This window comes from Mixophyes fleayi, chromosome 3 (genome assembly GCF_038048845.1).
Source record: "Mixophyes fleayi isolate aMixFle1 chromosome 3, aMixFle1.hap1, whole genome shotgun sequence".
NCBI classification, from domain to species: Eukaryota; Metazoa; Chordata; class Amphibia; order Anura; family Limnodynastidae; genus Mixophyes; species Mixophyes fleayi.
The window spans coordinates 137,883,995-137,956,083 of record NC_134404.1 but is presented as its reverse complement, the minus strand read 5'-3'; the positions used below and the strand labels follow the sequence as shown (position 1 = coordinate 137,956,083).

The 72,089-nt window shown below is 42.0% G+C and overlaps 1 protein-coding gene across 8 annotated transcripts; it reads right to left on the bottom strand.

Annotated features, from left to right (window-relative positions):
- Nucleotides 1-14,915: 14,915 nt before the first annotated feature.
- On the bottom strand, nt 14,916-55,301 carry EIF4G1 (eukaryotic translation initiation factor 4 gamma 1). Of its 8 annotated transcripts, none has more exons than XM_075202443.1 (32): nt 55,190-55,301; nt 42,547-42,679; nt 41,574-41,660; nt 40,419-40,439; nt 39,390-39,557; nt 39,182-39,278; nt 38,471-38,577; nt 35,535-35,627; nt 34,868-34,937; nt 32,881-33,756; nt 32,083-32,171; nt 31,385-31,565; nt 30,943-31,076; nt 30,730-30,849; nt 27,076-27,249; nt 25,709-25,906; nt 24,884-25,030; nt 24,503-24,739; nt 24,148-24,252; nt 23,753-24,007; nt 23,528-23,627; nt 23,312-23,414; nt 19,506-19,753; nt 19,301-19,425; nt 19,054-19,226; nt 18,565-18,690; nt 18,329-18,410; nt 18,136-18,234; nt 17,851-17,985; nt 17,675-17,756; nt 17,421-17,561; nt 14,916-16,207 (listed from the first exon to the last, which is right to left on the bottom strand). In XM_075202443.1, exons 2-32 carry the CDS (start codon nt 42,643-42,645, stop codon nt 16,017-16,019), a joined length of 4,863 nt encoding a protein of 1,620 aa, XP_075058544.1. In that variant the 5' UTR covers nt 42,646-42,679; nt 55,190-55,301; the 3' UTR covers nt 14,916-16,016. The 8 variants fall into 8 exon arrangements, with proteins under 8 accessions (XP_075058544.1, XP_075058546.1, XP_075058545.1 ...); XM_075202445.1 differs by having other exon boundaries at nt 42,583-42,679; XM_075202444.1 differs by lacking the exon at nt 55,190-55,301 and adding an exon at nt 54,926-55,134.
- Between the last annotated feature and the right edge of the window lie 16,788 nt (nt 55,302-72,089).

The window sequence follows — 72,089 nt, the reverse complement described above, 5'->3', positions numbered from 1 at the left end:
GATTTTTTTTTCTGGAGCTTTTTATCCCTAGAATGCAGATGTACACAGACGCAAATATTAACACAAATGGGTAAGGACACATGGCATAGAAGGGGCCTTATTTTTATACGTCACTTGCATTAACAAAGCTAGTCAGGTGCAGAAATGTCAGAAAGAAATAAGTAAGAATAAACCTAAAATGTTTTTCAAGCACATGAATAATAAAAGCAATAATACAAGTGACAGTATTAAACCACTAAAAGGAGATTATTGGTGGATAGATTAAATTCACTAAGGAGGAAGAAATTCGGAGAAATCTGTATTAATCCATACACGCCATTAGATGTTACTTGTTTAAATCAGGACTAATCTAGACAAGGGGGCACGCACCTGTTCTAAAGAAATTAAATTCAGAGGGTCTGCATGGACTTTTTTGGACTTCTTCTCTTAAGAGAATTTATTTTTGGTTAAGTGTTTTTAGGATCTACAGTAATTCTTTGAAGTAGTAGCAGTCCAGTCTGTCTCTTCTCTTCTCTTCTTGCAAGTGTTAAGCATGTGAGGAGATATGTATCCTTATTAGTTTTTTTGTTTATGTAATATTTTCTTTATGTAATTAATATATAGGGGTAATACTATTACTGCAGAAATCTTTAGTAAAGCACCTAAATTTTTAATATATGTAACTTTGCTGTTATTTTGGGTGCATTGTGGTGTGTTCTGCATAGCTTTCAACTGGTAATACCCACCAGGTTCTAACTGAACCTCTCCCACCTCAGGATCCTGCAAACTTGTGCCCTACACATGCAGGCAAAAGAATGACTGACACAGTGCGCAGCAGGTGATATAATGCACAGTTACCACTGATGAAAAGCATTGGTGCCCGGACATATTTGAGATAGATCTATATATATATATATATATATATAAAATCTTTCATTACATTACATCATAATATATATTAGGCTGGGTACACACTACAATTTTTCACCTGATTATCAGGCCAATTACATGATAGACGACCGTTTGGTCCGAGATCGCATTAGTGTATATGCTCCAACGATGAACAATTATCATTCCAGAACACATTGTATGGTTTTATTTTATAAACGGACTAAAAATCTCATTCAACAATGGGACAATGTTGTTCCAATTATGCAGTGTGTATGCACTCATGACCAGATCTCCATAGAGTTTACGGAGTCACAATCTTTTCAGCCTATGGTTATGACAGATGAAGAGCACAGATCTAAAGGTAAATCTTGTAAAACGTGTATAGTGTGTACACATGAATTGGCATGCTGATCTGGACTTTGTCATTGGTAAAATCATATCGGAAGAAATTTTCTGTAGTGCGTGCCCAACCTTATTCACAGGGTGTAGGGCAAATTATATCTGTAGTAACCCATCCATTATCATGCTTAATGGCGCACACAGACTCCAGAGCTGACACTCACTGACTTTGGCAACCATCTCTCTCCACTTGAATGTTTTCACTCCTGCACTGTAGCCTAGAGTAACTGTTCTTGGTTTATCCACTTTCACAACACACCTTGTAGATTCTGCTGTTTAAGGCAGCATAGATTTCCCATGTGTTGATATTAGGCCATGGCTGATGTTATAGCATGCATACGAGACTGTCATCACTAGTAATCAGGACTTAGACTAGCCCTGTAGCTGGATCAAGAGATACGGCATAAAACTCAAGTAACTTTGAGATGCTCAAAGCTTGGATCAGACGTGGCTGCGTGGGCTTAAGTTTGGCACACTCTTACTGTACAATGACTACTGGCGAATGCCTCTTCCAGCCCCGTTCCCTCCCAGAAATCATAGGCTATAGTAAATGTTCTTTGAGTATGAAGCTGAATTGAACATTGCTGCTTTTAGTTGTGTATGGTCTGGTTATGGGTATGTGCAAATTAATTTTGCGTACGAAACGCACAAAATTCAGGCCCTTAGTGTTTATATTAATGCTCTCCGGTGCCATAAGTTTCAACTCATACTCAACTGCAACTATCAAACAGGCACACACAGATCACAGCCTCTGCCTTACTTTAATTCTTGTCGCAGTTAACAACTGCTCTGACTTCATACTTGGCTTTCATGCTCTCATTAGATCACCACCTCAGGAACATCTCTTGTTCCTACAGTATCTGTCTTCCTCAATGTAAGAGGGTGTCCCCCGGAGCCAGTGAAGCGGGCAAAGAAAATAAGAGAAGATGGAAGAAGAAAAGAAGGCTCACCTGTTCCAGGGTCCAGTGACGGTAAGTGCATCTTTCTTTCCCCTTTAGACTCCCTCGCAGGCGACAGCTGTCAGGTGAGCCAATTAGAGCTTACGTCCAGGTGTCAGCTGGTCGTGTCACCGAGACACGCCCACAATACGGGTGACAAATAGCCATTGCGGCTGGCGCCAAGCAGTGTCTGGCAGTGGAGACAGGGAGAGAGGACATTGCAGAATGTTATCAAGTTTTGCTGTTAGGATCAGGATGCTGCTTTGTTGTTGCTATAGTTTGCACTAGTGTGGGGGGAACATTTGTGGAGGTAGATAGCTGTGTGGGTGGGCTGTGCTGTGCCTCCCATTCTAGGTACCGATTTCGAAGGTTGCAGATGACCATTAAGAGGAGGCGGTGACCATTCCTCTATCATTTTCCGGCTGCAACCCTCTCTTGGTGGGTTTCTGAACCGTACAACAGTGAGTAAGGTATTTGGGCAGGATTTTTTCCTGTCCTAAATATCCATAGTCCTGCGTCCAGGCCCAGAACAAAAATGAGGTGTCGGCAATAGGGGTAGAGTTAAGTGGGCATACTACCTGCTGTGACTTTGGACACCCCCTTCCATCTGTCTGGTTTCTTCCCTAGACCGAGATGCTGAAGGGTCTAGACGCCGAGGTTGGACCATGGCGTTTCTTTGTGATGAGTGTATGGTTCATCCAATAGTCATCCCTCAGGATCGACTAAGTACCTGGGAGAAGGGTTTCTGGTGGTGTGGTTGTTCTTCCTACAGCACCCATTTCATCAGCACTTTTATCTTGTTGTCTCAGCTTATCTCAGCAAATCGCATTATTATTTTACATTGCATGGAAGAGGTCACACCACTTACTCTGATACTGATCTCTCTCACTGCTGTCCCCACACATGCGTACACCACCAGAAGTGGTTTATCTGAAACACCATCTCTTCCACACAGACTGCTTTATTTCAAGAGAAGCACCACATGACTGGCATAATGCAGATGTGGTACCAATATGTAAAAGTAGACAAAAAATGTTATTAAGCTAGGGAATTATAAATGGTAATCAATTCATTAGTTGTGAGTAAAATATTTGAACACATTCTAGGAAGAATATTCAGATATAGGTGATAATAAACTCATAAAACAGTGTCAGCACGGATTCCGGAAGGACTGGTCAGGAAAAACCCGTCTAATTGTAATGCAGTGATAAACTGCAAACAGTAGTACAGTGGATGTGATATATTTGGATTTTTAAAAAAACAAACAAACAAAACATTTGATAATGTCTGGCATACAAAATAGGTACATACGTGTAAGGCTGACAATCTGTTCACAAACTTACAGAACTAGTTGGCGGAGGTCTTCAACTTTAGCAGCCGCCTTTCCCATAGAGCTTTATATGCTCACCGGTACTCAGATGCCCCCAGGACTTAACTCCAGATGTAGTGCAAGTTTGTAAAGCAGAACCGAAGCGGCAGGCCAGGAAACAGAGTAGATGGCAGTGGATGGTCAGACGTAAGCTGAGGTCAGAGGTCACTAGGAAGCAGAATGGTCTGAAAACACTCCAAAAGGTCATGGTCACAAGCAACACAGCGGGGTCCAAGGTACAGGCAAAAGGGTCAGGGTCACAGGCAAGATCCAAGGTACAGGCAGTGGTCATACACAGAAGTCAATCCAAAAGGCTTTCACCAAACACAGCACAGGAGCAGGTTAGCTGACAGGCAAACTAGACGCTATAACCAGCAGGGAGGCTAAGCCCTCCCTGACGTAAATACCAAATGCAGCCAATCAGAGCCTAGCTCTGGAAGTATCCACAGCCCCTGCTTAATAAATGGTTAATTAATTAGCCCGCAGGCTGGTGGGGGTGATGCACACACGCCGTGCTTCTCTACATAGCTGGGTCGGACCAGACCTGGAAGTGACATCCCGGTCGTCAAGGAGACGGCCAGGACGCTGGGGAGCACAGAGAGTGAGCCGCGGCAGCTGTGAACACCGCCGCGGCTCGTAGCAATAAGATAATAGTAGATTAGGGTGACATGTAGCTACATGGGTAGATAACTGGATAAAGGAAAGAAAAGTGTCAATAGGGTACTAAAGGTATCCGTATTGATACGAATATTTTTATTCATGACTGTGTAGAAGGCCTGGAAAGCAGGGTATCCATATTTGCAGATTATACTCAATTAAGGGATATAGGGCCTGATTCATTAAGGAAAGTTAAGCAAAAGTAAGCAAGGCAAAAACCATGTTGCATTGGCAGAGGAGGTAAATTTAAAATATGATGGCAGATTTATAGTTGGGTTAGAGCATGTCCTAGATCAACTTTAAATTTCAGTGTACAAATAAGCTATTTGTGTGCTACATGAAACAGACAATATTTTCCTTATGTGCAAAAGAATAAACTAATTTGCACCCTTTGCATTGCAACATAGTTTTGTCCAGAAAAACTTCAGTAAGAAAACTTACTCAATTTTTTGCTTCATTTTCCTTAATGAATCAGGCACATAAACAATGTATTCAGGTCATGGGAAATACAACGGCTACAAATATGACTGCTTAACAACTAAGAGCTCATTCGTGAAAAGAGCTCTTAGCAAACAAGTTTTGCATCGTTGCATATGTTTTCTATATTTTGCAAGACTTGGGTCTAGAACAGAAGAAGCAAGCAGTGACCGCATAGATATAGGTGAACAATAAAGAAGTTAAAAGAGGAAAGTGTAGATGTGTGCTTATTTCAAATAAATATTTTTAGAATAGGTGTGTCAGTTATTGATAACACTGTTAGGTGCACACAGTTCTACCTTTACGAGCAGTACTGGGTGAAGTGGGGCATACTGCCAACTGTCTTTACAGTCAGACCAAACCCTGACTAGGAATGACAGTCACCCAAAATCAGCACTGTCCCACCAGATTCAGGACATTTGGCAGACTGTCCTCCTCTTTCCTACATGTTCTTGTTGCTTTCACCACTTGTGGCTGCTGGTGTCTTTAGCTCAGTTTCTGCTTGTCTTGATCCTGGAATGTTGGATGCCCTATTTAGGCAAAAAATAGGTACATGAGATTTAGAAAACTCTAACCAACCCCGGTGTTAAATCAATAGCACTCATGTTTTATAATTAGGCCTCCCTCCATTCCCAACAATAATAATATTCACATTTAATAAGTAGGCCTATTTCCCTCCATCTAGCCCCAACATTAAATTAACAGTATACCCATTTATTCAAAACCTATTTCCCTCCCTCCAAACAGACACTAATTACGCAGCGCTGTACAGAGAACTCACTCGTATCAGTCCTTGCCCCATTGGAGCTCACAGTCTAAATTCCCTACCATACACACACACACCAAGAAAAACTAAAGTCAATTTAATAGCAGTCAATTAACAAACTAGTATGTTTTTGGAGTGTGGGAGGAAACCCACGCAAACACGGGGAGAACATACAAACTCCACACAGATAAAGCCATTGTCAAGAATTGAACTCATGACCCCAGTGCTGTGAGGCAGAAATGCTAACCAATAAGCCACCATGTTGTCCCCCAACCAGTTGTCTAGCCATCATAATTTGGCCCTTGTCAAAATCGCTCAGATCCTTACGCTTGTCCATTTTTTGTTGCTTCCAACACATTAACTTTAAGAAATGACTGTTCACTTGCTGCCAAATATATCACATCCCTTGACAGATGATATTGTAACGAGATAATCAATGTTATTCACCTCACTGGTCAGCAGTTTTAATGTTGCTGTTGATCGGTGTGTGTGTGTGTGTGTTTCTTCATTTGACAATACAAGTCCTCTCCATCATCTTCACTAGGATTCTGCCACAAAAGCACTACCTCCTCTGCACAGGAGTTTACCAATTAAGGTATTTTTACTTCGACAATAAGATCGCAGTTTCATCCAAACATTAGAAATTGCATAGTTGGCACATTATTCCCTCCCCTATAAAAGTTATTTTCTTTCATCTTCCTGTCGTTTAATTTTTTTCCCTATTTTTATCTAACATTTAAGCATTCTGCTGTGAGAGATGCTCTTCTATACACCGTTACATGGTGTTGCCTGTTAAAAATGAGTGCTTCAAAGGGTAGGACAGTGCAATAAATCGCTTTCACCCTTTCATAAATAAGACACCTCTATCAGCTACCAGATATGTATGTAATACCAGTTTAATGATACATACTATAAACTCTATTTAACAGACCATTCCATTTTTACACAATGATTGTTTAGTCAATTAGCGATAGCTCAAGGTTATCTACTGCAAGCATGAACCTTGCTTATGTAGATTAAAAGATGTGACTTCCAATACAGTATTTAACAGTTTCTTGGCCGATTGTGGAGACACTATGCCTACTATACCTACCACTTCAGCCAGGCAATGCTGCACCTGGTTGGCCCTGTCTCAAGTTATTAACCCACTGCTTCTAGTTTAAAACCCAGTGGAATATGGTGAATGATGGTCATGTCAGGTGGGTAAAGCTGGCTGGACACAATAATGCCCAACTTAATTGTGAAATCATGATCTGCATTATAATGATGCCTACTATGACACATTAACATAGCACACACACTTACCTTGTTACATCCGCGCAGTCTGTTTCACTTCACGATCCAGACATCCGGATGTCCGCTCAACCAGCAGCACACCTCCCTGTACGCTGCTCGGCGGACGAAGATTCAGTGACGTGCTGCCGATGCAAGTAATCACATGAGAGGACACCTGTCACATGGTGCGCGTCCCATGTGATGCCAGGGAATAGGATCAAGAGGACAGGAGGTAGAGTAGGAAGATAAGAAGAGAGTCGATACTTAATTTGTGGGATCAAATAAGAACAGTGCAGCAGAGGGTGCTAGAAAGGAATTGAGCTGAATGCTTGTTGAAGATGATAACATTTTAAGTTAATTGTTAATAACCTTGTCCTTGAAGTAGAAAGCAAGACCCTGGGCACTGATAATAGTCAGAGGATTTGGGATGGGAGGGTTGAGGATAGAATGTTTTAAAAAGGTGTTTAGGATTATGTACCAGAGTATAGATGAGAGATCATAAGTATGTTTAACAGGGTCCAGAACATTTCAATAGGAGCGCTAAATAGCAGTATGCGTAAGAAAAATGGGGTTTCTGTACTTACTGTAAAATCCTTTTCTCGTGGTCCATTGGGACACACTGCGATACATAAGGGTATAGTAGGTGGTAGCAGAAGTTCAGGCACTTAAACAGTTAAATCTGAGTGTAACTCCACCCCTCCCACCAGAGGTTTATGTCTAGCAAAGCCCAAAGGTGGCTAACTAAGTTAACTAACAACAACCAGTCAAACAAACAACATTCAGAGCAAGGGTGGGTGCGCAGTGTCCCCCAATGGACGAGAAAAGGAGTTTACGCAAGTATAAAAATCCCATTTTCTCATACCTTGTTTCTTTGAATCATAAAGCACAAACAGATCTAAGGTCTTGCGAAACCCGTCTGTGCGGTCCATGTAACACCTAAGGGCCCTGACCACATCAAGGACTGTACCAAACCCTACAGAGGTCTATTGGTAGGGTTTGACGATAATGAGGTACTGTCATATCAGGGGAGAATGGAAAACTATTGAAAATAAGAGGATTTTTACTTACCGTAAAATCTATTTCTCTTTCTCCACTGGGGGACACTTGCCAGACATTGGGGTATAGTAGTGGGATTGGGAGTTTAGGCACTAAAAACTATGATTTTTACTCCCCTCCTCTGCCATGCCCCTCCTATCCAGTAGATACCTCAGTTTTGACTAACCAAGTGTACTATAAGGAGCTGCCCAAAGGGCAAAAAGAATGTAAATCAAAAACATTCATAATCAGATCGTCTACAGAGCAAGGGAGGGAGCGCAGTGTCCCCCAGTGGAGAAAGAGAAATAGATTTTAAGGTAAGTAAAAATCCTCTTTTCTCTCTCCTACCACTGGTGCACACTGCCAGACATTGGGGACATACCAAAGCAGCCTCCATGGGAGGGAATGCTCTGAAGCGGCTGCACGCAATACTTTCCTGTCAAAGCTCGCATCAGAAGATGCGAAAGCCTGCAATCTGTAAAACTTTACAAAAGTATGAACAGACGTCCAAGTGGCCGCTTTGCACAGTTGTTCAGCTAAAGCACCATGGCGCGCCGCCCAGGACGCAAACCACAGCCCTAGTAGAGTGAGCCCTAAGCGTCTGAGGAACTGGACGAGATGCTCGGACATAAGCCAGAGACTAACAGTGGAAGTGATCCACCGAGCAAGTCTGTTTTGACACCGGCCAACCACGCTTCTTGACGTTGTATAAAACAAACAGATCCTTTGTTTTACGAATTGAGGCTGTGCGGTCCACATAGCACCAGAGAGCCCTAACCACATCCAGCAGATGAAGATCGTAATCAACAGAGTCAGTTGAAGAAGATAAATCCGGACGAAATGCCGGAACCACAATCTCCTGGTTGAGATGGAACCTAGACACTACCTTTGGAATAAAGGAAGGTTTAGTATGTAACACCGCACTATCTTCATGAAACACCAGAAATGGAGAGCTACAACAGAGCGCTGCCAATTCTGACACTTTCCTAGCTGAGGATATAGCTAGAAGAAACAGTCTTCCAAGACAGATGGTGTAATTCTGCGGTCTGAATGGGTTCAAATGGAGGAAGACAAAGAGCCCTCAGCACTAAATTCAAGTCCCAAGGTTCTACCGGATGAGAAAATGGGGGTTGAATATGAAGGACCCCTTGTAAATAGGTCTGAACCTCACTCAGAGAAGCCAATTTTCGATGGAAATAAATTGACAGAGCAGACACCTGAACTTTAAGGGAACCCAGTCTGAGTCCCTTATCCAGGCCCTCCTGCAAAAAAGCCAACAGTCTAGACAGACTAAACCTAGACGTATGGAAACCTTTGGATTCACACCAGAGGATATAAATCTTCCAGACCCTATGATAAATAGCCGAGGAAGATGAATTTCTTGCCCTAATGATGGTGGCAATAACCCGTGACGAAAAACCCTTAGCCTTGAGCACTAAGGATTCAGTAGCCACGCTGTCAAAGCCAGCCGATCTAATTCGAGATAATGAAGGGGACCCTGAACTGTGCATGGGCAGCCTAAACGGTTGATCTGCTGACATTTCTAGTATGTCTGAGAACCACGCCCTGCGAGGCCAATGAGGGGCTACTAAGATTGCTTGAACGCGCTCTCTTTTCAGCTTTTTCAGAACGCGAGACAGCATCGGAAACGGTGGAAACAGATACACCAGCCTGAAGCGCCACAGCGTCTGCTGCGTATGCTCGAAGGTCCCGGGACTTTGCACAATACCGAGGGACCGGACAATTCAGTCTGGAAGCCACGAGGTCTATTTCTGGTAGACCCCATCTCTGGACTAGAAGAGCGTAGACCTCTTCGCACAGGGACCACTCCCCCGGATGAACTTTCTCCCTGCTGAGAAAATCGGCTTCCCAGTTGTCCACTCCCGGGATATATACAGCCGAAATCTGGGGTACATGATGTTCCGCCCAGATTAGCATCCTGGCAGCCTCTTGCATGACTGCCTTGCTGCGAGTTCCTCCTTGATGATTTAAATAAGCCACGGCCGTGGCATTGTCTGACTGTATCTGCAGGTGTTTTCCTTTCAGAAACCCCTGAGCTTTTAACAGAGTCTTGTGAACCGCTCTCAGCTTCAATACGTTTATGGGAAGAACTGACTCCTGGGGAGACCAGAGTCCCTGAAACCTTAATGGTCCCGAGACTCCTCCCCAACCCGAGAGACTTGCGTCCGTGGTGACTAAGGTCCAGGGGCCCGATCTGAGGGTCTGACCTTTGCTCAGATTGCTCGTGGAGAGCCACCATGCTAATGACAGTCGAGTTAACTGAGACAGGCGGATGAACTGCCTGTCCAACTGTTCCTGTGACCCCATTTCCGGAGAATCTCTAACTGAAGAGGTCGGGAATGGAATTGGGCAAACGGAACCGCCTCATACACTGACACCATGGTCCCTAGAAGTTTCATGCAGGAGAGCATGGACACCCGAGGGCGATCCAATAATACTCTGGTTCCGCTGGAGGGAGATGATATTTTCCTGAGGAAGGAACACCCTCTGAACCATTGTGTCGAACACCAATCCCAGAAAGCGCATGCGCTGAGCTGGGATGAGAGACGATTTTGGCACATTCAGAATCCACCCATGGTCCTCCAAGAACTCCATTGTGGTCTGAACCTAGCAAGATAAAATCTCTGCAGACCTTGCCTTTAAGAGAAGGTCGTCTAGATATGGAATTATTGTGACTCCCCTTAGTCTCAGGACACTTGCCATAACGGCCATAATTTTGGTGAACACTCAAGGAGCGGAGGCCAGACCAAAAGGGAGGGCTCTGAATTGAAAATGGTCGGAACTCACCGCAAACCTCAGGAACCGATGATGCTGTTCCCAGATGGGAATGTGTAAATACGCATCTTTTATATCGATGGAAGCTAGAAACTCTCCCTCTTCCATCCCTGCAATGACTATCCGTAGAGAATCCATTTTGAATCTCTGGACTACTACTTGCTTGTTCAAGGACCTGAGGTTCAGTAGAGGACGGAAAGTTCCGTCCGGTTTCGGAACCAAGAGGAGATTGGAGTAGAACCTCCGACCCCTTTCTGGCCCCGGCACCACCACTCCCGCACCCTGAAGCTTCGCCACTGCTTCCAGCAGGGCCTGACTTCTGAGGAAAGGAACCTTGTTGGCGGAGACTGGATTAAGTCTATAACATAACCCCTCAACACCACTCCTTGAATCCAAAGCGTCCGACGTGACTGACCACCACTGGCGCTTGAAGAGAAGCCGTGCCCCCACCACGGGTACCCATATGGGGGCCAAGGAGTCATGCTGCAGGTTTATCACTGGGACGCAACGTTCCCCGTCTGGGAGCGCCCCTACCTGTGTCGCCACCTCCTCTGGAAACAGCCGGCTGACCCCTTGGTGGGCCGCCACGGCCCTGAGAGAAGGAGCGAAAGGACCGAAACCAAGCTTGACGCGGTTTACGAGAGCCCATAGGAAGACTATTACTCTTACCTCCTGTGGCTACCTCAATCACTTTCTCAAGCTCCGGCCCAAACATAGTGACTCCATCAAAAGGCAGGATTTCCAAGGACCTCTGACTCAGCATCTGTCGTCCACAAACGTAACCATAGGGAACGTTGTATCGCCATAATAAGGCCACCAATTCTGGCATTGACCGCTACTGGGTCCATGGATGCCTGTCCCATATAATCCACCGTCTCCTGAATGTGCTCAGCAAGAACCAGATCAGGTACCGGAGTATTACTCTGGATGGCCGAGATCAACTGCTCCGCCCATATCTGCACCGCCTTATTTGCCCATGCAATTGTCATAGTGGGCCTAAACAAGCTACCGGAAGCAACATATGCGGACCGGAGAGCATTGTCACACTTTTTGTCAGTGGGGTCTTTGAGAGATAATCTCTCCTGGGTAGGAATGGCAGAGGAAGTGGACAACCTGATAATCGGTCTGTCCACCTTAGGAGACGCCTCCCATTTAATACAATCCTCTGCGGACAGCGGGTAAAAAGTCTTAAATCTACCCGGCATAACGAACTGTTTACTTGGATTTAACCAAGCGTCCGTCACAATCTGTACCATCTCTGATGATGGTGGAAAAGACATAACCTGAGATTTAGTCCTTCTGAAAATAGTGAAACCTGAGGGAGCTGAAGGTGTAGGGTCAGCAAAACCAAGGCTATGCCTAATACCCAACACCAGACTTTCAATATTACCCACCAAGGTGGTCATAATACTCAGTGAGTCTTCCTCCCGAGTATCCAAGTCTACATCCCCATCTGATGGGATATCTGAGCCTGGGCTACGACCCTGGTTTACATCCAGTGAAGCCCTTTTGGCTCTGTGGGAGACGGCAAGTAGGCGATCATCACTCTGAGTCAGAGAACTCTGTGAGGAAGTGCCTGCAATTTCTGTCTGTTCACTCCCCCCTGCTACATGTGTGGAGCGCTGCCCTGCAGTGATACCCAAGAGTCTGTAACCACATTCTGACTTATCTCTGCAGCCTGTAACATCACCGTAGTAAACTTCTCCATGGTTGCAGCAAATGATTTAAACAAAGGCGGCTCTACCATGGCTACCGGTGTCTGAGCTGGGGCGGGACGCTCCTGAGATCCAGCCTCACAAGCAGCGCAAAGGGCACCTTTTTCATGCTGTCCTTTTGGAAGTTTTACTTTACACATGGCACAAGTAAAATACAATGCAGACCCTCCAGAGGATCCCGTCAGAGGACTCTTTGTTAGACATTACTGGTTAAATACAGTAAAAACTGATTATAACTAGACAGATAAATGATTATTGTCTACACAGTTAATGTCAAAATACAGCAATACACAATTTGTAGCCAGATCTTTATACCCAGGTACAAATCAGCCCCAAAGTAACTTTTACTCTCTCCCGCTAGGCAAAACAATCAACCATGAATGTTTAAAATGTTTTTGTACACAAACACAGGATTTAACGATACCAGTCACAGAAGAGGTAAATGAGAGGAGAGAAGAGACATGCAGCTGCTCGATATGAGCTTAAAATGGCGACTCCGCTGTGCAGAATCCTGAGAAGTGCGGGAAATGAAGGTCCTTCTCTGGCTCCGCCCCGATCAAAAAATGTCTGCTCCTCTCTAAGTTACCAAACAGCTCATCTATAATATGGCTGTCGGTAACCTCTCCACAACACGCTTGTTACAGTGCCCAGGAGCGTGTGTGATGTCTGCCCTCCTCATGCAGCGCCACTCTCTATAATAGAGGGAGCGCTAACGGACCCCCGCTGGGGGGGGGGGGGGGCTTGCCGGCTAGCTCGTCGGCAGGGAGAGATTGATCCTGGATCTCCCCCGCGCGACCTATTTCTGTGGCCCGCTGAAGAGAACTACCTCCGTGGGCACCTAAAGCCCTAATGGCGCTATCAATCAACTAAAAGCTCGCTTCTAGGGGATGAACTGTCGGCAAGACAGGTGAAAGGAAGACCCGGGCATCAGCCACTTCTTACCTTGCGCGGGGATCAGAGTGAAGGAAGCCCAGGACTATTCACCCTCTCTGGGACTTAGGATCGATCCCCGCGAAGCACCACTGAGAAAAAATTAAATAAAAACGTGACAAACTATCACTAAGTATAGACAGGAGCCTATACCAAACTGGCCTAACTCCTAAGGCACTAAAAAAAAAACCAGAGGTACTGGAGAGGAAGGGCATAGCAGAGGAGGGGAGTAAAAATCATAAGAGTTTTTAGTGCCTAAACTCCCAATCCCACTACTATACCCCAATGTATAGTAGTGGGATGTCTGGCAGTGTCTCCCAGCGGTAGGAGAGAGAAAGTAAGATTTCCGTGGGTAGCTGGAGGCTTGGTAGTTTGACAGCAGAAAGGTTTATGCAGTTTACAAATTTTAACTAGCATCTGCTTGTTGCAGTAGAAATAAAAATTCATCAGACCAGGCAACATTTCTCCAATCTTCAACTAACTAGTTTTGGTGAGCCTGCATCGACTGTAGCCTGTTTCTTGTTCCGTGTGATGATCTTATGGTGTAGTCCATGCACTTCAAGGTTCAACATGCTGTGTGTTCAGAAATGCTCGTCTGCATACCACTGTTGTAATGCATGGTTATGCGAGTTACGGTCACCTTTCTATAAGATTAATCCAGTCTGGCCATTCCTCTAGGATGTTTGATCATTAACAGGGCATTTTCGCCCATAGAACTGCCGCTCACTGGATATTTTTTGTTTTACTCCCCATTCCCTGAAAACTCTTGAGAACATTGTGCCTCAAAATCATAGGAGACCTGCAAATTTTGAGATACTCAAACCACCAGACCTTGCAACAATTATTCCATGGTCAAAGTCACTTAAATCACATTTGATCCCCATTCTGGCATTTGATCTGAACAACTGAACCTCTTCACCATGTATGCATGCTTTTGTGAACAGAGTTGCTGCCACATGAATGGCAAATTAGATATTTGCATTAACAAGCCTAATAAAATGGCCACTGAGGGCAAGTGAATTATTGGTAGCTCATCAGTATTACAAACCACTGAACTTCACTGTACCTTCAAGTGAGCTCTACATAATAGTTTGCATCACTACAGACAATTGTAAGTAAAACTGTTATTCATAGAATTGTCAAAGGTTGGTAATTCTATATACAGTAAAAATTATTAATTTTGTTTGTCTCTAAATATAATTTAGTAAAATATTACAATATCTGTCTCCTGGGCCAGTCCCAGGACCTTACAGTGCTGGACGAAATGTAATCATTCCGTTCATGTGTGTAGTGTAGTGTCCTGGATTGGACATATGTCACATGTGAAACAGTTTTCCCAAGAGGTGAATAAACCAGAATTCGTATACAAATGCTGTTCGTTGGGACCCTTTCCAGCATTAATGGGCAAAAGCCCTTTGTAAAAACCCTATATTAACTGTATGTAAGACCAACTTGGATGCAACTTGCATTGCACACAGGAACAGTACTCCTCTTATACCATAGATCTGGCAGAAAACGGGAATTATTATTTTTCCACACCTAGCAAATAGTTTTTTAGTCAGTTGTAATATATGTAATTGTATCTATCGACTCACAGTAGACCATTTACACTTGCCAATATTAAACTTATTGTTAATATGAGAGATTAAGGTGAATTTTAGTGCACACAGAACAGAAGACACAGTATGTAAGGTTCTTATTTATTTCCAGTTTCTGTGAAAAGAGGTTTTGGGGAAATTTGTATGTCAGAATCATTAAATACTTAATAAAGAAAGCAAAAAGTATTTACAAATTTCATTCATCCTTGGTTTGTTTAATAATTACAAGACCCTCCAAAACATATTGGAAGGCCAAATAACCAAAAGGCTTTGCTTTCTCTATAAATACAGAATTTGCTAGGGTTTAGACTTGCCTCTTTCCAACACATGGTGATCTGAATACAAATAAAATCTTTTCTAACTCCGTTGAGAAGGGAGATCTTAACCACGAGAAAAAAAAAAAATGAAAAAAATAATCTCAGCTGTTGGTAGTAGAGCATCCACCAAGTCGGATTATTACAAATCAAATCAGAAGTTCATCAGATTATTTAAAAAATAAAAAAAAAAAAAAAAAGGAAAAAAAATAAAAATAAAAGCTGTCCTGTCTTGCACTCTGGGTGAGTTTGACACCAGGACACAAGATTCAAACCAAACAATTTGTAATAATTATATATATATTTATATATATATATTTATATATCTATATTTCAGCCATGAAGAACAAGAGAGAAGCTCAAGTGCTCCGTCCCACTGAAGCATGTAGGCTCCAACTGCTCTTTTAAAAATCATATCTGCAAGAGTGAAAGGTCTGCATGTGCCCCAATCTGTGTGATGGAGAATAGAGGGAGAAGGTGGGACACAGCTTTCCACCCTCCCTTCAGCAGTCCCAAAATATCTCAAGTACTCTTATTAAAGTTAAACCCCAAGAAATGGTTGCATAAACAAAAAAAACAAAAAAAAAACCTCCAAGCTTTGCAGTCTGTCCATATGTCAGGCTCCCTCTTATTAAATGCCCGCAAATTTCAGACTTTCTGCCCTTTAATTCCTTTGTGCCAGGCAACCTCACCACCCTCTGCCAGGCTTCATCATTCAGTCAATGAGTCAATATTTTCTCTCAAACGCAAAGTCATTGGGATTTGTGTGTTTCTCTTTTAAAAAGTCATTAGGGAAAAACAAAGAAAAAAAACAAAAAAAAAAAACAAAAAAAACGGAAGCCCCAAGTAAAAACGAGCAAACACAAGATAGGAATATTTAGTCTTTATGATCAGTATCAGACTCGTCTTCTGCTTCCCGCAGCCATGTGAAGAAAGCGGTGACAGATTTGAGGGCGACACCTTTTCCCTGTTGCTCCGCTGGGTCTTTGCTAGATTCCCACTTGTAAAATGGTTCTTCTTTTATCACATCTTCATCATATAGTGCATCGAAGAACATCCTCAAAAGATCTATTTGGAGACAACCACAACAATGGTCAATATATAAGTGTCTAATTGTAACCTCAATTTTACAAAAAAAAACAAAAAAACCACTTCTATTTACTAGTACAGACTATTCCAAGGTTCTAGGTTCATAAATATTGACTGAAAGTTGTACAGAGTGCCTAGCTCCATATTATATAATTTACAGTAATACAAAATTGTCATCGTCTGCAATTTTTAATGTGCAGCAATTCAACAATTTCTGCTACAAAAAAAAAAAAATTCTCTATAGAAAATTTTGGATGAATGCATTGTAAGATTTTCTGAACAAAATGCAAAGTAGACCTTATCTAGTCTAAGTCAGGGATCTATATCCTGCACAACCCCAGCTGGTCTGAAACTACAACCACAAATTTTGTGTTGATCCATAGAAAGATTAACAAATTCCCAAGAGTGCGAGAGAACGATTTTTGACTCCATAAACGGCAAGTTGACATTCTCTGGGTCAATCATCCAAACTGTGGCATCAGTTACTGTGACAATCATCCCAACTATGGTAACAGATACAACAAGAAAATAAAAGCAAATACAGTGCGATATTCTTCTAGTCAGAAGGACGCATACAGGTTCAATTTTGCACTATAGAACATAAAGATGCCAAATCGATGTTTAAATGTGTAATAAATTTAATAGTATTGTATATATCTGATAATAAGTAACATACACAGCTTTAGCTAATAAAAAAAAAGAAAATAAAAATCCTAAAAATTTGTATATTTTGTCCCACAACTTGCAATGTTTTTTTTCCCGTTAACCAGTAATTATTTTGTTAATTAAAAGCTATGCAAAAGCCTACAGGTGGCTAGGGTATTAGGAAACTTTATAGTGCTTCTACTTCAGCTCTCCAGACGAACAAGAAATGCTGGTACAGAGCATGGGGCTGACAGGCAATAAGTAGAGAGCACTGCTTAGCACGCTGAGTGCCCGCTAGGTATAGTATAGACTAACTGGGGGAGGTGGGGGGAGTGGGCTATGATATAGTGTTGTCCTCTACATACTTTGAAGCGTGTGTAATTTACAAAGAGTAACTGTTCCAATCATACACTTGATTAAAATTTCCCTGTAGAAAACAATGTAAGAGATACAAAGATGACAGAGCATAGACGGGAGACAAGTAAAGTACTGAAATGCTCAGTGGCCACCTAACCAATGTCTATTTACAAAAGAGTGAGATACTTACTTGGGGGCTGGTCAAGTTTCACAACAAGTGCCTGTAGAGCATACAGAGCCTGTAGCTCCTTTGCCTCATTATTTAGGTATTTTTGAAGTAGCTTAGCTCTGGTGTGGATCACGTTGACATCTACTCTACAAGGACTCTCAACTATGAAAAAGTAAAGGAAACATTAGACAGTAGTCAATATGAGAATTTCCAAAACATACACAAGTTGAATATCCTGACCAATGGAACAAACTCTAATTAGCTCCGATACTTACAGATAATGGCAGAGTGGCACACAGCACTCATTAGAGTTCGGATATTGGAGTTGGATGACAACTGCTGGTCGTTTAAGTTGGCCTGTGGATAAATAATGAAAATGGTCAAAGTTAATAAAAATGGTGCACATTATTACCTGGTAACCAGAACAGTGATTGTTTATCTGTATTCTTACTTCAATCCAGTCAAATATCTGCTGGTTACTACTATTCTCTTTCAAGAGTCTGGTGAGCACTTTGTCCAGCTCAGCTGGGGAAAGATCTTTCTTACTGGATGACTCCGTCTCCTCTCCCAATGTGTACTCAAGTTTCTGCAATGAGAGAGCACAAGTCATTCTAAAATGATGCTGGGAAAAAGTGGATGAAAGAACAAGTACCATGGCTGAAAAACACAACTGAAAACAGAGGGTATCCGAAGTGTTGATAATTTAAGAAGTCAATGCCTATCTCTAGGTTCTTACATGTTCACTGATAAACTTGTTTACATCCTGATCTTTTGACAGGAACTCCTTCCAGCTGAGCCCAGATTCTTGCCAGAGGGCACCTGCTTTCTTGTGTGACTGCAATAAAAAGAAAGTGGTGACAAATTGAGCAGTCTGAAATGACACTGAAATGACATATAGCATTTTCCCCCAGCAGCTACAGGAAACTCACCATGCCTTTACACTGCAAACCCAATATCTCTGCTAGTAAGATACCAGCTTTCCCAATTGGAACCAATGGTTTAGTCAACTCTCTGCAAAGAAGCAATAGGATATTAGAACCTTAAACAATAATCTGACTCCCGAAAACACAAACCAAGCCAATATGAAACCAACTACTATTAATACTAATTTACACAGACTGGGGCCAATCATTAAATGTAGAAAATACACCATCTAATACATTACCTGCATAACTCTCTCATTGGAATTCCTTCCTCCAACAAAACAGGACTGATGAGCTCAGCCAAATACAGCCAGATGTGAGGGATGTCAATCTCCATATCTTCACCCACCTCAATTACTTCCAAGACTCTGGAGTTCAAGAGGGTTCAAATGAAAAAAAAGCAAGCGTGTACGGTTCATAGTATTTTACAGTAAATGTATTCTAGTAGCAGTATCTTAGCATAGCATTTCTTCTAAATTACCAGATATGGCACCACTACTCTTTCATCTGCCAGCCACCACTCTATAATCTGCTCTCGTCCAGTCTCGCATTATTTGCCAAAGAAGAATACTTACAGCTCCACTCCATACACTGTTGCCACACACAGTATAGATACAAGCTTAGCATACAACCTACTATTTTACTACTGAATAAAAGGGTACATTTATATACTAAAGTACATAACATGTGAATGTCTAAGTAAAAAGCTAGTTAAAGTGATTTGTAGTTACCCCTTATAATACTGCTCCTTGGATAGTGTGCCCGCCTTCACTAGTGTGTACAGAAGGAGCCCCATGTGCTCACGGGCAATAGTACTCCTTTCCAACGTGGACTCAATACCATTCCGAACAAAGATGAAGAGCATAGTAGGGCAGTTCAGCTCCTGCACACACTGGAGTGCCTCCTGTAGTGACAAAAGACTGTCAGATGGAGAACAATAGCACGCACGCACATCACACCGGTAGAATGTCACCTCACCTTCATATCATTAATATGTAGGTACTCTTCTATAATTGATCTAGATTTTTTCTCCAATTCTTCTTCAGACATAGAGGATATTGAGGTGGTAGCTGTAGGAGCAGCTGTTGAGGGCTCACGTTTGACTGAGAAAGGTAAAAAAAGATATTAAGAATAATACCATGTACAACATAAAGGAGATATAATCCACATAGAATGCACTTACTGCTTTCTTTGGTGTAATCCCTTTGCTCAGTCATACTTGCTACTTTTCTCACTGCCTCCTGAGGAATATGTGCCTCTCGTTCTCTGCTGCGGTCATCTGTCTCCTTACTGTAACTCCTCTTAGTGAGCACAGCCCGAGCTCGATCTGAGCGGTCAGATCGCTCAAAAAGATCTCCTTTATCAAATCTTTCATTTCTCTCAAATCTGTCTCCTCTGTCCTTTTCTGAGCGTTCGCGGCTTGAGCTACCTCTGCAACAGTGGAGGAGAAAAAAAAAAAAAAAAAGATTAGAACTGCCAAAGAAATCACTGTCAACAAATGTTGAAAATATACCAATAAAGATGATTAAATTATGCATTTCTAGTCATTCTATTACAATTTTGTTGATGATACTGAAAATCCACATCAACAATTCAGCAGTTTAAAATTAACAGACCCAGACAAGGAGAGGAAGAAACCTAAAAATAGCGCTATTTTCATATTTATAGGACCTGTTTTTGAAAAGTAGATTTTTATACTTCCATTAAATGCTTTTCTTTGAGACCATGAGGAGATGCTGGTGACCTTAGGTTTAGGGGCTCAGCCAGGAGTGCAGCACTACATTTCTACACAGTCTATAACTCCATCCCCTCTGCCAGAAGGAAGCCAATTATTTTACTCACTAAGCCCCAAAGGACAGAAGAGAAAGGAAAAGGGAAGGAAAACAATGTCCTTCTACAGCAACATTAAAACAAAGGATGGGCGCCCAAGTATTTCCAGCTGGACTCAGAGAAAAAGGATTTAAATGCAAACATAGAAGTCCAGTTTTCTACCATCCAATTAGAGGATACTTCAGATCTTCCAAAGCTGCCTCGAGTTTGTATCATCATCATCATCATTTATATAGCGCCAACATATTCCGTAGCGATACTCTATAGAATAGACGAAAAGCAACTTCCATCCAAAACTAGCATTCCTGGCCGCAAACACATTAAACCTGTAAAGAATGTCTGTAAACTTGTGAACAGATGACTAGATGGTAACAGGACACCGCTGCTTATCCGAGGCCCCGGCCCATACTGCCCATGAGGTACTCACCGATCTGGTAGAATGAGCCCTCAAATTTTTGAAGACAGGCTGATAAATTACCAAAGTAATCCACCTACTAATGGCTTGATTGGACGCTGGCCAACCGCTCTTGTGGGCAACAGAGGGCAAAGAGAACCTCTGTCCTACACACATCATGAGTCCTATGAATACAGGTCTTCAAAGCCCTGACAACATCCAGAGAGCGGAGAGCCCTCTTCTGGGGATCTAGCACAGTCTAAGCCCAGATTTCACAATGTCCTAATTTAGATGGAACATGGAGACCAGTTTGGGATGAAAGAAAGGTTTAGTCCAAAAAACAGCCCTAAAAAGGTAAGATATGGAGACCTACAAGACAGTCTCCAGCACCAAATATCTCCTAGCTGTAGAGATAGCAAAGAAAGTTAGCCTTCCAAGTAAGGCAATTTGACACCATCAAATCCAAAAGTTTGAAAGGAGGATGCAGTCATGTTCAATTCCCAATGGGCTACATGAAGTATGTAGAGGTTGTACGTGTATCATTCCCTGCAAGAAAGTCTGAAAACGTGACTCTCTGCAAGAAATCCTAGAGGGCCAAAACCTGAATCTTTGGGAGCCAAGTCTGAATCTGCCATCCAGACACTCCTGAAAGAGAAGAGTAAAACGGGCAACTGAAAAGAAAGAGGTAGGAGAACCCCTCTTTTCACAATAGTATCATCATCATCACCATTTATTTATATATATATATATATATATATATATATATATATATATATAGTATAAATATAAGTCTTCCACACCCTGTAATAATTCTTAGCAGAGACTTGGTTCTGGTCTCAACAACCCTGTCAGACAAGCCTTTAAACCTTGCAGCTGAAATGAGCACTGGCTTAACAGGTTCTGCCACAATGGACCCACTGCCATGCTGAGTATGTCAGTGTACCGACACCTTCTTAGTAAGTGCGGTGCAACTAGGATGAATTGAGTGACCTCTCTGACTGGAATGACCACTCCTGAGGAGATTAAGGGCTGAATGATTTCCTGCAGAACAAAATGCTCTGAGAAGAGACCTGTGGTGAAAAACAGCCCATTGGGAAATACAGGAGAGCTATGATGTACTATTCCACTCACACAGGACACTTCCAAAAACTGTTTAAGAATTGCATCTACCTTCTGATCCACGTCACATATGCAAAGGAGATGACTATGGCTTAAGAATCCTCCTCTCCATAGGCCACGTCTCTGGTGCATGCTCTGTGCACTTCGTGCTGCACCCAATCATTTCCTTTGACTGGCTTTCCCGAAGGCCATCCCTCAGAGAAAAAAAGTTGGGCGGCTGAAGGAGGTACCACAACGGTGGTAATCATATTACCGATTCCGACAACTGTTATACCTACAAAGAAACCTGATGGCAGAAAAACACAAACTAAATAGAAGCAGACTTGCCTAAAAGACAAAAGAGACAGATGTCCGATGGCACCGCAGGCTGACAAGACAGTGATTCCAACCGGACAGCTCTCCGGCACTTGAGTGTGATGTGTACGACTTAAGATGAATGGTAATTTAAAGCAGCAATGTCTGGACCCAGCAGGCTAAGTGTTGAAACACTTTTAGTACACTGACAAGTGTACTAAAAGTGTTTCAAGTGTTGAAACACTTAGCCTGCGGGGTCCAGACATTGCTGCTTTAAATTACCATTCATCTTAAGTCGTACACATCACACTCAAGTGCCGGAGAGCTGTCCGGTTGGAATCACTGTCTTGTCAGCCTGCGGTGCCATCGGACATCTGTCTCTTTCGTCTTTTAGGCAAGTCTGCTTCTATTTAGTTCGTGTTTTACTGCCATCAGGTTTTTTTTTTTTGTAGGTATAACACTTGTCGGAATCGGTAGCCCGTACCTAACCCCACCACAGTACCTTCCTCACCCAGCTCCAGATGAGCGAATAAAAAGGAAACGAACAATGACGTCAAAGTCAGCAGTGTAGAAAGGAGAGACACACTCCGATAGGCACTTTTAATAAAACAGAAAAAACAAAAACAAAAAACCGCCTACCTCCCAACAGATGGGTTAAGATGTGTTGGAGTTACAAACTGTGTAGTTAAGTATCAAGGTCCTCCAATTGGATAATGGACAAAGTATGGTCAAGTTTTCCTTTGAAGCCATTGCAGTTTTAAATTTTCCCTGCAAAGCGCCCGAATATCGGTGACTTGCAGAATCTGCTGCTTAATACATTTAAGCCCCTAGGAATCATCTTACCTGAATTAAAATATTTTATAATTTGAATTGCATTACCCAATAAAGCAATGCAGCAATAGGGAACACATAATTTTGACAAATACAGTAAGGTGCTGGAACATGCCAAGATTAACACAGCTTAATCCATTCAAAAACATTAAATAGACCTTTTAAGACACCTCTTTGTGCAAGCTAGTAATGCGGGATCTCAGTTGAGAAGAGGTTATTCAAACGTGCCACAGAGCAACATTTGAATAACCTCATCTAAATAATTGTAAAAATGAGCAAAACATGCACTGAATGTCAAGACAATTTAAACTGCCTACAAAATTTCAATATATCTTTATATCTTGGCAAGCCAACATATTTCAGTGCGAATACTGCCCTTGACAAAAAGTTTGTAAATATGCCTAATAAATGTTGATCACACAAGTAAAAATGTTTTCATCAGTAGAAGAATATGCACATTCCTATATTATTGATTTAGCTATAATAGAAAACTTGTCACTAGTAGAGTTACGTCCACATACCTCTGAACAGGTCGCCTAGCATCTTGAGACTCTGAAGACGCAGCCTGCTGCAGAGCAGAAAACCTATTAAGAGTGCTGGTGGCTGGCCGACCAGACTCTGGCGCTGGAGAATGAAAAAGCAAGAACACAATAAGTACATACTAATTTGTAAAGACATCGCCATAAAAAAAAAAAAAAAAACCCCAAAAAAAACACACACACACACACACACCATACCTGGCTCCGCAGGCTTTGCTCCAGTTCCTCCACTGCTACCTTTACCCCAGCTCAAACGGCCTCCAGGTGCCAGTAGTTGGTTAGAATCTATAGCACCAAGCTAGAACAACAAGACATTGAACCACAATTCAGCAAACATCTATAAAATTGGGTCTTTCATGAACCAAATTAAATGTTTTTACAACTCTACATCTGTATATATTGCTTTAATAGTTATCCACACACCTTGGTTATCTTAGATATCCTACTGGTGTCAATAGGTCGGCTTCCCTTGCTAATGGGCACAGTATTCCAGCCATCATCAGTTGTTGAACTACCACGGCCACCAGTGGGACGTCCTGGCGGCTCTCGTCTTTTGTCTTGCTTGGACATAAGCTGCTGAACTTTGACCTGCTCCCGTTGTTTTTCCATCTCCGCTTCCTTATGAATCTGATCTATAGTCTTCGGGCCCTGGTCTGCACGACGAGGTACCCAGTTACACTAGTGGGAAGAGAAAAAGAAACTTAACTAGTCATTTAAGATTAGACTAACAAAACATCTGCCAGGATCGGATGTAAACACTGTTATAAAGTATCATAGGGTTCCAATCTAAAAGTAGTACTTGAGGATTATGTTCTTACCAATCTTAGATCAATGACATCCTGTAGCATAAAACGAATACGAGAAGATGTTTTTCTTTCTTTAATTATTTTATCCATTTGGTTAAAATACTGATCCATTCGAGGCTGTTAAAGAGAAAGATTGGAGAAAGTAAGAAGACTGGACAGGGGAATAGAGGCTGAAGACGAGAAATGAAAAATGGACAGAGAATGTGAAAAAGACTATGCGATTAGCAAATATATGAACTGGGCCATATGACGTACAGAAGTTTCTTGTGTGCAGATCAATAAGGGATAGTTTCCAGATTCCGAAATGAAGCTAGCCAAAGTAAAGAGATGAGAGGTGGGGTGCAGCGTTAGTCTTATTGCTAGATACCTTGGCCCTTTCAAAGTCCAAGTCCTTCCCAATGGTGGACAGAAGTCGACAAAGACATTCCAAAGATTCCTCATCATGGTTCTTTAGTAACTTTACTACACAATCATGCATAATGGCTTCGGTCAACATTTTCAATTTGAAAAGCTCTCCAATGAATTTAATGTTCCCAAGGGACCTGCGTCTAGCACTATCCCGGGCTTCAATCAGCGCTTCATTCAGGCGTGCCTTTTCTTCTGGCTTCAGAGATAAAACAAATAATATTTTAGGTATAAAGGATTTCAATAAGAAGTTTGTAATTCACCAGAGAAAATGCAATTTTAATGACATTTAGTACAAATTTACAAAAACTACACAAGAGCCTAAAAGATCGTAGACAAATACCGTGGAAGCAGCATCCATCTCCTTCTGCTTCCTTTCGAACACCTCGTCATCATCTTTGTCTTTTTCAAACTCCTTCTGGCAGCGGTTCAGTAGCAGCTTGCGGAAGTTGACAGTTACTCCCGGCTTCTCTGTAGTTGAGACTTTAAGCTGAAAGGAGGTAAAATAAAAAACAAATAAATAAAGAGGCCATCCATAGCAACTAAGAGTAAAAGAATTCTAAAACACATTCTCTGAAATAGAAAGGCAACATCGACTTGCCTAACAGTACAGTTTGTAGTTCCTTAAAGAATGGGATTTCAATACAATTTCAACCAAAAATAACCAACAATGTTTGAAATAGAGAATCACATTCGGCTTAACATGAAAGTTTCAACCCAAGTTGAGGAGTTGTTAAAGCTTTAGTAATAGTACTGCTCTCCAGTGGTGGCTGCCACAAACGCTCTCATGTTGGTACTTAAAAGAAAGACGAAACAATGGATGTGGGGATCCCTCAAAACCCACCATCAAAATTATTTGCTCATAAAACCTTGTTCCTAGCCCGTAGACTGCACAAAAGTTAACAGAGTCAATACACACATACATAAAGAAAGACTTATAAAAAAAAAAAAAAAAGAAGGGAGTGTTTGCACTGCACTAAAAAATTATTAAACAAATAAAAATAGAATCACTTTATGTATTCTTCACTTGTTCTAGTCCTAAAATATTTTCTCCTGTCAATAAACCTACACTATTTTTATACTTTTGCTTAGTTTAGATGGAATTTTATCTACTTGTTATACTTGTAATAGTGGAACACCTAACTAATACCTCATATGTCACTCTTACCCCCATAAGGCAGCGGCACATATTGGCATATGCGACAGAGAAGTTTGGCTCAGAGATAGCCTTCTCAAATATTAGGTCAATGACGCCCTTCAAACGATCCTCTGTGTCTATGGCTAAGTCGGTGACTTGCTTCATCAGTTGCTGGAACATCTGTGGTGTAAGCTTGTTGAGGATACTGCGCACTCTGCGGAACAAGTCCTGTAGAGAGAAAGGACAATTATGACATTTTTGCTGGGCAAGAGTTGACAATAATGTGAAGATACAAGGTAGAACTAACTGGGCAGTGAGGTAGACGAACCATGATTTTTATTTGTGCAGAATTTTTTTTAAAATAATTTGCATTCCGGGCCCCACACCACCTCCTTTTGCGATTTTTAGCAAAAAATATGGCCTGGTCCAGAGAAGACATAAGCCATGTCAGTGATGTGACCCTATGCCACTGCTCTATTACATAATGCAGAGAAATGAAACTATATGTAATCAGAGTAGCCAACAACGATATCATGTGATCTGCGCACAACACAAGGACGTCATCTAGCACATCAGAGGAGGGGGTAGAGGAAGAGAAGGGAGTGTAGTGCAGTCTGCACTTCTCTACCTTCGCAGGAAAACAAGTATGTAGGCAACGTGGCATTAATATCATTTTAAAATGAACTGAATTAGTGGCTATTAGATTAGTATCGAGTGGGCCAATGTGGGTAGGTCTGAGTGGCATGTAGGGTGTTCGTGTGGGTTTAAGCACATATACATGACACTGAAAACCCCACTGAGTACATGCAAGACATTTTTGGGCTGTGTGGGAGGATCAGAGAGGCATGCGAGGCATTTTGTGATAAGCAATGTGGCCTTTTTGTTACTTGAAGGTTGACTGAATATTATTAAGTGTGTCAGGTTATCAATCACTGGCTATGAACTGTTGTAGAGAAGTTATAGAAGGGAAAAAAAAATGGTCTGCAATGCATTTGTTTTGTTATGTCTAAAAGGTTATCAAAAATGTTAACGCAGCTTTTCTTTACATATCTGTAAAAACTAGCTCACATTTTGTTTTGATCCTCCTTAAAGAAGCTTCATTCTGAAATTGTTGCTCGAATTAAAATTAAGTTTGTACCAGATTTACATAGATGCCTGGAGGGGAGTTTTGTAGTTCAATAAATGCATGTTATACTCTGTATGCCATTTTGTTCTTTAAATTGCACATTTTCTACTATTATATCAAAATGTCATTTCATTTTCTATACAGTTTTCATGAAAGTTGCTCATTCTCTTGTGAAAGAATGACAAAGCAAGAAAGATGAAATAAAGTCATTGTTTAAACAATGAGTACAAGCAATCCATGGCCCCAAATAGGGATTTCACCACCAACCCACCTGTGTCTTGATGTTTTCTGGCTCCTCTTCCTCAGCTGACCTCTTATTTATAGGTTTCCAGGCCTTCTCAGCTTTGTTTAGCTGGACGTTTTCATTTAGTGACACAGCTGCAATGATTTTTCGTGGTTCCTTCCGCGGTCCTTGTTGAGACCGTCGAGGACCCATTCCAGCGGGCTGCAAACATGAGAGATTTAAGAAGGTATGGAAAAAAAAAGTATGACAAAAGGCAAAGAAATGAGAATTTGAGCAGCACAGATGTCAGCAGCATAAATACAAACACCCAGCCCAGAGGGGGAAAAAAACAAGCGAAGACCCTTCTCCCTACAATCTCCCTCAGCAAACATTACACTACATTTTACCGCTAGGTAAGTCAGACACAAGGGGGCCAGCACAAAAAAAAAAGCCATTACCGAGGGCTACTTTCATTCCTTATGTGCGTTCTAAAAATGGATTTTATGTGTGGCCAGAGGTACGATGTTACACATATGATGGACCTGCCCTCACATAGTTCCTTTCTGGAACATGGTTCTTACGCTTATTAACTCAGTGTCAGAACAACAGATAAGTAAGGACCCCTGGTCATTCCTTCTCTCTCGCCCTATACCTGATGAGAGCGGACCTTCTAACAAGCTTATCTCTCACATCTTGGCAGCAGCTAAATCCCTAATAGCAAAACACTGGAAAGACCCTAGGGCCCCCTCTATGCAGGAGTTACGGTCCTACATAGGACATGTCGCAAGCATGGAGAGTATAACATGTTACCTTCATGATAAATCATATAATTTCGATAGGGTATGGGCCCCGTGGTATTTACTAGAAAGCCGCAGCTGTCTATCAAGTACGGCTCCCCCACCTGCAGATGGAATATAGCATTTGGGCCGCCTCCGGACCCCCCAGGTTGGATGTGGCGACTACTGGTGAGTAATGTTTGTATGCTATTTTTCATTTTAGTAGTCAATGTAATTGTGTGGCTTAGCTTTTCCCAGCAACGTTCCAAATTTGCTTAGCTACTTATTTACTTATTAGTGATATTGTTAACAATACTTGTGCCTTTTTACCCCCCCACCCTTTCTTTCTCTTTCCCCATCCTCCCCACAGATATAAAAACATAAAACATAGAGACATCTTGAATATTAATATTTTTATGTCATTCGTGTTGATTGTATTTTTTCCCTGTTTCCTCTTTAAATAAAGAGTTTAAAAAAAAATAAAAAAATGGATTTTATGATGGAGTACAGAATCCCTACTTCGTCAACATGAGGACATGGACAATGTCCCAACACTCAGAAAATGTAAAGAAGAGGTTTCAACTATGTAATGCAGGACTTTCCCGCAAGAGGATTTTTTTTACTTACATTAAATCCGTTTCTCTGATTCCGTCTGGGGGACACTGCTACCATGGGGTTGTGGAGTTGGCACTTAGCTAGTTAACTTTAGGAACTGCTGACAGACCCCTCCTCTGCACAATCCCCGTCACTCCCAGTTAATTAAACAGCCCAAAAGGAGAAAATGCCATTCAACCAAGAGCACACAGAAGAAAAGCAGAAGGGAGGGATTAACGTAAGTACAAAAATCCTCTTTTCTCTTTCATCCAGTCTGGGGGACACTGCTACTATGGGGACGTTCTAAAGCAGCCCCCTAAGGGTGGGACCGCTCTGAAATCCCGGCCCCTAGAGCACTACGGGCAAAATTTGCATCCGTGGACGCAAACACATTAAACTGATAGAATTTAGTAAAGGTATGGACAGAGGACCAGGTGGCTGCTCTGCATAGCTGGTCCACAGAAGCCCCATTTCTCGCTGCCCAAGATGCCCCCCTACCGACCTGGTGGAATGGGTCGTAAGTCTCTCTGGCACAGGACGGTTAGCCCTGATGTAAGCCTGTTTAATAGTTGTCCTAATCCATCTTGCAATTGACTGTTTTGAGGCTGGCCAGCCTCTTTTATGAGCATCTCAAGCACCAGCTTAACAGATATCCCAACCTGAAGTCCCATGACATTGTCATGACGTCTACTGCTACTGCCAAGGGGTCTTTTGCCCTTGTGCAAAACCTGGAAACCTTTCTGTTGTGTCTGGAGGCCATTAGATCTAGATCCGGCAGACCCCACCTCTGAACCAGAGACTAAAAGACTTCCGGATGGAGGGACTACTCTCCTGGCATCATCGCATGGCGACTGAGATAATCAGCCTCCCAGTTCTTTATTCCTGGAATGAACACTACCGAGATTGCTGGAACATACTGTTCCGCCCAGGCGAATATCTGAGCCGATACCCGCATTGCAGCTGCACTTCTCGTTCCTCCCTGTCTGTTGACGTATGCCACAGCCGTGGCATTGTCGGACTGAATTCTGACTGGATGACCCTGAAGAAGGGTCCGGGCCCCATGAAGGACCAAAAGGATGGTCTTCAACTGTAACGTGTTGATTGATAGGGAGGACTCCTGGACTGACCAAAGACCCTGGAAATGAAGGACTACGGCTCTCCAACCTTTCAGGCTGGCGTCTGTGGTCTATGATCCATAACCATGGAGCAAAAGACCTGCCCACCGACAGGTGATCCGAAATCAGCCACCACTGAAGCGAATTTCTGGCTTCCAGAGACAGGGAGATCCTATGGTGATCCAAATGTAGGTGGGAACCCGACCACTTTGTCAAAAGGTCCCACGATAGAAACCAGTTTCTATCATGGACAGCATCTTCCCAGCACTCTCATACAGTATTGGCCTGGAGAGGAGCCAATGAGCTCTGCACATTTTCTGTCAAACATAAACCCAAACATTGAAGTTGTTGTGGCGATCAGGGCAAATTTGTACCTGTTGATTACCCAACCATGACATTCCAGAAAAGCCAAAGCAGAGTCCAGACAATGGGACGAATCGGGGTGTGTAAATGTGCTCCCCGACGTCCAGGAAGACCCTCAGCCCTAGAAACTGAACTACTGATCTTAGGAGCATTTTCAGATGGAATTATAAGGAAAGAAGGTGTTTCAGGTGAAGGAAAAGACATTAAGAGACACAAATTTTGTCAGAACAAGGAAAAAGTGCCATTAAAAATTCTGACTGCTCTTTTCATTGGAAATGTGCAGATGACATTTGTCCTTTGTCCTGAGCAATAATGTTTTGACTCAAAGTCTAGAGAGCAATATCTCAAAGTAGGCTGACTGATCCATGTCCAGGATTTGCTGGATTTCACAGGCAAAAATATCCACAGAATCAGTAAACTAAGGAGTTTTGTCGCCCTCTACTGGGGCAACAAATTCCTCGAAGCTACAGCTATAAGTGCATTATCATGGGGAAAAGGATTAGTCATTGTCCTCTTTGGCCTGCATTTCAAGCGATGAGGAATTTGTAGTGCTTACAATACTAGGAAAGGATGAGCTTTCTAAACAGGTTGGAAAGACCCAGATTGTGTCAAAGAAAAAAGAAAATTGCAAAGACCCTGCAACTAACTTCTAATGGTAGGACACTAACACCCCCCAAAAAACAATTGGAGCTGAGGGAGGTTTAAGGAAGGAGGAATCTTTTTTTATTTATTTGTGTGTGAACAGTGACCACTAATGCTGCTGAAGAAGATAACGACAACATGACCCAATTGCTATAAAGAAAATACAAATGCAAGAATTATGTGCGCCTCTCACAGCTGCTAAGAAAACTTACCGGCCCACGGCTGCCCATAGCAGGTCGTCCTAAATTGGCAAATGAAGGTGTGAAATCTGGCCCACAGTTCATGCCAGTCAGTCTTGCGGGATCTAAGGGTCTAAGAGGATTTTTGTTGGCCTTTAAAAAAAAAAAAAAAAAAAAAGGCGTGTCATTAAAATGTTTGACAATATTGACAATTATGAACCTATCCTCTAGGATAAAGGCACCCACCTTGTCTAGCACTACATCAGTAATCTGTGGGAGACCCTCTGGTTTTTGCATGCTTGCCACGATAAACTGGAAGCCAAGTAAGAATTCACGGTCATAGCTTTTTTTTTCCTCGGGGTTCAGAGGTTTCCATTGCTCTGACAAAACAAAAAACATCAGAATAATCAGTCACCTGACAGATGATTTCAAAGAAGAGAGCCAGAACAGACACTAGATTCTGAATATTGCCCAATATGCTATACTTCTGACTATCAGGTACATACAACTACTCAATTGTTTTAATTAAAATCCAGCCCTACAATATCCTTGTAAGTCCACAAGCGATAGTCTGTAAATAAAATTGGTTAATTTGCTTAGAAAGCATAAGACCATATTAAAGGACCACGGGTTGACTGGTTACTGTAAGCTGGGCTGAATGACTAATGAACACGTGATGGCGTCTTACCTTCTTTGTATTTGTACTTTTGATCCCCTGGCTGAATGTTTTCTGCATCCAATTTGTCTTCTTTCTCTTCCCATGTCTCATCCTGCTCCTCTGGTGGGACACTTGGTATTTTGTTTGGTTCAGGGGCTGTAGCAGGTGGGTTAGCTGCTAACTCGGGTGTTTCAGTAGAACCATCTCCATCCTAAAAGAAGAAAGGCTATAGTAAAATACACACCATACCTATCAAGAGTACACATTATCCAACCAACACAATAACTGGTTCATAGACGTTCCTGTGTGACCATGCAATATAAAAAACACTGTGGTTTAGTAAAATAAGAAGGTTTAAAACAAATATTTTTCTTCAACATTGTTTTCATGTTGTTTGTATGTAGAATGATAGCTAGATTGGCAGGTGAAGGAAGCATGGAAAAGGGCCTGAGCACAACTAAAGACCTGCGAGCGTGGGACTGGGCCCGTAGAGGGATAGGCGACAATATAGCCAATATGAGGAATAGTATGGAGCAGACTACTGTGAGATGGTGTGTGAGCTACTCAGTCACTATTCTAATAGATCTACCTTATTTTGTTTAAATTATTGTGGAATGAATGTAAGGGCATAAGACTGTCCCTCCCTGGTGTGGATCACACACTGGCTCTTCGTGAAATTTACCACACATTCCTTGCATGGAGCATTCCTAATGGTATGTTTACTTTACCTCTTTGAAAGCATCTAGCAGATCCCCAACTACATCTTTTCTATTTAGATCCTTTATTTTCCTTTTCTTCTTAGGTGCAGACACAGCAACTGTAAACAAGACAAGCAAAGTCAATTGGGACATTGAGCAAGAATAGGAAACTGAAATCTGGACGTAATGGGGTTAAACAATCTCCAAACACAAATATATAAGTATTTCTTTACTGTAGTGAAGTTACAGTTCTAGTGAATGCTGCAATTTTTTTAAAAAAAGTTAGGTATACTACACAATTCTGTATGTTAATAGATGGGTACTTAAGTACGGTTATTAAAGAAAAGGCAACTGGCACATCAGAAACACAAAAAAAACAAAACAAAAACAAAAAAAAAGTCATCCATTGGAACCCTTTCCGATCACAATGGAAACCTACAGTAATTTCTAACTTGCAATACATTCATACTATCCCTCTAATGATCCTTTATTCACAATGGATAGAGAACATATATGGTGTCAGAAACTAGTGCAGGCTGTGAACATAAGCTAGCCAAGACAGAAATACAATACATATGGCATGATACAACCACCTTATTTAGCATTTTTGGAAAGTATGCAAAGACCGGAGAAGAAATGTACTGTAGCGTGGTTGCCAATTTTAAATTGATTTATCTACTTACAGATTATAACACATTAGCTGGTGTGATTCAACAGAGAATATGAAGATTCCAAATGATAAAGTAAAGCCCTATAACAACCAACCTTATGACATCTAAAATATGACACTTTCCGGCTTAAAACAAATCAATATGAATATTGCATTACCTGGCACATGGACATCTAAGTCTTGCTTTGATACTTGTGAAGGAGCTGGCTCTAACTCGGCAGGTGGTTCCTTCTTGATATCCTCCTCTTCTGGTGTAGGATCAGAAGCAGGCATTTGCTGTTCCTCTGGTTCAGTGATGGGGCTGACATGAGACTCATGCTGGGTGTCCTGTGCCTCAAGCTCCTGAAGTCCAGAGGCTCCATCACCATTTGTTAAAAGTTCCTCTGGCTGGGCAATTGGGGAATCCACGACGGGCTCAGAATGACAAACGGCTGTTTGCTCTTGATGTGCGGGTGGCACAGATACTTCCGAGAGGCCATTAGTTTGAAGCTCTACAGTAGTAAGTTGACTGTCAAGAGGAATCAACTCTTGGGCAAATTCTGGAGCTGGCTCATTTGGTTCTACATGACAAGGCTCAGATAAAATTGGGGGTGAAAGAGCCGGTGTGTTCAAGTCTAGAGATAAAGGTAAATCCTCTTGTGGCAAAGGAGCATCCTGTGAATCAGACCCATCAGTATGAGAAATGATTAAGGACTCTTCTTGGGCCTCTATAATTGGAGCTTCTAATAGAGGCTCTGCTTGTTCGACAGTTGTCTCTACTATGCTTACTTCCATTGGAACTGGAACTGGGTTCTCTTGAATGGCCATAGGAGCCTCTGGCAACATTGATACCAAAGCTGAAGGGTTTTCAAGCAAGGGCACTTCCTGTGAAATAAGAGTCCCTAGCAAAGGTACAGACACCTCAGGTGTAGTGTTATCAAGTGTTAGATCTTGCTCACAAACAACTGCCATGTTCAAATGTGCTTCTGAAGGAGGAGAGGGTGAGGGGCTATCAGAAGTTTTAGTCAGCACTTGGGTAGTCTTGGAGCTTTCATCTAAAAACAAAAGTGCAGAAAGATTTGATTAAAACGTCACAGTGGAACTATGTCTGCAGAACAAACATCGTGTGATTCCAGAATATGGAAGGTATTCTGGACATTCCATTAACGGGAACAAGACCTACTGATCTTGAAATTGCCCACAATATCACCCATGATCATTCACATTCAGCGGGTACCAAGCTTAAGTATATAGCTTAATATCTCAAGTACCCCCATTAAAAAATTTAACCTATATAAAACTTTTACGAAAAATAATTGCCCTATACCACTTTTTAGTGGTATGTGGTTGTGGAGGTGCATACGGTGGTATGCCGCCAACTACTGCCGATCAAATTCCATTCATTTACATTCCAATTACATGTTTCATACTGCCGCTTCTAAAATTTCCACTTTGACCACTGGGTATAGTGTAAGTCAAAACTTCTCAATGATATCATAGATTCAAGCAAGCTTCCCTCTCACTTAAAATTCCAAGGATTATAATTAATTACACTGCAAGCATACCATAATGTGACTATATTGAACAATTTTCCTCAGGCATATCAGTGTTACGTTAAAAATGTTTCCATGAATGTGGAGATCAGGAGCATGGAGCATGTTAAGCATCAAGCTACTGGCAGCAACTACTTAAACTCTTGTTCAATGATCCAGGGGGTATCCATCTCCCAAGAAATCATTTGCCTTTCAGGAACAATTATCTGAGCACCTGTTCTGCTGATCTTTTTCAAATCTTATCCTTGCTAATTACCTAAACAGTAAAACTATTGCATACGCTCATTTACTCAATAAAATCTAGCAAAATTGAGTATCTGAAGGGTGGTATTAAACAGGAATTCTTAAATACCTAGGAAAGCACATTTCTAACAGGCAAATTACTGCTGTGACATTATAGTGAAGAGGAAAAGCCCTTGCACAGTCGCACAGGGTCAATATTGTGCGCAATGCTTTATCAATTAAATCCCTCTAATATAAGGGCAAGGAGCATTTCCTTTGAATGTGTCAGCCCTCATGAAACCTGTGTTTTTCTAGTTGGACATGTAACACCACTCCGAGTCTTCAAAAACAGATAAAATATAAAAATAAGCATATTTCTTTTACTACTTACCTGGGCGTACTGTAATAGGCATATGAACACTCTCCCCATTCGCCTGCACTTCAGAACCTCCGCCTAGTGTCTTAAGGGTGAAAGGAAATATGTTAACGCAATATTTTTTTTGTTTTACTACAATAATGTATTCAGGATAGCGAGTGTGAATCTGTCAAACTGGCAGGACATGCACAGGTAGTCCAAGGATCACTTCCAGCATACAAATCAGATCAATCTGACAGCAATATAATAGATTCTGCAATCACACATGGAACCGGAGGACTGTGCTTTCAAAATATGCATCACTACAAGCAGAAACCAAGACATACAAGTGCTATGGCTAGTGTGACGGTCTCTTCTTTAGTGTTAATATTGGCTTTCCAAGCCATCAATTAGTGTGCAAATGCTCCTCCTCATCACCCTTTCCTTTTCTTCATTCTCTCTCATTTCCCTGCTTTGTCAACCCTGACTTTTCTAGTAGGTAAGTGTTTCAATGAGCTTGTGCCCAACATGTTGTAAATAATTGTAATTTTTATACTTTTGTTGATTCGCTTATTGCTGTAAACTGTAAAATAACAGCCACCCTTCACCAGAAATTCATCCATTTCTAACTAATTGGATGTGCAAACAAAAAAAAAAAAAACAATGAAATGTAGTGGTGTTTGCATGGTAAAAGGGATCTTACCTGAGGAGGTGTTGGTGTTGATGATGTTCTTCCTCCAGACAATATTTCATCTGTAACGTCTTTTCCTCCTTGGTTTGGATCTCTAATCCTTATCTGATGGATGAATAGCAGAAATGTGTTCAACTATGTGGGTTGTTTTAGGCAATATTCTAGTGAAGTTTAGACACCTTAAATACCTTCTGATATTTGAAAGGTTAAATTACTTCAGCAACAAAATCTCTTTTGCTTACATCAGAGTAAAGCATATAGCAAGAGAATAGAAAAACGCCAGAGAGACACTACACTCCTACATGTGGTAAGGGAGATGAAAGAAAGCCAAAGCTCTCTGGACATCAGCCATATTCCCAAATCTCAAGCACAGGACAGCAGTATTCAAAGGACAGAAGAAAATTCAGTGGTAGCTTTACTAGAGACTGCTGTTTCACCAGTTTAATATGTGCAGTGACACAGCAAAATATTATCACATGTTCAAACAAGCCATCGACTTCGTACTACTCCCTATTCAGGCATGAGCCCTAGATAATCATTCAAATGACAAAGTACAGTTTGTGCCTGCTTTGGCCAAAAAAAACAAAAAAGAAACTTGGCAAAAAGGAGCACAAAACCACACAAGCAAACAGACAAAATAGGTGAAAAGTAAAATTAGGGCTGTACAAACGAAGTGAAAGAAAATGAAGACAACCACGAGACTTCCCCAAATAGAATAGACTAAATTAAGATTGAGGATAGAGGCAGTGCTACTCTTACTTGATACTTGAGGACTACAAGCATACGGTACAGAGTCATTAAGGTTTGTTTGTCTGAGATGGTATGGGGTGGGGTATGAATGCTAATTAATAGGTCTTTTCCTTGTAAATTTCCTAGAACCGAATTATATTGGTCACCTTCACAGGGATGTGCAATTCTGGGCTCCGCCACACCCATCATTAAACCCCATGCAGAGAACATATCTGTCTGAACCGACAAATTACATAGACAATGTGTCACTGTACTGTTCCTCTTACGTTTGATTGTCCCTTGACGTTATTTTACTTTCCATGTAGACCTTCTCCATGCACCAACGCTACAATGTTTCAGATATTTTCATCCCCAAAAATTGTACTGCAGTTTGTGATCCTCTCATTACTTAGACACAACTGTGAGTCTGGTATTAAATGCTATTCGATAACTCTATGCAGCTACTTTATAAAGTAAAAATATCACACTATAAAACTCAAATATGTGTTAACATCTCAGGAAGAGTATTCTTGCACAGTGAAAATGTTTATAGACAGCTGTAGACTGCATGGTTTGTTATCGATAAACAATTAAAAGCTTTGTTATACATGTGGGCTCTGGGAATATCCAAAAAAAAAAAAAAAAAAAAGTGCCATGGCACTGATCTGTGCGCCAATGTGTTCATATCCAACGGAAATTTCCTATCAAAAGATCACTAACCACTTCAGAACAGTGGCATAAATAGCCATAACTAAATATGCAACATCCCAACAAGAAAGTTCTTAGTCCTATTATTATCGTACTGCTGCCCATCAGGTAATACAGAGGTTTAGAGGTACGCTTTATTAGCTGTAGTACAGTACACAATTTTGGTGGATAAGTGGAATCTGGCCTTTATAAATGCACAATGCTTTGCATACATGGAATGGGGATTTGGAAAATATTTTGCAGTTATATATATCTATATCAGTGATTTATAACATGCAAATTTCTACTTTACTCCTCCCATTACCAACTCAAGAATGACTTCCTAACAGCAATCCAATAAAACATCCTAGTTCATAAGACCTCTCCTCAAACTAAACACACACAGATGGATACAATAACGTGGTTTCTTGTCACAGTTCAGATATCTCAACTGAACTTGAGAAGTTTGACATTGCAACTGTGTGACAGCTAGTGTTAATAGTTGTCCTATATTTCAAGAGTCACTTTTAATTTTCCTTCAATAACCTTAATGTTTCATGAACATTTCTAGTAGCTCTTTATATAGTATTTAGCGATCCACTTAAACATATCTGCTTCTACATTATAACAGCAACTAGACAGAAATCTGTATACATCAAGCTCTGATGAAAATGGACCATCGTTATTAAGACTAGAACTGGATGGTATTTCTCTAGACTTTACTCCATTTCTCATGTGTTCCATGTTCTACTTAGCACATATATGTACTGCAAGGTGCTGTTTTGCACTGTAAAAAGTGACAGCCACATACAAAATACAAGTTATGCATCCAATAAAACATTATTTTTTAGATCAGATCTATAGTCTCAAAGCCACATATTTGAAGAATATCCAGTACTCATTATATATCTCGCAGAGAATGTCCAACACAAGTTCCTCTCTTACTGTACAAAGTATACTATTATATGATTATTAATTTTTATTTATAAGCCGCTGCAAGGCGTCCGCAGCGCCGTACAGAGACAAACAAATTACAATACAATGGGAGACAGCACAGTACAGTAAACAGTAAGCACAGCAACTCAGTAAGCTCAATGCACAGCTAGAGAGGGCAGGGAAGGGGGAGGGAGGATCCGCAAACGACGGGGCCCAAGAAGGAGGGCACGATAGACAGGGAGACCCCCAGAGGGGAGGAGGGAGCGAGAGTGGACGTGGGGTGAAGGACCCTCAAGAAGGAGGGCTAAGTAGCTGGAGAGCAGAGTTAGAAGTGGTGGAAACAGGAGGAGAGATGGCCCTGCTCAGAGGAGCGTACAATCTAAGGGGAGAATACTATGAATACAGATTTGTTTAAAGTAATTACTGGCACCAAGAAAGGCCCTGGAAATCCACGCTTGACACATTTCTGCTTTATTACTGTAGTAATAGCCTTTAAATACTTTATTAATGAAAAGTTGGAGAAATCTGCCAATTATCTAGACTTGAGCATAATAGAGAATTTTGGGGGCACCCCATTTAAAATAGAATGCACTTACAGTCTTTCGCTCTCTCTTTGGAGGAATGGCTTGCTGCTGGTTAATCATCACTTGGGCGCCTGGCACCCCAGGAGGAAACTGCTGCTGAGCGGGGTAATATGCTCCAGCTGAATATGAGAAGACAAACATTAGAACCACCGCAGGGCAAAGCAATCCAAAGAGAAACAAGCAGCACATGTACATATGAAGAAGTTTATTGCTTTACACACTAGGAGATGAGATATTTCTGCTCTACATATACAGAGTACACATCCTTTAATATAATCTACCATCATGATCTAAACTACCTTACAAATATATTCCATGTTTCAGCTGACAAAAATGAAACCCAAACAAACTTGTTAAAATTAGGCATTAGTCTCTATAAACCTCACCCCCAAAATTGCAAACTCCAGCTAACCAAACTTACAGGGTAATGACTGTGTATCATTCACCGCTGCCCCCACTCATCATACAGAGATTCTCTTCTACATCCCAGTCACACTGAACTAAATATAGTCAACTCCTGATCATATAAACACCACGAAGGGGGAGGTGCGGAGAGCAGCTGGAGGGATCACACAGTTACAGTACCTGTGACAAAGGGAGCTGTAGAACCCAGTTTCAAACATAAAATCACAAATTAGCTAGCATAAAAATAAGCAGATATTACTCACTATGGGGACCCCTAGAGTAACCTTAAAGAATTGGCTTCTGTATGTCTTTACTCACCGTATGTGCCATATTCTGTGGGGCTGGCACTGGGAAAGAAGCCAGGAGCTCCAGGCTGCACTTGGTACTGTTGTGTGGGCATCACATAAGAGCGACCCTGCAATGGAGACATTTGTCAAATAAACAAGCGTGCCATCAGGTGCTGTTGGGAACAGAGTCGAGGACAAAGTATGCAAACAACATTTTATTTAGTGATGTAGACTCTCACCTGTCCTTGGATATAGTAGCCCTGGGATGGATAGGGCAGTTGTGAGGGTATCATCATCACCTGGGAACCAGCGGGGTACACATGGGCAGGAGGCACTGCTCGGGCCGTAGAGCCACTCTGAACTCGTGTGGCGGTGCTAGGAGGCTGTGTCCTGCTCGGATAGTAATGCTGAAGGAGAGTAGAAAAATCAGATTACCGACAATCAATACCATTCTCCCACACATCCTCTTGTCCCATAGGAATATTGTGACACGGACATACTACTAATCCGTGGCACAGAGCTATGAACAAACATCTTCCCATACATTAAGTAATCATTATCTGGTTTCATTAACTGACTATTTGCCTTGCTGGGATACAGTAGGAATTTTAAAAAGTTACATAAGGCCTAAAATAAAAATTTGAATGGGGGGGGGGGGAAATCGCAAATATATACACAAAAAGTTCTCAAAAGTAGGACAGTAAAGATGTTGCAAGTGAAAAGATTGTTGTATTAAAAAGGAGAACGGCTTCAAAATACGCCCCCACCACCACCAGCCAGGTAGATGTCCTTCCACTGTGACCACCTCACCTTACAGTCACTGTTCAAACTACATACTCTCAGCCATCCATGCACTGGATGACAAAATGAAGACAGCACATGATTGGCTACCAATAAAGGCTTTCCTAACTCCAATTTACATCATTCAATCATCATTTCATTTGTTCCCGACGCCTTCACTTCTCTAGTACATGAGGGCTATATAAAACAAAAAAAAAGCAATGGTTCAAACGGTGATTGTAAGGCAACGATGGTGAAGGGAATATATATTTGAGTTGTGTTCTCCTTTGATGCAGGTGTAATACAACAGAACGATTAGAGTACAACTTTACTTCCACACATTTGTCAGATCTTTTGTGTATACTGTGCTCCCAGGATATATTCCCTTGGGAAGATCAGTACCAGCATGTGTCCTGCTCAGACACCAATGCGCAGAATAAATGTGTACCCCAGTACAGAAATTAGATTAAGATAAGATGAAGAGTTACCTGAATTGATCTGAATCCTGCCTGTTAGAAGCAGCAGCAGAAACAAAAAGGAAGAAGCAGAGGGTGGAAGGAGACAAACGTGAAAAATTACCAAAGAACGGGCCATCAAGAGATGAGTAAATGAGGGATAAAAGATGCAAGGTACAAGAACACAGCCAGCCAGGACAGAAGATTTTCAATGGAAACATGTTAATGATGGGGAGCACAAAGTGGGCAAGGCTGGGGCCAGAATCACATTGCAAAATGGTAATCCAAGTTTGAGAAGTACAAAGGAAGGATAGAATATAATATATATATATATAATCATTTTATGACGGTAACCCAAAGCACGGTTGGCTAACTGACGGGTTCTGAATGTTGAATTATTACATGTGCATCATCTGACATGACTAAGCAAATAAACCGCCTGTGCTCATAAAAATAATGGGAGTATTACAAAAATATAGTGCAACACCTTAACCATTCAATAACAAATGGGAAGAATAAAAAAAAAATAGATTAGGTTGCACAGGCTTTTAAATGAGGCAAAAAAAGCAACCGATTCACACTTTCTCCCAATATCAAGCACAGTTCATCATATTTAAGAGCTGCATAAATGTGACAGCCGTTTTCAGCACTTTTACTGTTTGCAAATAACCAAGAATTTTTGCCATCACATGCCGGATGCTTATATTTGATTTGTTGATCAAATAGCTATATGCAAAATTATTTTGTTATGTTGACTACACTCGTAAAATATATTTTAGCATCTTAGGACATTTAAGCTCCATCAACAACCCACCAATAAAAAAAAAAAAAAAGCAAGCCGACTGCTCTTTATAGTTTTCTTCCATTTTCTAGGCACTTTCAATCTGCTACAAATATTGTAGCACAATTAGCTCTGACTCCAAAGACTGTTGTGGCGAAGAACATGCAAGAGAAAAATGCTAAAGTTTGCGGTGGCAATATATTTTCTAATAAGTATTTGCTGCTATTAGAAATCAATGGAAAACTAAAAATTAACATATGGCTTATACTTCCCCACAATAAATGCGAGATGATCTGAAGACATGAAAGCTCCTCATCAACATCTAAAATGGTTGTGAATATCATGTCCTCTGACAAAGTAACATCTGCAGGATAATGGTCATGCAGCTTTGAATCATTATGACTTACCTGCCGAGGCTGGGACTGCGTATTCATTTGGGGGGTCTGTGGAGGCCCAAACACCACAGGGGCCGTAGCTGCAGAGGGGTATGCTGACTGGGAAGACGGAAAGAAATTAGAAGATATAATAATTTAGTAAGCAATTTACAGTATTATGAATATTTTACATATACACACAGATTGCAGAGAGCTGCCAAAAAGCATGTCACAATTTTGGAATATGAAACTTAAAAAACGTGTTGGGTGCTTTTTGTCTGTAGGAAGTATGGTTACAGAAATCACTTCTTTACTGGCGGTCCTGCATTACTACAATGACCCTTCAACTAAGTGGATACCAAATGCCAAGACTTCCACAACATTAAGCAATTGTACCTTTTCAGAGGCTTTTTCTGGAACTAGTTCCTACGCCTGATGGTATTTTAAAATACTGCCTTTTTGAACAGTTCATTGGACAGACACTTATTTAATGGTTTCTGCCAGTCCTCAATACCGAAACAGAACTGTAGTACACGTAGGTTGTATACTTCACACTGCCAGAAGCTCAGCTCTTCTCACTACCAAAAGGCTGTGCTTATCGCCTTGGGGCGGGATAGCAGCAGCATATATATGACTGGCTATTTAGCTGAATGGCAGGTGGATCTAAATAGAACATCTTGATACCGAGCACTTTTTTTTTGTTTTTGTTTAGCAGGTTTTGCTTATGGAACTCTCAAACATGACAGGTCTTGTTTACTATGTTCATTTGTATACCCCTTGTGACCCTGGCTGAAGGGAGAGGTCTCTTGCTTTCCCAGAACTTGACTGATATCTGCCCTCACTTTCCACTAGAAACAGGCCGTGCAAATGTATCTGATCACCCAAGACCAGCATGAGGATTCTTCCAGTGTAGCATGTCAGTTGATGTTTTTTAGGGATAAGGCAACAGATAAAAGAGATTTGATTAATAAAGACAAAAAAATGCTAATTAGTAGTTCCAGCCAACCTGTAAACTGTTCTTCCACAAGCTTGGGATAAGTACCTGTGGGAGTCCAGGGGAAGGGGCAGTAGGGGGTCCTCCTATAGGCTGGGTGGTTTTGCTCATCTCATGTGCTGCTGCATAGGGTCCCCCACAAGCTCTATAAAGAAATGAAACATTTGTAATATAAAAGGTCAGTCAGATAGAACTACAGACTACATAGTAAAGAGCATTACACTCATAAGAGGTTTGCAGTATAACAAGTGTCCAGGCAGCAGAAAGGTTTTCTGGAAATTTTGCAATCTAGGACACAAAGTTTATAAATAAAAATAGCTGGCACATCTTCCAAAATCATTCTGCCCAGCACAAAGCAAGACATTTTGGACAAGAGCAGACAACCTACTGCACTGGTGAGATAAGAACATTCAGTGTCTCAAAAAAAAAGGTTCATAAATGAACATGCATCCCTACTGACAATATGCTTATTTATAACAAAAACGACAAGCAGTGAAGACATTCCACAACCTTAAAGTATTTCATTTGTAAATTGAAAGGTGCAGAAAGGGTTAAAAAGTTCATATTCATACTTGCCTACTTTTGGCATGTTGTATCCAGGAGAGGGGCGTGTCTAGAGGGCGGGGCGCAACGAATCGCGGCATTTTGGCCCCGCAACAAATATGCCGTTTTGTAGCGGGGGGAGGGCCAAAATGTCGAAATTCACCGCAAATCCCGTCAGATTGCGGGAGATTTGCCAGCTCTCCCGGGAGTCCATGAGACCGACCCGAATTTCGTGAGTCTCCCTGACATTCCGGGAGAGTTGGCAAGTATGTTCATATTGCTTAAACTGTGGAGGTATCCATTTTGTAGGCTGAACCAATATTTAGAAGCAGGTTAGCAATTAACTACAATTAAGCATTGGTTCAAATCAAAAATTATCTGCTTCCAGTGTGTGGTAGTGAAAGGTGCACTTTAAAGCATAACAAGATTTGAAATTAAAATAAGAAAATTACAATTAATAAAATAAATGTATGATATTTATGGCAAGGATGTCCTGTAGGGGGATATTTTTCACAGCACACAAAAGCTCTTTTGTAAGGCTATTGAAACACACAGCATGGCGCCAAGTTACACCACTTATTGAAGATTAAGATAAACTGCTTCCACTTAACTAGTTAAAGGGAACTTACAATTCTTTAATTGTGTCTAGCACAATGGAAAGTACATGCTAAACAGTTTTGTGTTATTCCTAAGTGCAAGGCTATCAGACAATTCAGGGGCTTGTGTCTGCCATCACTAGTGGCTGTCATATTTAAAGTGTTTTGATACCCCCAGTGACCTCATACGCTATCTACCTTGACATAGCTACCTCCCTCCAAACTATTCTGAGAGGATCATTACACCTCAATATCAATGACAGCAGAAAAAATAAAGGGGAAAATAAAATGAATGGCGCTCATGAATGACCGGCAAGCTGCGTAAAATCATAAAACTAAATAGTCCAAAATAAGAATATTTTTTATAAATTCATGACTTAAGGGATCACTAGACCCCAAAACTGAAATGTTGAAGATAATACACATTGTATTGTGCTGCCCTCTGTATACAGTATTACATACCAGAAAGTGGAGAGGACAGTTACTAAGGTCACAACTCCGCGATCTATACTGTACATGTATTGTGGTGTGTCACACAGTATAATACCAGCTTGCTGAAACATCTGCAGGTAATAAGAGTCAGCTAACACAACTATGCATAAGGGGGGAGGGAAAACACACATTGTATGCATATCTTTTTGTGTTACCTACTGCTAACACACAGGATTTCAAGGACTCAGCTAATGACCCTGCACTCAGAATGATAAAAAGAAGTAGTTGATAGCACCGAGTTTGCCACAGCTGTACAAAAGAAATGCTTTCTAAAGACAAAATGGACACCTTCATATAACCCATCTGAAAGCAAAAAACAGCACATCTGCAATAGTGCATTATTAAAGAAAGTCCATTTCCACAGGCTGCTCACTTCACAGGTATCACAGAGCAATTTGCTGTTCCAGTTGCCAAACTCTGAACCAGCTTCCATCTATTCACACAAAAACAGTTTAGAACAAAAACCATTGTACTCATGTGAAAGAAAAGTGTCCAGTCTGGATAAAGAATATATAAAATATATCTATCACCACAACTGACTTTTAGAGGTACAATCTTAGGTTTATGGGTTCTCCAATTACACTATATTTTCCATGGAATCAAAATGAGAAAGTAATAGCAGAAACAGGTAAAAAGCATAAAGGAATTCCATTCACATGCTAAGGAAGGAAGCAAGAAGTACAGGTCCACCCAGAGACACATTGGACAGTGTGGATAAACACACCTCCCCTTCATATGGTAATGTAACGTTTGTTTACCATGAATGGCTAACATTAGGGAAGATAAGTTTTAACATTTGCAAACAGACTAATTTAATCACAAAAGCAGTACTGGAGACAAACTTCTTCTAAAGAAAGTTAATTAACTATCCTTTATAATGGTCACATTTAACAACTATGTTGCACCAAATATTCCCTGGCTCACTTGTTTTTTTTTATTGTTGAGCCTATTCTCTTTCAAAACCCTTTACAGTTATTGATTGCAATATGCATATCCTCCCCATATTACTCATAGTAAATGTAACGTAAAAAAAAATGGACTTTGATTGGATTACCAATCATGTAAGTGAACCATATTAATTAAAAATCAGTGACATGAAAGCAAACATTTCGGAACCCTTAAAAAGGGAGAGAAATTCCTTCATAAGAAAATATTTTATATATTTAAATATATTTAAAAAGGAGTTTAACTTGAAAAATCAATGTTACCTGTCCCCTCAACCCAAAGTTCTTTTATTGTGAAGGAAGGGGATTGAGTAGAATATATATGTAAAGTGGGAAGTCTCCTTAAGGGGGGCTAAAAGGAGGGTTTGCATCTGAAATGTCAGAAATGCTTTCTATGCTGCACTACAGCAAATGTCATGTGTACCAACCTTTACATTTCAGCAATCTAGTTTAGACTATCAAAACAGTCCAGCTTCACTCATGTTCTTGCTTTGAAAACAAATGTTTTCATCACAACTTAATTATTGGGGTGTTTTAATGAAGCAAGCAGCGTCCATAGCTCCAGCCTTACCCAATGCAAATAAATTATTCCCATATCTCTTACTAGACAAATGCAGAGTTTCAGTGTTTGGAAGAAGGTGTGTGCATTAAGACCTTGTGTGACACCAGCTTTTTATCCACAGAACAATTTAAGATCATTCAACACTGTTTGTTGTCTCTCAAAGTTCCAATAGGAGACCATAGATAGTACATTGCTCTATATTACATTTCAGTATTTGGTTTTGGTTTTTTTAAACAACCCTGGAAGAAAACTTAAAATGTGCATTTTATGTCACACTTGTTTTCCTTTCTGCATCAGTGAGACTAATAAAACCTTGCTTTCTTTTCTCACTCACAAAGTAAACAACAGCACTGAATGGTAAACAAGATAATATTACTTAATTGGGAAAACTGTCTGCAAAGCAATGGGTAATGTACTAAGGGACATTTAAACAGTTATATATTAGATTTTCTAACTAGTACAAGCTATTAAAAAAATCTGCATATGATTAGTTAGGCGTTGCCTTAAATGAGGCCAAATGGCAACTACAACCACTACAAGGTAAGCAAGCTTCACTTATACTACAATAAAGCAGTAGGGAATCATGGTAGACCACAACACTTTACACCACAATCACACAAAAAGCACATTATCCTTTAACAGCAGTTATAAGTAATATTTGTATGATCACAAAAGAGAAGCCATTGTGATTTCAACTCCATCTAGAACATGCCCAAACTCCACACAAGACTCTTGTGCAGTGTGCACCAATACTGGCAGTGCTATATTCACAGCATACAACTGGCAGTATTATTCACCAACATGAATATATACTCAGATAAAATAACTTTCTGGCAATGTAAGCAGAATAGAACAGAACACAAAATGTAATGTAAAAATGTTCATACATCTAAATATAAAAGTCACCATGGCCTGAATGTGCCTGCTATCAAAGCAACGCACCTAAATACATATAAGTATACACACATATACACACATGTGTTTGTAAGACTAGGATTAGTTGGGGACACCACCATACTTTGAATTGTTGTATATGTAGGAAACTACTTTTATAACACATTTACAGTTCGGGATCAAAAAATGAGGTCAAGGACAGCACATACCTGATAGTTAAAATGAGCTGTATAAAGATGCTCACAGCATAGTGCAAAATACTCATGTAAAGCAAACAAGCCAGGTAAAAATACAAAATGGAGGGAGCAAATGCATAAAGTTGTTACACATAATACACAGACTTACATTAGCAGCTTTCAGAGCTTCTGCAGCTTCCCAACTGTACTGTATATAATAGAGGCTGTTGTGATCTCACCCATACCCTGAAAGCGAATATATAGGCCTGGCTCCTCCCCCAAATCAGCCACTAAGAGCACTTTCCAGCCTACTGATAACATTTGGGAGGAGATGTAGTTGGGGTAGTTCATTGCATATGAAAAGGGCAGCAGGATATGCACAGATGGCTCCCACCCCCATTCCAAAAACAAACATTTAATGGAGAATCTTCCATCCAACAGAAAAGGCAAAGAAAACTGTTCTCATGGGAGAGAGGCTAAGTATACACAGTATGGAATGTTCACAAATGCAATCCAAAGCAAAAAATAAATAAATAAAAAAAAAATATATATAAAATTCCCCTTAAGACTAATAAGCCACTGATGCGCAATTACAGTTTTTAGGTTTGGTTTTTTTAATGCCAATACTCATATCAAAACGCAAACGCAACTGTTTGTAGCGTATGGTGCTCACTGTAAGTTGTCCCAATTCAATTATGGATGGTTAATGTATGGTGTAGAAGATGCGCTCTGTAAACTGGAACAAATACAATGCTAGTAACAGCGGTAGTTATTGCGACACTAGAAACAATGGTTTACATGTGCGCTATTAAAAATTCCAGTAATATAACAAAAAGAAAAAAACATGTAATAAACGCAAGTGGTTATGAGACCTTCCCAAGTGTGCCCCCCCCCCCAATTAATGTTACTGAATAGCATTCCTTAAAAAAAAAAACACACACACAAAAAAAAGCAAGCAGTTTAGCCATTACAGAAAGGCCAACATTGTACACACAAAATCTATTACTGTTCAACAGAGGTAGTCGAGTTGCATATTTGGGATGTAGTCCAATCTCTTAAAAAGCTTATCTGCTAATGCAAGACTACCTATTTGCAATTAACACATTACAAGAAGTTTAAGATATTTCCACATATTACAACAGCAGAGACAAAACATCCCAAAGTCAGCACATGCTGCAGCATTGTACATCATTCACCGTACATGACACCCTTTCTAAACGTGTAACCAACCACAATCCAACTATGTCACAATTACTGGGCACGTAAAGATAAACGTCTGTTAAGTCAAGGACAGCACATATTCTGATAAAGTGAGCTGTATCAAAATGGATTCAGCCTTCCAATAGAATGACCTACCCATTTTATCCATAACATGAGCCCTAATTAGGTACAGATCCAGTTACTTTGCAATTGAGTCAAACTTCCCAATCTCCACAAGTATGACTAGCCTAGAAAACTGCTTTCATTATGCCAGAAAATAAATGTATAACACACTGATTTGCTCCCCTGCAGCATTTGCACACCTGTGTGTAGGAAAGCAAAAATACACATTTTCTGCTCAAATATTTCCATATATTTACCCACCCGGTTCCCAAATGCAACAGAAGCTCTTAGGGTTATGTCCATTACCCCCGCATTATAATATCAAAGCACAGTACTACACCATTAAAACCTAAAGTGCAATTTAATTTATGTAGAAGAGCTACAAATAGCATGGACAGATCATATATATCAGGATTTAATCAGGACTAGATATATTTCAGATAAGGGGAACAATTTTACATTTGAACCTTCCTAACTCCTGGCATGATACCAAAACTTTTACATGAAATATAGTACGTATTGCAAAATGCATTTAGGATCAATTTACAATTTTTAATGTAGGACTTGGCTTGCACATTGCAAATTATAACATTCAACGATGAATTAAGCCACTGAAAATGCTATGTGAACACAGGAGAATCCCTGTATTGTGCCCAAAGGGGAATGAGACCATTGGTCAGAAGGATCCTAGCAGTGATTTTTTACAAGTGGCTCCATGGGACAAGTATTGCCAGCCACAGACAAAGAGAAAGGTTTGTGTTTTACATGTGTGTAAATTACATTACTAGGTGTTACTGAACCTATACAATTTTATAAAAGACAAGTCTCTCATGCAGACAAAGGCTATTATATATTGTCATTCAGACTAGACCTGATACCATAGTAATACTTCTGTGCATGACAATAGACAGGAGTGGTCACAGAGAGCAAAAGATCACACAGAATGAAAAGGCAGAGGACGAAGAAAAAGAGGTCTATTATCATAGACCAGCACTAAATTAAATTTTAAACTTTCTAGATATTGAAAAGAATATGCCCCATAAATAAATAAAATATATATGTATATCTATCTTATGGGCTTGTTATGGCTGTTAATATATTAAAGCATAGCACACTATTCTCATGTTAAAAAAAAAAAATGTGTCTGAAAAAGATAGGGGGGGGCAGTGTTACCCGTTTATGATGGATCACTGAGGTTACTTATAAGAGCGCTGTAGTGGTATGTCATGTCAACACGTTGTTGTAGCTTCTCATCCTTACAAAGATTGTGACTAGGTTCCTAACTGCTTTAGTGACCATACTATTCGGAATGACTTATGTGACTGCTCTCCAACTGTACCAGTAAATGCTGCATAAACTAAAGTTAGCCATGGGCTTGATGGGTTAACCCTGCCATCTGACTGGTATGCCATTACATCACGCATATGGATGGCCAAACTGAAAAGGTCAGGCAGTACACTTCCGACTGAGCAGCCCATCTCACAATGGGCCGTTGGTTGATAACTGCACACACAAGTGGATAGCATTTACAGACATGCCCAATGATGATCTGATCATTGAGTATTCTGATTGTTTTGGGGAGACACAAACAACAACTGCCTGCCAAACAGGACCAAAATAGTACACTGTATTGTTCCATTCTAAACTATTAAAATTTGATGTGGCAATTTAAAGCCACTTGCATTTTTACATCTTTAAGTCATTTAAGGAAACCTATAGGTAAAACAATGAAATGTGAAAGTTATCACACTCTTCTTAATAAAGGAACGCTAGTAGCAATGTTCACAGATTAGATATATTGTGAGCACAAGTTATTACATGGTAAAATTAAGCATTTATGGTATGGAGTAATATTTTGGCCACTAGTGCAATGATCCTGTAGGAGTTTACACACCATCGAGCAAGCAGTACAGTCACTCCATCTATTTTTAAGTCTCTTCTCAAAAAGAAACAATTAGGGAGCAATTTAATTGCCAGCGATGTAGCGCACGGACATCTCCAGCGCACATTGCCAATTACGATAGAAATCTCCGCTCATTTTCCCCACGCACCTCTACGGGGTGCAAGGAAAAAATGAGCGCAGATTTAGGTCAAATCTCTGCTGCAAGATATCTTGAGGACCTTCCGGATGAAACCTTGTGGCCAAGTGAATCTCACCCATATCATAAAACATTGCAATCAAACATATTGCTGCTGATCTACTTCAGTATAATTGAAGTGGATCAGCAATAACTCATGGAAAAAAATATATATCCAGATCCTAGCACAAGTAGTGAAAAGCCTACTTCTTCCCAATGTTCACCATCTGGTGTAAAATGAATAATATTTACAAATCCCAGTAAAGAGTCACAGCCCCTTACAGTATTTCCAACTGTAGGTTACATTTGTTATGCATGCTTTTGTTCCCCATTTTTTTCCCTAAAGAGGCTAGCTGCAGTCTCTGAATAGATATATTGTAAGGAAACATGTTGTGCATAGGGAAAACCACTTGTACATTTCTTGCAATCATTAGCTGCTGAAACTTTCATATATATTGGTATTTCATGTTAGGAGTTCTAATGCGCTGATCTATTGCGTTCAACTGACCAGCATTGCAAACATTTGTATCTTCCTTAACCATGCTAAACTATTATACAATGTTTGGTAAACGATATCTCAGTAACATTGAGTGTCCCATTAGAATAGCTAGTAGGGGAGGAGTAAATATGGTTAATTTCTAACAGAATGTGGCAACAGGGATAAGGAGTCCATACCAAAAGCACATGACCTGTTTGTGCGACTACAGGAAATAAAAAAATAAAAAAAATGTACAAACAGCATTCCATTTTGTTGCAATTTCAGCATTTACTGCCCAAGTCTGATTCAGTCACTAACAGTATTGTAATGGAGGACTATAAGGGGGGCTCTTTTCAACTTAGTTTAAACTTAAACCAATCAGATGAAAATGTACTCACTTTGCCCATCCTTTCCTCCTTCTACATTGGATCAACCCATGTCTCAATGAAAATTTTCCTACTGCAATACCTCTCTGGAATATAAAAAATATTTCCACCAAAAAAAATAAAAAAATTGCAGAGTTGCAATACTCTGCAACTAAATGAAAGCATGTCCACAATTTGAATATTGACTGAAGCCTTATTTCAAAAGAACAGCTCACACACGGTTAAACATGGAAAGCAATACTTTTGCCAGCCTGATTCTAAAAAACATAACTATCTAGAATCCACTACCCCTACAGCAAACTAGAAAAGCAAAGTCTATGAGCAGAGGTGCTCGGCTTTGCAAACACCAGTGTTTCTCAGCTTTATTTAGGCTTGAACCCCAAGTATCAGTGTGTCAGTGACCCAAAAAAAGGTCAGTTACCAATAAAATGTATTCCATATCTATCAAGCAAGCCCAAAAAACATTTTAGGATGCTACAAGTTTATGTAAATCAGAGACACATTTTCTCCACTATTACATAATTAAAAGAAACCATCACTGCTTGCGTCTTTCTTCAAAGAACTCCAGTGGGTTTGTGAACGCTAAACGGCTCCTGGTATACACTGATAGATGCCAATTAAAAACACAGATAATGACACCGCTGCTTTATTCTAATTAGCATATGCATGCACCACCACATGAGAGCAATTGGCAGCTTTGTGGAGTTCATGTGAATTTTAGCAGGACATCAAAAACATCCATATGTGATGCACACTATTAAAATATGGAATTAATCTCATTACTTTAAACAAGAACAGACTCCTACATTTTAAAAGATAAGTTGTGCAATCAAAATTACTGAACAGGACTTGAATGGGGATAACTACAATTGTACTGCTAACTTTATCAGCCCAGAAAGACTGGCACAGTACTTGTTTGTTGTCAGTTTTGCAGTCGTATTGCATCACAATTTACCCTTCTGACTACAAAAGCACATTCTGAGTTAATAGAAAAATAAAAAAAAAAACCACACGACTAAACTGAACTGTGCAGATTTTGAATCATCCATGAATTCATTAGTATGAATGGTCCATAAAATAGGACTGTAGTAATGTTTTTGGTAGTAGGATAACCCACGCTGTATAAAACAGTCATTCAGAAGCTGAAGACTGTGAAACCCATAGTTTGAAATATGCATGGCTACTTACAGCCACAATTCAAATCATTACATTAGCAATATTTTTATATACTATTAGCAATATCCATCAATGCTGAAAACTAAACTAGGACCACTATCTTTCATATTTACACAGCGATAACTAAAGCATGCCAAATGGAGAACTGTAGGGATGAGGTGTTTTAAATATCCCAAAAAGGATAGAGCGATATTCACTACTGCCAAGGACTCCTTATACAAACAACCCACGGCTAGATCGAGCACATAACTGCAACTTAAGTGCATTGATCTCCCAAGTGTGCTTGAGTAATCCTAGTGAATTTACAGAAAAGAATAAGTTTTGATAAATGGATTCTGAAAGAGCAAAAAACACATACATTCAAATATTAAACTGCAGTACCATCATAGATTTACATGGGGTCAAACGTCATGATAGTGTCACCTACAACCAGCGGAGACAGCCATTTTATTACCTGAATCATGGCAACACAGCCTATCGATTCACTAAGTACAAGTGTCTCCTATTCGGTCGCAGGTACCACAGTGACTGAATTAATAGATTGCATATCTGTGAATTTTAGCTCAGCCCACAAAATGGCTGCCTCCACCGTGTTTAAGTGACAGGTTCATTTTAAATAAAGTGAATTGTGCTTGTAGATATGTCCTTTCAAACCTTAAATGATTGCATAGCGGCAAAAAGTGACCGTAATGAAAAAGGGGGGCGATGGCCAACAGGCAGACCACCTGACTACAGCTTAAAACAAAATTGACTTGTCCTTTTTGCTCTCTATTGTAAAGCACAAAACAACTGAATGAAAGAGGCCATACAGTCTTATTACCTTCTCTGCACCAATGTGCATTTTTGATGCACGTTAAACACAAACCAATAAGTAATGCACATTATTAAAACATTACATCTGGTTAATGCAAACTGTATCCTCCTGCATGCAAATATACATAAATATTTTTCAGGCAATACAATCAAAATGCATTTAAGCTATCAACTCCTCTTCAAAAGAAAACAACTATTAACTCAAACCTCAGAAACAGCATACAGACTACACATAACAGCTGTTTAGCATGTAAACCATGCCAGAGAAAGATGCTGTATCACTGTCTAACCTACATGCTAGGGACATCCAGTGTAGCATGAGGTATCATGATGAGAAATGGACTGAATGAGAATTGGGGAACTAAATGCATAAAGAACAAAACCGTTCCACAGTAGGAGTGAATAAATAGTGGTGTTGCCTATAGCAACCAGACATTTGCATTGCCAAACTCAGTAAGGGGCAACGTGAAATAACTGGAGGGCTGCACAGAGGATGGTATGACGCATGACCTCCCTGCACTGTGCATGGGAAGTCACGTGAGACAGAAGTTGGCTACCCCATTCTAATAAATTAAGAGCAGTCGGTTGGGAGGCCACAGGCCCACTACTGAGCTAACTGTACTAAAAAAATTAGAGCTAGAATAATCTGATTGGTTGCTATGGGGAAGACTACCTTTTCTAGCTACCTATGGAAGTTATCAGAAATGTTCTAATTTAAATAATGCCACTTGCCTCATTCTAGCTGCTTTAAACACTCATTTAGGACAATTATATTCAACCTAAACACTTTAACCCTCTAAAAATACTTCATACAAGAGTGAGCCAAAAAGCAGAAAAGTATATTTTATAACAAAGCAGAAAACAATTCAAGCAGTACATAATTTACACAGTTCCTATGCAGTTTATACACAGTATTTGCACTTATTCTAAACAGTCACATCAAGTTATAGTGGAATCCTACACAATCAAAAGTTTTATAGTGCACAGCAGCAGCAACTTCACTACTTCCAGGAAACATTAAGGGGTAAGGTATCATTTACCTGTCAGTAAGACAGGATAACCTGCTCCCACAAGCCTAGGTGACATTTCTGGGTATGCTATGCAGGTTAGCATATGTTAGTAGTGTGCTGCCCTGCATTTGTTGTAGACAGTATTTGCATAATGAGTTATTGATTACTGATCTCAACAAGTGACTAACATTCACATGGGGATATTAAGCCACCCACAAGTAGGAGATTTTCAATATCTGGATTCTTTGGTTAAATGACATACCAAATCCAACAAAAAAAAAACTGCCTTAAAAAACAATACTAAGAGAATGTGCTAGCATACTAGTCTTTAAAAAAATGTAAATTGCACAATCACTTGTACTCACATGTGAAATTATATATATATATATATATATATATATATATATATATATATATATATATATATACACAGTTCACAGCACAACATGCCCAGCTCATGACCTACAACCAAGAATGCGACAGTCAACGATTAGGGGACATGTGGCTACCTCGGTAAATAGAGTTCTGCTTCATAACGAATCACATACAGTGTACGGATTGGCATCTTCAGTCTGATGCAGAAGGGATGAATGGAAACCAGGACAGAATGACTACGCCCGGGCTTCACACTACAGTATGTGACGACATAAACAGCATTGTGACGTCTCACAGCATTGTGAGGTCTCAAGCAGCCACACAAGGCACGTGAATGTCACCCTACAGAGACTTCTCCTGCAGGCTGATCTCAATGTGTCAGCTCGGGGAGATCCCTGCGCATGCGGCGCGAGTGCGGCAGTATGGAGGTGACATGAGATGTCACAGTGGCCGTATGATGTCATTCATTCAGCGACAGACACAGCGCTGGCCTCTGCCATACGGTGCGGCAAGCCGGCTCAGAGGACTCGCCTACGTCCACTCACACATCTCAGGATGGCACACAACAGGAAAAGGGCCGGATACACTTAGCACTGGCTGGGCACTGCTGCCGGCTGGCACAGTGAGGCTGGCAGGGATTAGGGCCCTGATGATGTAGGCCTGGGTGAGCCGGTTATAGACACACACATATCACGATGGACTGGCAGCATGGGCCTATGGGGACCGGGCGGGTGTCGGCCGCGGAGCTGTGGGGATGCATGAGACGGCGGATGGTGAAGGATTGTTAGCCGGGCCCCATCGACTCTCACCTGCTCTCCTCAGTCCGCGCAGCCGGGCGCAGCCGCACCAGCGAGATGGGCCATTTCCGGATCCCGGCCTCGTACTACGCATGTGCACAGCTCGTGCACGTGACAGAATAGACCGGAAAGGGCGTGGCGTAAGAAAACGCTGCGTCGCTCAGTGTCACATGACTCGCAGGCGGCGGAAGTGCTTAGTGAGTGATGATGAGTCTTCCACATAGATATCAACTGACTACAGTACTGGGCCGTGGGTGAAAGCAATGGATACTTTTTATATCTCGTATATATAGAATAGACATTTCGTTTAGGTTTTCTATAGTTGCTATCTGGCCTTAGTTTTCTGGGACAGCCCCATGTTTTGAAAATTTGCCCATGGACATGACCCTGTATTTCGAAAATGATAATAAAATTTCTGTTTTCCTGGATGCTACACTCAATTCCTATTCTGTCGGATATAAAAGTTATTTTTTTGGAAAGAAGAGTTTAAATTGATTTAAAAATGACTTCTGTTCACATACGTACTAACAGTTGTGTATTGTAAACAAATCTGACTTTGCAGACACAGTGGGGGGCATTTAAATATTTAACCTGTAATAGCTGTGTAGAAAGTTGGTATCTATATTGCCAACATGATGTGAGTTTTAATTTAATTTCTAAACTAGTAGAGCAACTATAGAACCTGACTGCTATGTGCAGCATCTTTTCAATATACTTGCCTGTAGAGCAGTTGTAAGAAATGTCCCTCAAATGAGGATTGATTTAAATTGTTGGCAAAAATGCAGCCTTTTTATTAAACAGTGTTGAAAATACCACATACACCTGATTTAAACACACTTGAACATGAACATCACACATTGATCACTGCAATCCCCACTGCCCCTGCTTATGCTGCATCCAGTCCTTGCTGTCATCTGTAATATGTTTTGGCATTATTTCAGGACAATGACAACAGAAAATGTGTATAATGCAGTAGGTACATGGCTGTGTGTCCTTGGTATGACAAAGTAGTTGGGTAGACTGCATTATCTTTGCAAATATATAGAGAGATGTCATATACAAAACAGAAATTATTGGCTGTGCAGTGCAAAAGTAGCTTTTGACCCACTGTGCACATAGATTTCTGACAAGAAGTATGGGTTAACGGAGCAAGATGTCGTTTAAGGAAGAGTAGAAGTTTTTAAAGGCAGGAGTAGAGCAGCATTCCTTTTTGAGTAGTAATTAAGCGCACCAATGCACCTTATTTTGAGGAGCAGTACAGAAATGAGATTATCTTTTGCAGAGTGAAACTATTACAATGAGATAAAAGGGTGGAGAAGGCACATAAAGGTATTCCTTGCTGTTTGGAGAGGCGTTGGGCCACTACCTTTCTGAAAACAAGGATTTGAATTTTGCACCAGCTCAGAGTTGACAGTCTTCAGGTTTCAAGTTATAGTTGTAATGGGATTCATTTTGTGCTTAAGTTGTATTTAGACATAAAAGCTTATTTCTATACACTTTGAGCAATTTAAGAAATAGCTTCACAAGTATAAACGGGACACTTGTAATACAAAAAGTCCAGAGGTTGACTATGCACTCCGCAGTAAACTAGGCACAGATTGGTAATAGTGGGATGTATACTTAACAAATAATAGTTCAATGTATGTAAAAAAACATATCCCTTGTTATTTGTTGTGCATTTATTTTATTTGTTGTCTTGCTGTGGGTCTCATCACTGCACTTTTATGTACATTAATCACATTTACATAAAACACTTGATTCCTCATGGTAGCTCATACTTTCCTATACACTTTTATTGGTTATTTCATCTTTCATCTATAGTGGGACATTATTATCATTCTGACACATTAAGGAACCCAATTTGACATTAATTCGGTGCATTTTCATATACTAATGGTTTAATGCAGACTAATCTTTGTGTATGGGACCAAGCACAAATTGTCGATTCAAGGGCTGCTGTTGTGTTAAGACACTGCAAAGTACCAGTTTGAGAGGGGTCACTTCTACAGTTTGATTTACATTCACCAATTGTAGGTGATTCTACCAGTAGGATTTAAAACAGCAATTTTATTAAAGGCAAATCTCGGCCTGTGACAATTTATGTTACCTGTTAATTTTGATTCCTCGATGGACTCCCAGGCAGCCATAGATAATAGGTTAAACTCCTATTCAGCTTAGCATACACAGGTAAGAAAACATCTGAGGCTATAAAATGTGACCCCTCTTCTTGCTCAGTGGTATTTTCCCTGTTTTGTCCAGCTGAGCAGGCAGAGGTAGTGTAGTGTTGTGGGGGCATGTTGTGCCAGCTTTTATGCCAAGTCTGCAGTGGGATGTACCATATAATGGTTTCTGGTTTTATCATCAAAGTAGGGGTGTGGGGCTTGGCATGGCAATGGCGTAGGAAGCATTTCCTCTAGCTTTCCCACATTATTACGACAACAAACATGTATTTTTATGGAGGTTTGACACTACCTCCTTTTTGAGTTGCTGCATTTATTGCCTAATATTTAATAACATATTGATTACTATTTGGGACCTATTAGCGCCAGAGACTTAGTTGTTTCCCACATTATTAGCCCAAAAAATCTGTTTTGCACCAACCTGTGGCCATGTGCTCCTTCTGGGCTCCTGACTTCCTGGTTGTGTGGTCCTGTCATTCAGTGGTCCCTATCACGCTGTACTTCCACTCTGGCCTGCCGACTGGTCTACAGAGACAGGAGTGCCGGAACTGCACTGCTGCAAGTGTCATGAAAAGGATGCAGGGTGGGCTGCGGAAGCTGCCGGCTGGCAGCGCGATCCTGTGACGACCTGTAACCAGGGCCGGATTAAGGGAATGGATGCCCCTGGGCTAAGGGGGCATCCATTCCCCCATGAGGGCCCCCCCGTGATCCGAGCCACCCCCAAGGCACTTACCTCCTTCTTCTGGCATTGCGGTCCTTCCCCGGCGCGCTGTAAGATCTCGTGATAGTGAGACTCATGAGATCTCCTCAGTAAGGAGACTACAGTACGCCGGGGAAGGACCGCAGTGAAAGTGCTCAGCAGCATTGATCGCGCCAAGGGTACCCCGCCCCCGACCGATCAATAATGCTGCTGATCACTTTCAAGGGCCCCCTGGATGCCCGAGGCCCCTGGGCTGTAGCCCAGTTAGCCCTAGGATTAATCCGGCCCTGCCTGTAACCTGACTTGTACTCTTTTCCTTCCCCCCGCTTTGACGTCGGATGCTTCGGGCCTGGATCTCATGTGGGGACTCCATTTTGATTGCACCTGATCGGAGCTGCTGGCCTGCATTGAGGGACTGACTGCCGGGGACGCTGCTAATCTTCATTGGCCTCCTCCTCACTCATAAAAGGGTCTCTGACGGTGCCATTCGCTTATGGGATTCTCACTGTGTGCAGACTGCTCTGTGCGGCTCCTCTGCAGCAGAGCGTGAATGCTGTGATTTGGAAGCATTATTCAGTCTGCACCTCTACCCATTTGCAGTTCACAGTGAGTACTATCTGTTTGAGGTGGCTGCCCCTTACTCCTGAGTGTATTACATTATAACCACACCTGCTCAGCTGGAAAGCCCCTGCCATTTACCATCCTGCCCAGCAGACCTGTGTCCTCTTGGAGATTGCTGAACAGGGGATACCAGAGGCCTGGGACATTTTCTCTATCCTATGTGGCAGGACTGAGTATTAACTGTACAAGTTAAGACGCCTGCTTCTTTGCCTCAGGTCTCTAAGTGGTGCTATTCTTCTGGGACTGTATTTCTGGTGCTACAGGTATGAGACACCTCTATTTGCATGCACAGAATTGGGGTCTATAAACTGGGTTTATGTACTTTGGGTGACGGAACCTGAAACAAAGCAGCTGGGCTGTGGTAGAGAGAGCCTTGACCATGTGGAAATTCTTCATTAACCAGTGGAAATGGGTAAGTCAAGACATGCTGCAGCAGCGGTGGCTAAATTGGAAAAATATGCCCGCCAGTCTACCTCTGGGTCTGCCCCTACACCTGCTTCTTCCCCATCCCTGGTGGCTGATGCAACTGTGAGTAGACCTATTCAGGGGAGGGAATGTTAGGGGCCTGAACGCCAGAACTAAGCAGGCACTAGTGCTCACCCAGATTCTCAAATATAACCCTGGTGTAGTCTGCATGCTGGAGACCCACATGGGTAGCTAGGTTCTTTCCCTTAAAAAATAATGGGTGGGTCGGATTTACCATGCTACTCACTTGAGGTAGTCTTGGGGTGTGTCCATCCTAGTGAGGAAGCAGCTTAACTTTCAACTTGACCATGTACAGATTGACCTGGATGGTTAATCTATGCTAGTGACATTTTATGTAAGTGAACATCCTTTATGGCCACGGATGCTCCAGTGGTTTGCTTGGGAGATTTCAACACAGTGGGGAATCCCACTTTGGATAGATGACGGGAGGGCTGACACTCTTTGCCAAACTTGTTAACAATATGGATCTGGTGGATGTCTGGAGATTTCGAAATCCAGGTGTTCAACACTTCTGTCATTCCCATATCCACCAATTCCTGTCCAGCATCGATATGGTCCTTATCTCCCGCAGGCTGGTTCTGCTGGTGTCTTTGGTGAACAATCTCCCCAGGGGCATCTCAGACCATTTTCCGATCATGATAGATGTTGATCTCTCAGTGCTAAGCAACCAGACGCGTTATCCGGGACGGCCGCCTGTATCTTTTCAATAGCGCATCTGGTTGCTAGGCAACCAGACAGCGTTCCTGTTGCCTAGCAACGGGAAACAATACTGAGCGCGCTAGGCGCTAATTATGACAGCGCATAGCGCTGACTTCTCATTGGCCCATAGGAGTATTTAACCCCTCCTGGCTCTCCCCTCCAGTGCCAGAGTTTCAGGTCCATTCCTGTCTCCAGCGTTTCCCTCAGTGTCCCTGTTATTTGCCTGTCTCCTGATTAATTGCCTGTCTACTGATTATTACCTGTCTGCCTGTGACCCTTGTGACCCAGATTGCCTTTGACTACCCCTTTGGATCTTCTTTTGTACTGCGCTGCCAGAACGCTACCGACCTGGTTTGACTCGCCTTCCCTTCGTATTCTCCTTGTGTACCTGCCTTGCCCGCACTGTTACCGAACCGGCTTGTCTGACAATTCTTCCCGTGCTTCGCTATCTGACTCGTGGAAGGACCGCGACCTGCGTGTTTCCTGCAGCTGAGTTCATACCTTCTTGCGGGGGTCCCTGGTGAACACCAGGGGCACATTAGATTCCGCACCTTCCTTCGAGTAGTGCCAACGATAGCAGGTACGCTATACTCAGTCGTGACAGTAAACTTTGGCGATGACTACAGAGGGATCGGGTGAACCCTGAGCCCGGGATTTACTCCTTCACTTGGCTCAGCGCGTAGAACAGCAAGAAGTGGCCCAAGCGCATCTCCTACAATGTGTCCAAGGTATCGCTACCCGTTTTGATGCCTTACAGGGCTCTCTGCCTGCTACCCCAGCCATAACCTCCTCCACGGTGGCATCCTCTAGTGTGGTTACAGTATCCACAGCGGCCTCCGGCCTGCGTATTCCAGCACCCGAGAAGTACGACGGAGATCCCAAAAAATGTAGGGGTTTCTTAAACCAGTGCTCCATTCAGTTCGAGTGTAACCCAGAAGCCTTCCCTTCCGAACGCACTAAGGTGGCATTCATCATCTCCCTCTTGAGTGGTCATGTACTGGCATGGGCCTCGCCCCTGTGGGAAAGAGGGGATCCTCTTCTGAATAACACTACCTCCTTTATCGATGCCTTCAGGAGAGTCTTCGATGATCCTGGGAGAGTAGTCTCTGCGGCCTCCAGTCTGCTAAGTCTTCGTCAAGGCAACTTATCTGTGGGGCAATATGCCATCCAGTTACGGACCTTGGAGTCTGAACTAAAGTGGAATAATGAGGCACTAGTGGCAACGTTCTGGCAAGGACTTATTGATCGCATCAAGGATGAATTAGTTTCCCGAGATCTTCCTTCTGACCTTGATACCCTTATTGCCCTGTGTATCAAAGTAGACCTACGTTACCAAGAGCGCACACAAGAACGTCCTGTCACTAAGCAAATTGCACCTCGTCTAGATCCACAATTTCAAAACCGAGTGCTGCTTATGGACGAACCCATGCAGGTTTGAGGTTCTCGGTTATCTCCAGAAGAAAGGGAGTGTCACGGGCACTAGGAGTTTTACCCAGAATTCACCAGGTGTAGCTACACTTACCAGAGGTACGGACCTCTGGATAGTGTGGTGAATCAGTGGAACCATACAATAGAATAGAGGAAAGAAATGTCAATAGTATAAATGCTGAGTCTTGGCACCGTGGAACTGTGATGGTACAGCAGTTTATTAAACAGGATAAAATAAGGAAAGAGTCCAAGTGCCTTAGCACACAGGTAGCATATAGCAGGCCAGTACTTGATAACTGGATAACGTTAGGCAAAGACCAATCAACAATATAGTAGAAGAGTCAGCGACTTGCAGCTACAATACAGAGGCACTTGTAGACTTTAGTCCAGCTAATAGGTACCATACAGAGTAGTAGCTATATCACAAGGAAACATGAATGGTCTACTGCTGGTAAGTTTCACCACGGATATGTAGAGAAGACTTGTCCAGCGCAGGCGTGGAACGGAGTAATGTGGGTGGTCTGCAATAGGCAAGTTGTACCACTGATGTGAAGGGAAGACTTGTCCAGGTGCAGGCGTGGAACGGAGTAATGTGAGTGGTCTGCAATAGGCAAGTTGTACCACTGATGTGAAGGGAAGACTTGTCCAGGTGCAGGCATGTAACGGAGCAACGTAAGTGGTCTGCAATAGGCAAGTTGTACCACTGATGTGAAGGGAAGACTTGTCCAGGTGCAGGCATGTAACGGAGCAACGTGAGTGGTCTGCAATAGGCAAGTTGTACTACTCATGTATAGAGGAGACTTGTCCAGGAGCAGGCAGGTAACGGAGGCAGCGAGAGTAGTCTGCAGCGGGTAAGTTCTACTACCGATGTGGAGAGGAGACTTGTCCAGGAGCAGTCAGGTAACGGAGGCAGCGAGAGTAGTCTGCAGCGGGTAAGTTCTACTACCGATGTGGAGAGGAGACTTGTCCAGGAGCAGGCAGGTAATGGAGGTAGCGAGAGTAGTCTGCAGTGGGTAAGTTCTACTACCGATGTGGAGAGGAGACTTGTCTAGGAGCAGGCAGGTAACGGAGGTAGCGAGAGTAGTCTGCAGCGGGTAAGTTCTACTACCGATGTGGAGAGGAGACTTGTCCAGGAGCAGGCAGGTAACGGAGGTAGCGAGAGTAGTCTGCAGCGGGTAAGTTCTACTACCGATGTGGAGAGGAGACTTGTCCAGAAGCAGGCAGGTAACGGAGATAGCGAGAGTAGTCTGCAGCGGGTAAGTTCTACTACCGATGTGGAGAGGAGACTTGTCCAGAAGCAGGCAGGTAACGGAGGTAGCGAGAGTAGTCTGCAGCGGGTAAGTTCTACTACCGATGTGGAGAGGAGACTTGTCCAGGAGCAGGCAGGTAACGGAGGTAGCGAGAGTAGTCTGCAGCGGGTAAGTTCTACTACCGATGTGGAGAGGAGACTTGTCCAGAGCAAACGGATAACACGAGCAGAAACAGGAAACACCTCAGAGTCTCAAGGAATGAGAACCAAGAACAGGCAAATGTAATAGGGCAACAGGTGCCTTAAGTACTGAGAGGTGATTAATTAACCAATGAGACTAGAGGCGAGGTATTAACAGTTCAGGGTTTCTGCACATGCGCAATCTTAGTCAAGATGGCGGACGGCCGCGGCTCAGGAGAGGCGCCGGCAGGAGCGAGAGAGACCAATGTCCCAAACTAGAGGCACTAACAGTCCGGTGAGTGACAGTACCCCCCCTGTTAAAGGTGGGCACAGAACACTTAGAACCAGGTTTGCCCTGATATTTGGAATAAAACTTTCAGAAGAGCTGGAGCATTAAGATCATCTGCACGGATCCAAGAGCGCTCCTCTGGACCAAAACCTTTTCAATGCACTAAGAAGCGAAGGACTCCCCTAGAGATTTTAGCATCAAGTATATGAGTAATCTCAAACTCCTCCTCTTGTTGAGCTTGAACTGGGCGAGATACTGAAGAAGGAACAGAAAATCGGTTGATGATGAGAGGTTTGAGTAATGAAACGTGGAAGGAATTGGAGATATGAAGGTTCTTCGGTAAAGACAACTTAAAACAAACAGGATTTATCACTTGAACGATTTTATAAGGACCAATAAAACATGGAGCAAACTTCATGGAAGAAACCTTCAGGCGAATATTCTTGGTAGAAAGCCATACACGATCTCCAATTTTAAGTGCTGGAATTGCTCGCCTCTTATTATCAGCAAAAAATTTATATCTTGAAGATGCCTTTTTCAAAGAGAATTTAACCTGAGCCCAAATGGATTTAAACTTTTGAGATAAACCCTCCACAGCAGGAACTTGGGTGGGAGGGAGGGCAGGAAATTCTGGGAGAGACGGATGGTGACCGTATACAACAAAAAATGGTGTTTTAGAAGATGACTCATGATACATATTATTATGGGCGAATTCGGCCCATGGAAGCAAATCTACCCAATTGTCCTGGTTGGCTAAAGAAAAAATTCTTATGAAAGTCTCTAGATCTTGATTGACTCTCTCGGTCTGTCCATTTGATTGAGGATGGTATGATGATGATAGTGACAATTGGATACCCAAGGTTTTGCAAAGGGCTCGCCAAAATCTGGAGACAAACTGCACTCCTCTGTCCGAAACGATTTCAGATGGACATCCATGAATTCAAAATATTTCCTTGATGAAATGATCAGCCAAAGTAGAAGAAGAAGGTAATCCTATCAAAGGGACGAAATGAGCCATCTTAGAGAATCTATCTACCACTACCCAAATGGTATTGCATTTCTTGCTGAGAGGAAGATCAGTAACAAAATCCATACTTATATGGGTCCATGGTTTAAAAGGAATGGGTAGTGGTTGAAGTAGACCCGCCGGTGTTCTACGGGAAACTTTAAATTGGGAACAAACATCACAAGCAGCCACAAACTCCTTGACATCTTTCCTAATAGAGGGCCACCAGTAACTTCGAGAGAGAATCTCTAATGTTTTTCGTTCTCCAGAATGCCCAGCAAAACAAGAGGAATGATACCATGACAAAATCTTTTTACGAAGAAGTGGTGGAACAAAGGTTTTCCCAAACGGTAGAACATTGGTGGAAGAAGCAGCTAAACTGACACATTTAGGATCCAGTATGGGACGATCAAAACAATCTTCAATATCAGAGGAAGAGGTCACCGCCCGAGACAATGCATCCGCTTTTTTATTCTTAGCAGCCGGTTTGAAGGTTATAACTAAGTGAAAGCGAGAGAAAAAAAGTGACCATCTTGCTTGTCGGGGGTTCATACATTAAGCTGACTGTAGATAGAGAAGATTTTTATGGTCAGTAAAAATAGTCACAGGGTGACGAGCACCCTCTAGTAGGTATCTCCACTCCTCCAAAGCCACCTTTATGGCTAATAGCGCCTTATCTCCGATAGTATAATTCTTCTCAGCGGGTAATAAACTTCGTGAGTAGAAAGCACAAGGATGGAATTTCTTTTGTTCAGATTTCTGAGATAGAATGGCTCCTAGTCCAACATTAGAGGCATCTACCTCAAGGAAAAAAGGAAGGGTAACATCAGGTTGTCGAAGAATAGGAGCAGTTGAAAACGCCCTCTTGAGGAACTGAAATGCTTGAAGAGCCTCAGGAGACGATTGCTTGGTATTAGCACCCTTACAGGTAAGCGCCACAATAGAAGAGACAATGGAGGAGAAACCTTGAATAAAACGTCGATAATAGTTAGCAAATCCTAAAAAGCGTTGAATAGCTCTGAGAGTAGTTGGCTGGGGCCAATGTAACACTGCATTCACTTTCTCCGGATCCATCTCCAGACCTACTCCAGACACAATATATCCCAGGAAGGGAATCTGAGATAATTCAAAGGAACATTTCTCCAGTTTACAGAATAACGAATTTTCCCGGAGTCTAGAAAGGACCTCTGCCACATGTAATCGATGGGATGAAAGATCTTGAGAAAATATCAATATGTCGTCTAGATAGACAACGACACAAACATACAAGTCCCGGAAAATCTCATTCACAAACCGCTGGAAGACAGCTGGGGCGTTACACAACCCAAAGGGCATGATAAGATATTCATAATGTCCATCCCTGGTGTTAAAAGCTGTCTTCCATTCGTCTCCGGCCTTGATCCGAATTAAATTATAAGCACCACAAAGATCCAGTTTAGTGAATATCCGAGCTCCCTTAATGCGATCAAAAAGTTAAGTAATTAACGGAATGGGGTAACGATTTTTGATGGTTATGGCATTAAGACCTCGATAATCTATACACGGTCTCAAAGACCCGTCCTTCTTCTTAACAAAAAAGAAACCCGCTCCAGCGGGAGAAATGGACGGTCGAATAAACCCACGATGGAGATTTTCCTTGACATAGTCAGACATCGCCTGGGTCTCTGGTAACGCAAGGGGGTAAACACGACCCCTAGGAGGATTTTTGCCAGGTTGTTGTTACGGTGCTGGTAGTTACAGGTCTGATAGTCAGAGCAGGCCTGTACACGACCAGATGCTGCGTCTACTAGGTTCAGAATAAGGAGGCAAGACACGATGTAGTTCTTCAAAACTTCAATGAAAAACATATATATATATAAATATGCAGATGATGATATGCAGATGTCAATTAGCCACGGCGGAGCGTGACAAGGTGGTAAACACAATAGCAGTCTATTCACAGTACAGATGATAATATGCAGGTGTCCAATAGCCACGGCGGAGCGTGACAAGGTGGTAAACACAATAGCAGTCTATTCACAGCACAGATGATAATATGCAGGTGTCCAATAGCCACGGCGAAGCGTGACAAGGATAAACACAATAACAGTCTTGTTATATGCACATGAACAGACTTGCAGCAGGCTGTGAATCAGTAGAGGCACAATAGAGAGAAAACAAAGTCTTGGTAATATGCACAAGATGATACTTGCAGCAGGGAAATCCCAGTAGAAGTGCTCCAGCACTAGGTAGAGAACTGAAACTCATACACAGGAAGACACAGGATACACAGGAGTCCAAGGAATCAGGCTAGCAACAAGTTGCACTGACAGTGAGCAGATGTCAGTGCTGAGTTTAAATATAGCAGGTAAAGTTACCACGCCCTGAGGGTGAGTCATGTGATGCACAGAAAAACAGAGCAGACAGGGAAAGTAACAAAACCTGGTTAGGATTGTTACAGTTGTAAATCTATTGGACAATCCCAAGCCCGATGAGGCGGAAGACGTTCTGACTGGGCTTTATCAAATACATCAGCAAAGGATTTGTACTGTGGAGGAAGACCAGGTGGACAAGGTGTTATAGATGATTTATTTATTTTCACTGGAACCACTTGAGTCAAACATCTGTGATGACAATCCGAACCCCAGGAAATAACTTGCGGAACCTTCCAGTCAATCTGTGGAGAATGGAGTTGAAGCCACGGAAAGCCAAGTACAATAGTACTAGTAGTAACCGGAAGAACTAAAAATGAAATTTGCTCTTGATGTAAAGCCCCGATTTGAAGGTTTACAGGAATGGTACGTTGAGTAATAGTTCCATTAATAATTCGTGAACCATCTATGGCTGTAACAGCAATAGCTGTTTTTTAAAGGAGTCACAGGTAAAGACCACTGACACACTAAGGAACTTGAAATAAAACTCCCAGCAGCTCCAGAGTCCAGAAGTGCTTGCGATGTAAAAGACTAAGTAGAAGTGGAAACAGTAACAGCAAACGAGCAAACTTTAGAATTCAAAAGGTGTGGAGAGGATTCCAGAAACCCCAACCTTACCTCTCCAGAACAGGTTAGGGCCTCGCGTTTCCCGACTTTCTAGGGCATGAGTTCAGCAAGTAATTAGGGTCAGCACAATAAATACAAAGCTTATTCTTCAACCGTCGTTCCCTCTCTTCTGAAGTCAATCTAGAACGTCCTACCTCCATGGGTTCCACTGACGGTGGGGGATGACGAAATCGAGAAGGCAGGCAACCCGATACTTTAGGTGAAGACTCCTTTTCGGAATTTCTTTCTCGGAATCTCATATTGCACAAAGATATCAAAGCATCCAAAGAAGATGGTAACTCTTGGGAAGCCAGCACGTCTTTAATCTTGTCAGCAAGACCTTGCCAGAAGGCAGCTATCAATGCCTCACTATTCCATTGGAGTTCAGAGGCAAGTGTGCGAAATTGAATTACGTACTGTGCTACTGAACGGGATCCTTGGCGTAATCAAAGAATACTAGAGGCAGCAGAAATAACACGACCAGGTTCATCAAAAATTCTTCTGAAAGTTGAAATGAACATGGCACTATCCTCCAGCAGGGGGTCATTTCTTTCCCACAAAGGAGAGGCCTATGCCAGAGCCTGACCAGAAAACAGAGAGATTAAATAGGCCACTTTAGAGCGATGAGTAGGGAAATTTTGAGGTTGGAGCTCAAAATGAATAGAGCACTGATTGAGAAAGCCCCTACAAGCTTTTGGATCTCCATCAAATTTTGAGGGAGTACGCAGGTGTAGAGTAGAAGCAACAGACACCTGGGATGGCACTGGGAGAGAAGAAGACTCCGGGGGATTATTGGTAGAAGATTCATTTTGCACAGGATCTCCTCGAGAGACTAGAGACTGCAAACATTGAAATAATTGTTGCTGACGAGCATCTTGTTGTTCAACCTGAGTAACCAGGTACTGCAGCATATCCTTAGCTGTTGGTTCCGATCCTGGGTCTGTCATGGCCTGTTCTTACTGTCACGGGCACTAGGAGTTTTACCCAGAATTCACCAGGTGTAGTTACACTTACCAGAGGTACGGACCTCTGGATAGTGTGGTGAATCAGTGGAACCATAAAATAGAATAGAGGAAAGGAATGTCAATAGTATAAATGCTGAGTCTTGGCACCGTGGAACTGTGATGGTACAGCAGTTTATTAAACAGGATAAAATAAGGAAAGAGTCCAAGTGCCTTAGCACACAGGTAGCATATAGCAGGCCGGTACTTGATAACTGGATAACTTTAGGCAAAGACCAATCAACAATATAGTAGAAGAGTCAGCGACTTGCAGCTAGAATACAGAGGCACTTGTAGACTTTAGTCCAGCTAATAGGTACCATACAGAGTAGTAGCTATATCACAAGGAAACATGAATGGTCTACTGCTGGTAAGTTTCACCACAGATATGTAGAGAAGACTTGTCCAGGTGCAGGCATGTAACGGAGCAACGTGAGTGGTCTGCAATAGGCAAGTTGTACTACTCATGTATAGAGGAGACTTGTCCAGGAGCAGGCAGGTAACGGAGGCAGCGAGAGTAGTCTGCAGCGGGTAAGTTCTACTACCGATGTGGAGAGGAGACTTGTCCAGAAGCAGGCAGGTAACGGAGGTAGCGAGAGTAGTCTGCAGTGGGTAAGTTCTACTACCGATGTGGAGAGGAGACTTGTCCAGAGCAAACGGATAACACGAGCAGAAACAGGAAACACCTCAGAGTCTCAAGGAATGAGAACCAAGAACAGGCAAAGGTAATAGGGCAACAGGTGCCTTAAGTACTGAGAGGTGATTGATTAACCAATGAGACTAGAAGCGAGGTATTAACAGTTCAGGGTTTCTGCACATGCGCAATCTTAGTCAAGATGGCGGACGGCCGCGGCTCAGGAGAGGCGCCGGCAGGAGCGAGAGAGACCCATGTCCCAAACTAGAGGCACTAACAGTTCGGTGAGTGACAGGGAGAGGCACTTCTAGCAATGTCTCTGTCTTTACTGTGGGGATTCCGGACACCTTCTCAAAGTCTGCCCCAAGCGACCGGGAAACCCGTCCTCCTAAACGGTAGCAGGGAGGCCGGTTTAGGAGAATCCACTGTTGCTCCCTATTCTAAACATACTCCAGAACTTCTTATGGCTGTCACCCTGAGCACCCCTAAAGGTCCCTTCTCCACTACGACCTTTGTGGATTCTGGCTCCTCCGGGAACCTCATATCTGCCACTCTCGTTTCTGGGCTCCAAATTCCAATACTTGCTTTGCCTCAACCATTATCATTAACGGCAGTGGACGGTAACCGTGTCGTCAGCGGTTCCATCTCCTCCATCACCGCACCTATTCGGTTGATGGTAGGAGCCCTCCATAGCGATATAATTCAGTTCTTGGTGTTGCCTAAATCCATTAACCCCCTTATACTGGGGCTACCTTGGTTACGAAGGCATTCTCAGCAAATGGATTGGGATCGTGCTCAGGTTACCCGTTGGGGTACGGAATGTCATCACAGATATCTGTCCAGTGTTCAGCCTTCCGGTTCTCAAGTTATTGCTCATTCCACCATTACGGAATCTGTCCTTCCGGCAGCATACGCTGAGTTTCAGGACGTGTTTAGCAAGACTGAAGCCGAAATTTTACCCCCCCACCGTACCTGGGACTGCTCCATTACTCTGCTTCCCGACCAACCTATACCCAAAGGGCAAACTTATCCTTATCCTCGTCGCAATACATCTCTGAAAATCTGAAACGAGGCTTCATTCGCAAATCTACCTCTCCGGCTGGGGCCGGATTCTTATTTGTCAAGAAAAAAGACGGATCCCTCCGCCCGTGTATTGACTATCGACCCCTGAATCGTATTACAGTCAAGAACCGGTACCCTTTACCCCTTATCTCCGATCTCTTTGACAGGATCAGTGGGGCTCAAATTTTTACCAAATTGGACCTACGAGAGGCCTACAACCTCATTTGCATAAAAAAGGGCGACGAGTGGAAAACAGCTTTTAATACCAGGGATGGCCATTTAGAATGCCTGGTAATGCCCTTCGGCCTTTGCAATGCCCCACCTATCTTTCAGACTTTTGTCAATGACATCTTTCAAGATCTGCTGTATACCTCTGTAGTTCTCTATCTGGACGACATTCTAGTGTTCTCTAAAGACCTGAGTTCTCATCAAGAACAAGTGAGGGAGGTCTTACGAAGACTGCGCATGTCACTCACCAGACTGTGAGTGCTTCTTCCCGTGTGTTTAGGAACCGTGGCCGTCCACCATCCTGAGGGTCTGCGCATGTGCAGCCCTTTCAAACCTTCTGTTCATGTTCCTTTTAGTTAATTGGCTGATCAGGCAACACTCCCTATTTAAAGCACCTGAGTTCCATACCTCGTTGCCTGATCTTGGAGTCTCATTCCCATGAGCCTCTGAAGGTGTTCCTGTGTTTCCTCGTGTATTCAGCTCAGCTGATTCCTGTGGTTTCCAGACCACTTCAACTCTCCTGTGGTTTCCAGACCACTTCAACTCTCCTGTGTTTCATCGTGACTGTATTAGCTGATTCCTATCCGCTGCCTCCGTGCACTACAGTTATCAACTCACTTCAACTCTCCTGTGGTTCATCGTGACTGTATTAGCTGATTCCTATCCGCTGCCTCCGTGCACTACAGTTATCAACTCACTTCAACTCTCCTGTGTTTCATCGAGACTGCACCAGCTGATTCCTATCCGCTGCCTCCGTGCTCAGCAGTTCCAGCTCATCTCAACTCTCCCGTGTTTCATCGTGACTGCACCTGCTGATTCCTATCCGCTACCTCCGTGTACCTGCAGTGTCCTGCTTGCCGCTACCCTTCAGTTCTACTCGTGTCTGCAGCCAGCCGATCCGATCTCCGTGCTTCTACAGAGTTCCTGCCTGTGTCAACTCGCCTGTCTGCATCGGATCTACGCCTCGCTGCTTTCATCTCGTCTAGACCATCTCTACTCTTCAGTGTTCTCCAGGTGTCCAGTTCTATATACTACTGCTTCCTGAGTATTTGTTTAGATCCCTGCTGGTCTACCTACCTGTGCGCTGCACCTACTTGATTACCGCTTCTACCCTCCTGGGACTTCGCATCCTGCCGGCCTCCAGCCGTTCAGGTATCTCTGCACTTCTGTCTGACAGCCTGCTCCTGAACCACGGTATGCATACTTCTCATTGACTGTGCTGGTGTATTGCATATCTTGCTGGACTGAGTTGTTCTCCTCTGGAGTTTTACTATCCGCTGAGACTATTGCCATCATTTGACTGTGTTACCTTTTGCCCGGATAGTTCCTGTGACTTTGTATTATTGTGCAGTGCTGTTCAGTCATTACTATATTGTGCATATCATCGTGGGATCAAGTTCAGTGTGCCCGTGTATACTCTGTATTGCATTTCTCTCCCCGTGCTCCTCCTCACATATATATTCAGTGGTACAACTTGCTAGAGGCAGACCACTGATCCCTGTTTCCCGAGTCACCTGTTTCCAGTATCCTTTCACATAGCAGTGGTACAACTTGCTATCGCAGACCACTGACTTCCCGGATACCTCCACCTGGATTCCATTCCTTCACATAGACAGCGGTACAACTTGCTAACGCAGACCACTGACTTCCCGGATACCTCCACCTGGATTCTATTCCTTCACATAGACAGCGGTACAACTTGCTAAACGCAGACCGCTGACTCTCATCACCTCCTCGTTGCTGCTGGACATTCCTCCTCACTATAGCAGTGGTACAACTTGCTACCGCAGACCACTGACTACCCTCACGTTTCCTTTGTCCATTCAGTTCCTCGTGTACTACTACCTGTATATTACCAGTACTGCTAGTCATAGACTTTCCACAAGCATTCTCTACCATCTGCTGTCTCCTGTTCCGTGATCACCCCGCTACCAGAATACCATATTACCATCTATACTGCTCTGGTAAGTCCATCACCTGGTGATCCCTGGGTAAAGACTCCTAGTGCCCGTGACAGTGCAAATACCTTCTCTATTGTAAACTGGAAAAATGTATCTTCGAAGTTCTCCAAGTGTCCTTCCTTGGTTTTATTTTATCTGGTTCAGGTCTACAGATGCATCCCACCAAGGTGT

Bases quoted from the DNA above. Each gene is read 5' to 3' on its own strand.
- EIF4G1 (XM_075202438.1), bottom strand. From the start codon at position 54,570: ATGCCAATCCGTACACTGTATGTGATTCGTTATGAAGCAGAACTCTAT. The intron at 42,680-54,514 runs GTAGCCACATGT...ATTTCTTTATAG, and splicing joins GCAGAACTCTATTTACCGAG to AGCTTGTGGGGGACCCTATG. The intron at 34,938-35,534 runs GTAAGATCCCTT...TTCACCCTTAAG, and splicing joins CAACACCAACACCTCCTCAG to ACACTAGGCGGAGGTTCTGA.